A 72,089-nucleotide genomic window follows, 5' to 3' on the forward strand; every position below is an offset into this window, starting at 1 on the left:
TCCTTTTAATAGACACTAGTATTAGCACCCGCGCAGATGCGCGGATACTAACCATGTCAAATATTTGAGTTATTTGGATTATATGTAAATAATCTTAATATTTAAATTTTCTCGATAAATATAGATAATCACTGGATATTAATTAAGCAACACTACATGAAAAAGATTAACCATTTCTCAAATCTCCTAGTTATAATTTTTTTCTGATATAATTCTCGTCGGTGTCATTGGATCCTAAAAATAGTTAGGAAGCAAAATAATAATTCATATTTATGGCAAAAAAATCAAACGTTGAGACTATGAAGGACTCTTTGGATATGACTTGACTCTTTTACTACTACTTGAACTCTTATTTAGTGTGTTGATATCTTTCAAACAATATTTCTATTTTAAAATTTCAGTTTCTAGAACTTTATTTTTCAATAACAATTATTTTTATAATAATATAAGTAATTATATTATCCTTAATTCAAAACTTATTTTAGTCGGCTATCTAAAAAATTTAAAAATTCTTTAGCAGTGAATTGTTTTCCCTAGTATGACTCCATTTTGATATTTGATATTAACCATGTTAAATATTTGAGTTATTTGAATTATATGTAAATAACTTTAAGATTTAAACCTTCTAGATAATTATAGATAACCCTTAGATATTAATTAAGAAACACTACATGAAAAAAGACTAATATTTTCTCAAATCTCGTGGTGATAATTTTATTTTTGTACCATTCTCATTGGTGTCATTGGAACCTAAAAATTGCCACAAAGCAAAATAATAACTCGTATTTACGGCAAAGCACAAATGTTGACACAATATGAACGATTCTTTGGTTATGACGTGACTCTTTTACTACGACTTGAGCTCTTATTTGGTATGTTGTTATCTTTCAAAAAATATTTCTATTTTGAAATTTCAATTTTTAAAACTTTATATATATATTTCAATAATGATTATATTTATAATGATGCAAGTAAAGATATTATCCTTAATTTAAATTTTTCTTTAATCGGCTATCTAAAAATTTAAATGATTATTTAGCCGGTAAAAATTTATTTCAGTATGACTCCATTTTGAGTTTATCGATATCTCTAGCCATATATTTTGAATTTTGAATATCCTATATATACATATTTTTTGTTCTTTGAATCATCAAATATTAAATTAGTTGATTGTTATTATATAACATTACATATATTGTCTTAAAATTGCCAAGTAGTTTTTTCTCGACACCATACTTGGCTTAACCTCAATGCAAACCACTCAAATTGCATTTACATTTAAATTCGAATATCATATCAGTGTGTTAGTAATAGTAAATTTTAAAAAATGACACATAATGTAAAAAAAAATATCTAAGATATCCTTATCTTATAATCTATGTATTTGAGTTAAGAAAAATATTTCAAATCAGTGAGATCAGCTTCCAAATTTTTTATACTCAACAAAGATGAAACAAATTTAGAAATCCGTTTTCATCTTTTATTTCTAGTTTTTAGATTTTTATACATTTTTTCTGTATTATTTTATTTTATCTTGTTTTTTATGTCTTTCTTTCTTTTATTACAAAAAGTTAATTTATTTCGCTATAAAAGGATGAGTTTTAATTGAAATCGTCTACATAAGAATTTTATTTATATTTTTAGTCTTTGGTTAAAATTTTTTCATATTTTTCTTTTGGCTTTATCTAATCAACCTAAATAGGTGCTCACACAACCACTTAAATTAAAAAAATTAAAAGATGTGTAATTTTGTATATAATTCATATATAATATGTGTATAATTGTGTGTTGTCGGCATATCATCTGTGTATATTAGCTATAAAAAGTAAATAATAAATCTGGCCGGATATTTATGTAAATATTTCATAAGATTTCGGTTTCTTAATTTTATCCATGACATGACTTCTATTATAATAATTTTAAAAACTCTCTATTAAAATTCAAAAATATCTTATCTTTTTATTTTTAAAATTACATTATATTTTAAAAAATAATACCATTTCAAAACAATTTGTTTACATTTTAAAAAAAATCACGTCATACTATTTTGTTTAAAAATATATACTGTTTGTTACACTTGAAAATCTCTATAGAAACTATCAATTAGAAACCAATATCTCTCTTGCTGAATTCGAGAGAAAAAATCTTTCACATAATCTAATGATTCAAAACTAATATTATTCAACGAGAAAAATATTACACTCTTGCAATGTAGGCTTGACTGCAGCTAAATGAAGAGGTTTCAGCTTATACACTCCAATTCCTAGAAGGTGCTAAATTTGAGATGACACAAAATGTCATCTTTAAATTTAATAATTAATTCTATGTTTTAAGACCTCAAAAAGTACTATTTATCATTTTTCGACTTGCGTGCGTAATTCGTAAAATTTTCCGGAAAGTTTTTATGTGAAAAATGGATTAAAATATTAATTAGAGCTTTAAAACTTAATTGAGATGATTTTGGTCAATATTTTAAGCAAACGGACTCGGATCAGTATTTTAATAGTTCCGGTAGGTCCGTATCGTGATTTGGGATTTGGGCGTATGCCCGGAATGAAATTCCGAGGTCCCTAACCCGAGATATGAAATTTTGATGAAAAATTAAAAGTTTAAGTTCAAATAGTGATCGGGTGTCGAATTATGTGAAAACGATCCCGGAATAGAATTTTGATGATTCCAACAGCTCTGTATGGTGATTTTGGACTTAGGAGCATGATCGGAATTTTATTTGAAAGTCCGTAGTGAAATTAGGCTTGAAACGGCTAAAATATGAATTTAAAATTTGGAAGTTTGACCGCGGAGTTGACCTTTTGATATCTGGGTCGGAATCCATCTCTGAAAATTTTCACAGCTATGTTATATCATTTATGACTTGTGTGCAAAATTTGAGGTCAATCGGACTTGATTTGATAGGTTTCGACATCGAATGTAGAAGTTGAAAATTTTTAAGTTTCATTAAGCTTGAATTGGAGCATAATTCGTGATTTAAGCGTCGTTTTATGTAATCTGAGGTTTCAAATAAGTTAGTATGATGTTATAGGACTTGTTGGTATATTTGGTTGAGGTCCCGAGGGCCTCGAGTGAGTTTCGGATGGTTAACGGATCAAAAGTTGGACTTAAAACATATGCTGTAATTTTTCTCTGCTGCTGGAAATTCTGGGCTGTGATCGAGGCGGCCCAAGATCGAGGTAGCCCAAGATTGAGGCAGTCCCATGATCGGACTCCATGATCGGACTCCTCCCGTGATCGGACTCCCATGATCAGACTCTCCATGATCGGACTCCCCATGATCGAGGTCTAGGATCATACTCCGTGATCGAGGTCAGCCTAGACAGATTTGTAAGTTATAAAAACAGGGGGGGTTTCGTCCCATTCGCCATTTTTTAACAACTTGGAGCTTGAGCAGAGGCGATTTTTGATATATTTTCAAGAAAAAATATTGGGGTAAGTGATTCTAACTCGGATTTGGTCAATATACACGAATATATCATTATTTTCATCCTTTAACTAGTGTTTTGAGATAGAAATTTGAAATTTTTAAAAAATATTCATAGAAATGACTTTTTCAGATTTCGGTGTCGATCCGGAGTCGGATTTGAGTGAAACTGGTATGGTTGGACTCGTAATTAAGTTTCGTAATTGAATGGTTGGACTCGTAATTTTTTAGCTAATTTCGGATTTTATTGAAAAATATAATATTTTCTTATGAAATTGATTCCTATAATTTTTTGTTGACTGTATCGAATTAATTATGACTAGATACGAGTCGATCGGAGTCGGAAAATCGAGGAAAAGCATATTACTTGATTAAATTGGAGCAAGTCGAGGTAAGTGACTTGTCTAACCTTGTGGGGGGGGGGGGGGGGGGGAGGATTTCTCCTAGAATTGATATTGACGTGATTATTGAAATGTGTTGAAGTCGTGTACACGAGGTGACGAGTGTATACACGGGCTAAATGTGAAAGTTTGTACTTTTAAATTGTGTAAATCATTGTTGCGCATTTATTAAATTATTTGATCTTGTTATATTCTTCATCATTGATCTGAGATATATATATTTTAAATTTATTTGACATTTTTCAGCTAATTGTTATACATGTTTAGTTGAAACATGGTTTCTTTTATTATGTGCATTATTTGAAGGGTGATTTTCTTTAAATTAAACATTATTAATATGAAGTATTTTGACATTTTAAATTTGATATTGAAGCAACGTATTAAAGATTTTGAAATATTATTTTCCTGAATTATCTATTCTTGAATATTTTTGTAAGATTTTTGTACTCATTGTGATGGAGTCGTGAGCTCTTTATTGTGAAAAAATATTATTGATAATTTATTTTGGCATGAGCCGTGAGCTCTTTATTGTGAAAAAATATTGTTGTTGAATTATTTTGGCAAGATAAATTATTTGAGCACTTGAGGTGCAAATTATGATATATTGTGATATGAATACGCATGCGGTAAGATAAGGGTGGCTTGATACGCGTGACTAGTAGAAAAAACTACTAGAAGTCATGCAGTGTGATAAGGATGGCTAAAATGCGGGATGCTATTTCGGAAAAAATATTTTCTTTAAAAATAAATTGTGAAGGCTCCCGCGGTGAGATAAGGAAATGAGATATTGTGAATTTATTTATGATTTGGGACTACGAGGTGGTACCTCGGTAGTTCCCTTGTTGATATTGAGTTATGGCCGTAGTTGCCTTTGATTTTTATTGTGATTTTTCTTAAAGTTGAAAAGAAATTATGTTTTGTTTCAACGAGGTATTTATTTGCCATTACTTTGTGTAATTAAATGTGACATACTACTTGATTCATTTTCATTATCATTTTATCTTATTAAATTGTTTAAACATTTTTTATGTCATTATTTATTCTCCAGTAGGGCGTGACCTGACCTCGTCACTACTCCACCAGGGTTAGGCTTGGCACTTACTGGGATACTGCTGTGGTGTACTCATACTACGCTTCTGCACATCTTTTTCTGCAGATCCAGGTACATCTTACCAGTCTAGACGTCAGTGAGTTACCTGCGCACGGAGATTTCGAGGTATATCTGCCAGCGTTCGCAGACTCCGGAGTCCACTTCTATCATTTTTATGTTGCTTCTTTATTTTTCTTTAGATCTTGATATATAAAGACATTGAGAATAAATTTTTAGAAGTTTGTGACTTATTTCTACCGAATTTTGGGAGTTGTAATTATTTGAATTGTAGTTTATTTATTTCAGATATTTATGATTATTCCGTATTGATAGGCTTACCTAGTCTTAGAGACTATGTGCCATCTCACCTCCTACAGAGGGAATTTGGAGTCGTGACAAAATTGAAGTTAATGATAACAATTGTATAGCCAAATTTTTGTTATTTGTTTGATGTCCATTTATACAAATTGACTCTTCAAACAAATATTCTTCAAAAAGGAAAAAAATAACTTTTTTTGAATATTGACTGATTTTTGTGTTGTTTCTTTCTCCAGCATGTAGGTTTATTTTATTATATATGTAAGTAAATTTTTATTCGATTTTTAAACTCTTTTTTGTTATTTGGATAAACATAGACGTGTACCCTATATATTATATTTAGTTTAAAAGAAATTCACTTTATTCTAACTATAGTGTTTTAAAGAACTATAATTACAGGGTTTTAAATGTGAAAGGATTCTATAGTTATATGGAGTAGTTCTTTTTCTTTTTTGTTAGAGGCGAAGTAGTATTTAAATAATTAGAAAAGATAACAAACGTTCCTAACATGATTGTATGTGATCATTATCCGAATTAAGTATGATAACATGATAACAAAAGATAAATTTCTTTTTTTATTTTAATTCAAATTTAAAAATTTAATCTATAAATTCAAAATTATCCTTTAATTCAAATTCAGTTTATACACACACACGTGTATTTCTATTTGATTAACGCAGTCAAATATATAATAAAGTTACCATTACTAGCTTGCCACTTGGTTTAACAATAATACCAAATATATATATAGTAACTTTATTCTTTTAATATATATATATATATATATATATATATATATATATATATATATATATATATATATATATGAATGAGGAAATCCGAATTAGTCAAGTTTTCCGTACAGATACCGAATACGGTGTCTGAAAGTTTAAATCGTATGCATTTTAGTGGATGAAAAAGGAAGTGGACTAGTGCATTCAACGGAAAAAAGTTTGTTCTCGTTTTGCTTTACATTTTCTTTTTGGTATGTGGCTAGCAAGTTTGTTAATAAATCAACTGCTTTCGTGTCATCAACAGTCCAATAAACAATTCGAGCCTAGTCAGCAATTCAATAAGTACTTATTGCTCCTTATTCCTTACTTAAATAATTGAACAATTACGTTTGAATCGATGAAGTATCCTACACTCCTACTTAACTAGCTATCCTTAGTTTTTCATTCTTTTCCTTCCAATTTGACCGGAAGTATGAAGTTTCATTTTTACAATTGTCCACAGGATAGAACTAAAATTATATGCAAATTCACCGGTCCAACTAAAATTTATGTTAATATTGTTGGATTTTTAAGCTTAAATGTAGCTTAAAATTATTCGGTTTTTAAGTTTAAATGTAGCTTAAAAGAGGGTGAATGGAAAATGGAGGAAAATTGAAAATATTTGAGTTTACCTCCTTGACAAAGAAACATTGTTCTATATTGGAAGATCAAAAGGGTTTGATGGGTATATATACAATTGCACTTCTTCTAGCTCTTAAAGAGCTAAGAAGAAGGCAATCCTCGCGTCGTTGTCGTCGTTGTCGTCGTCGCTCGCTCGACTCGGCTTCGGATTTGGTCAAATGATTGATTGATTAATTTTTTGGACCAAATTTATTTGTTAATAGTAAATATTAACATAAATGTTATTAAATATCTATTTTTTTGTAAACAGAATATTAATATTAAATCCAACGGAATAGTATATGCCTTTCACTTTTTGTAAAAGACATTTACAAAATAATTTGCACCTCTTCGGATTTGAAGAACAGTTTGCACCTCTTCAGATTTGAAGAAACCGTTTGCACCTCTTCGGATTTGAAGAGTTGCACCTCTTAAGTTTTGAAGAGTTGCACCTCTTCAGTTTGAGCTCAACATTTGCTATAAATACCAGTCCATTCTCTCATATTTTTCATACGAATTTCTAACTTATCCTCCTTTCTTCTGCATTATTTTAACTACAAACAAAGCAACAGTAAATGTGATTTCCTACCGAACTTTGTGTTCGCTGAAACACTGGGGTTTGAAGTATCGCTACACCAGTGTGTAATTCATTCTATCGAAGGAGAAAATAATCCACAACCTTGGATACTAGGAGGAGATTAAATTCCTTAAGGAAACACTGTGAATTCAGTGGGCTCGGATTAAATTCTATTTCTTTTACATTTTCTGTTTATATGTTATTTTATCTTCTCAAGAATTATTTTACAAATACAGTTTAGTAACAAGCTTAAGGAATTTAATATTTTCTGTATTTGTGTTATACTCACTGTTTTTGGAGACTAAAACCTGTGTGATTTTCTACTCCAGTGGAGATTAAAATCTATGTGATTTTAACGTTAGTTTGTGTCATTCGTTTACAGAAATGACGAATGACAACGGGAACCAGACTGTTCCTATGGTGACTGTCAATGCATCGACAAGCCAAATAACACCGACATTGGCACCGTCAGAAAAACTCGAAATATTTCCCGGGATTGATTTCAAGCGATGGCAGCAGAAGATGTTCTTCTACTTGACGACTTTAAGTCTACAGAAGTTCATTAAGGAAGATGTTCCTGTTCTGCCCGACGAAACTCCAGAAAATGAACGCTTTCTCGTGACTAAGTCGTGGAAGCATTCTGATTTTCTATGTAAGAATTACATTCTTAGCGGACTAGAGGACGATTTGTATAATGTCTATAGTAATATGGAGACGTCAAAACAACTGTGGATAACGCTTGAAAGGAAATACAAAACGGAAGATGTCGGGTTAAAAAAATTCGTTGCCGCTAAACTTTTGGACTATAAAATGGTAGATAGCAAGTCTGTTATTACCCAAGTCTAAGAATTGCAAGTGATTTTTTACGATCTCCTTGCTGAAGGTATAAGTCAAATTAATACTAATGTTGAAAGTATTAATTATATTGTTTCTACTAACAGAATTTTTATTGAAGGTCTTGTCATCAATGATGCATTCCAAGTTGCAGCAATAATTGAGAAGTTGCCTCCTTTGTGGAAGGACTTCAAAAACTACTTGAAACACAAACGAAAGGAGATGTCCCTTGAAGATCTCATTGTTCAGTTGAGAATCGAAGAGGACAACAAAGCTGCTGAAAAGAAAGGCCGTGGAAACTCAACAATAATGGGAGCAAACATTGTTGAGGATAGAAAAAGAAAAAAGGCGTATGGACCGAAAAGCAACCCAAGCAAGAAGCGGTTCAACGAAAATTGCTACAATTGTGGAAAGGCTGGACACAGATCTGCAGATTGTCATGCTCCAAAGAAAGACAAGAAGAAGGGACAATCTGCATATCTGTGTCCAGCTCCAAAGAAAGACAAGAAGAATGGACAAACAAACATGGTTGAAAAGCACGAAGATATCAATGACTTGTGTGCTATGCTTTCTGAATGCAACATGGTGGGAAATCTCAAGGAGTGGTGGATTGATTCTGGAGCCACTCACCATGTTTGTGTTGTTAAAGAAGCGTTTGCTACATATGCTCTTGTTGGACCCGAAGAGACGCTTTCTATGGGAAATTCTGCCACAGCCAAAATTGAAGGATCTGGGAAGATATTTATGAAAATGACTTCTGGTAAGGTGGTGACTTTGAACAACGTCCTTCATGTTCCCGAGATTAGAAAGAACTTAGTCTCTGCTGGACTTCTTGTTAAGAATGGGTTTAAGTGTATTTTTGTATCCGATAAGATTGTAATAAGTAAGAATAAAATATTTGTAGGAAAAGGTTACCTCACTGAGGGCCTTTTCAAGCTGAATATAATGGTTATTGAGAATAATAATAAAATTTCAGCTTCTTCTTACTTACTTGAGTCAAATGAATTATGGCATATACATTTGGGTCATGTCAATTACAAAACCTTGCGAAAAATGATTAATTTGGAAGTATTGCCTATGTTTGAATGCGGCAAATCAAAATGTCAAATATGTGTGGAATCTAAGTATGTTACATCCTTATAAGTCAGTTGAAAGGAATTCAAATCCTCTAGACTTAATTCACACAGATATTTGTGACATGAAGTCAATACCATCTCGCGGTGGAAAGAAGTATTTCATAACTTTTATTGACGACAGTACTCAATATTGCTATATTTACTTACTTAATAGTAAAGATGAAGCAATAGATGTATTCAGGCAATACAAAAATGAAGTTGAAACGCAACTTAACAAGAAAATTAAAATGATAAGAAGTGATAGAGGTGACGAATATGAATCTCTTTTTGAAGAAATATGTTTAGAATATGAAATAATTTATCAAACAATGGCCCCATACACGCCCCAATCCAATGGGATTGCGGAAAGAAAGAATCGTTCATTAAAGGAGATGATGAACGCATTGTTGATAAGTTCTGGTTTGCCACAGAACTTGTGGGGGGAAGCCGTTCTTACGGCTAACCGGATACTAAATCGAGTACCCCATAGCAAAACACAATCCATTCCATATGAAAAATAGAAAGGAAAGAAGCCCAACTTGAATTATTTTAAAGTGTGGGGGTGTTTGACAAAAGTGCAAGTTCCTAAACCCAAAAGAGTAAAAATATGACTGAAAGTCGTTGATTGTGTTTTCATAGGATATGCGACCAATAGTAAAGCATATCGATTTCTGATTTATAAATCAGAAAATCCCGACGTTCATAGTAATACGGTTATAGAATCAGATAATGCTGAATTCTTTAAAAATATATACCTGTATAAAAAGGAATGTGAGTCGATTGGTGAAGGATCTAAACGACCTCGGGAAGAAACAAAAGAAAGTATATTTAATTAAGAGGATCCAAGACGTAGTAAACGTCAAAGAAGTCTACTTCATTTGGACCAGATTTTGTGACTTTCTTATTGGAAAATGAGCCTCGAATATTTAAAGAAGTTATATCTTCTTCGAAATCATTATTTTGGAAAGAGGCAGTCAATAGTGAAATAGAATCCATATTGAACAACCATGCATGGGAATTGGTTGATCTTCCTCCTGGAAATAAACCTTTGGGTTCTAAATGAATTTTTAAGAGGAAAATGAAAGATGATGGCACTATCGATAAATATAAGGCAAGACTTGTAGTCAAAGAGTATAGACAGCGAGAAAGTCTTGATTATTTTGATACATACTCTCCAGTTACAAGAATTACGTCCATACGAATGTTAGTAGCATTAACTGCAGTTTGTGGTCTTGAAATTCATCAAATGGACGTTAAGACGGCCTTCTTAAATAGAGATTTGGAGGAAGAAATCTACATGGAATAACCTGAAGGGTTTGTGGTTCCAGGTAAAGAAAAGAAGGTATGTAGACTTGTTAAGTCCCTTTACGGACTAAAACAAGCACTCAAATAATGGCATATGAAATTTGACCAAATAATGTTGTCAAATGGTTTTAAGATAAATGAATGTGATAAATGTGTGTACATTAAAAATATTCCAAATCACATAGTCATTGTTTGCTTATGTGTAGATGATATGCTGATAATGAGTAATGACATTGCCAACATAAATGCGACTAAGCGTATGCTAATTAGCAAGTTTGATATGAAGGACTTGGGAGTTGCTGATTTAATTCTGGGGATTAAGATCAATAAGACTCCTCAAGGTCTGGCATTGTCACAATCTCATTATATTAAGACAGTACTTGGAAAATTCAAGCACTTAGGGTTTAAAGTTGCAAAGACTTTAATTGACGTAAATCTTGCATTAGCAAAGAACAAAGGCCAAAGCATATCACAATTGGATTATGCTCGTGTGTTGGGATGCTTAATGTATATCATGAAGTGTACACGACCAGATATAGCTTGTACTATAAGTAAATTGAGTCGATACACGAGCAATCCAGGTCAATCTCATTGGATGGCAATGAAACGAGTTTTGGGATATTTAGAACATACCCAGGACTTTGCTTTGCACTACAGTAAATATCCTGCGGTGATTGAGGGATAATGTGATGCAAATTAGATTACCGGTTCAATTAATTCTAAGTCCACAAGTGAATATATATTTACTATTGGTGGAGAAGCGGTATCTTGGAAGTCGTCCAAGCAAACTTGTATTGCCCGCTCTACAATGGAAGCTGAGTTCATAGCCTTAGATAAAACCGGTGAAGAAGCTGAATGGCTCCGGAATTTCTTGGACCGTTGGCACCAATATGCATACATTGCGATAGTCAAGCGACAATTGGAAGGGCTGGGGCGTGATTTATAACGGTAAATCTCGTCATATATGACGAAGACATAAAACCGTTAGGCAATTACTCTCTAGAGGAATTATCACGATTGACTATGTAAAGTCAAGCGATAATGTGTCAGATCCACTTACAAAAGGCCTAACTAGAGAGGTAGTTGAGAAATCATCGAGGGGAATGGGACTATGGCCGAGAACAAGCCATTGTGGCGGTAACTCTATCTAGAAGACTGGAGATCCCAAGATCTAGGTTCAAAGATATCAAACAAAGTCATTAATGGCGGTTCAACATTGTCAACTAAAAGTTTGGTCTATTCTCATGATGAGACAATGTTTAGTACCAAGGATAAAGCATTAAGGCTTTTTAATGATTTTTAAATTTGATATGGGGTATATCAAATAGTGTATCTACGGGATGACACGTTTTGGAATCACCTATGTAAGTGTGAAGTGTTAGTCGCTTCAAGGGGAATTTTGTAAGGCCAATTCTCTACGCACTTATTAAATCAGGCGGTGTTCATAGCTGAAACGAATACAACAATAAGAGCCAAAGACGGTTAAGGGTTGGTTGTGTGACTTATGGTTGTCTAGGTATACACCAAAGTTCGGCGGTTCAAAGATATCAAATCTACCGATTGACGAGTATATCCGACATAAGTTCACTACGGAAAATTCAAAGGGAAACCTACTTATCCAGATGCAATTAATCCTTGTTTGCGAATCACACAGTTTTTCATGCATATTTTCGTGATATAGCCATTTCCCATTCATGTGGGAAATTGTTGGGTTTTTAAGCTTAAATATAGCTTAAAATTATTGGATTTTAAAGCTTAAATGTAGCTTAAAAGAGGGTGAATAGGAAATGGAGGGAAATTAAAAATATTTGAGTTTCCCTCCTTAACAAAGGGACATTGTTCTATATTGGAAGAGGAAAAGGGTTTGATGGGTATATATACAATTGCACTTCTTCTAGCTCTTAAAGAGTTATGAAGAAGGCAATCCTTGCGCCGTCGTCGTCGCTCGCTCGCTCGGCTCGGCTTCGGCTTCGGCTTCGGCTTCGGATTCGGATTTGGTCAAATGATCGATTGATCGATTAATTTATTGGACCAAATTTATTTGTTAATAATAAATATTAACATAAATGTTATTAAATATCCGTTTTTTTTGTAAACGGAATATTAATATTAAATCCAACGGAATATTATATGCCGTTCGCTTTTTGTAAAAGACATTTACAATATGGCCGAAACAGTGCTTCGGATTTGAAGAACAGTTTGCACCTCTTCAGATTTGAAGAGTTGCACCTCTTAAGTTTTGAAGAGTTGCACCTCTTGAGTTTGAGCTCAACATTGGCTATAAATACCAATCCATTCTCTCGGATTTTCCATACGAATTTCTGACTTCTCCTCCTTTCTTATGCATTGTTTTAACTACAAACAAAGCAACAATAAGTGTGATTTGCTACCTAACTTTGTGTTCGTTGAAACACTGGGGTTTGAAGTATCGCTACACCAGTGTGTAATTCGTTCTATCGTGGGAGAAAATAATCCACAACCTTGGGTACTAGGAGAGGATTAAATTCCTTAAGGAAACACTGTGAATTCAGTGAGCTCGGATTAAATTCTATTTCTTTTACATTTCTGTTTATATGTTATTTTATCTTTTCCAGAATTATTTTACAAATATAGTTTAGTAACAAATATGATTATCTACCACAGAAAAAATAAAAAGAATAAGAAAGTCAATGGATAAACAATTTTATCTGAACTATTACTTTATACTTTAGTTCGTTTTTTATTAGGGGGGAGAGGGGGGAGGGATGTTATGCTTCTGTTTTAAATAGAATGATCCTACTATTTCTTGGAAGTCAAATTATTTTTCTTTGATTATAATTTTCATAACAGTTTTAAGTAGATACTTCATCGATTATGATTTTCATAACAAGTAGAAAATATTCTTTTTATTTTTACTTTGGTTTACTTTTTTTTTAATACACAAGTAGAAAATATTCTTTTTATTTTTACTTTGGTTTACTTTTTTTATGCATTATTATATTAAATAAAACTGAAAAAGCAACAAAAAAAAAAAAACATGATGGGCCCTAGGAGATAGAAGAGTGAAGGAAATATGGTGGGGACCAAAGCCGCACCGCTCGCCTATGAAAGAGCAAATTTCCAACTTTAACAATGGTGATTACTTATTCGATTTAAAGACTACCGACACTTCCCATACGTTTATCCCTGTATTATCACTGGTAAGTTTGATAGTATAAAATATATTTATATAATTAAATCACTTAAAAAATTATAATAGAATAATTTTATTAATCAATACAATATTAAAAATAATAATTTATAACAAGTTAAATTACATTATAAAGGCGTCTATGGGTTGAGAATTTAGTATATAATTTTTTTTGTTGGTACACGCATACACAGAGTGAGCGAGAAGAGAGACATACGACTCTTCCAAACAAAGGAATGAGAGAAACTCCGACTGTCACAGCTATACATACAAAGCTGACATGTGCTTTTCTACAGATACAATATTATAATGTATTGTGAAGCTAGAAAGAGAAACTACTACTATTACAACAATAAAGAGAGAAGAAGAAACCCCATTACTCTCTCTCTGCTACTTCTTTATTCTTTCAATAAATTTAAGCACATCTTCTTTTTGGTCACCCATTATTTTGCTACAGACCTAAAGAAAGAGAAAGATAGTGAGTAGTATTGTAGAGAGAGAGAGAGAGAGAGAGAGAGAGAGAGAGAGAGAGAGAGAGAGAGGAGACTGGAACTACTACCCGCCTGATATTGTAGTATTGTTTTGTTAGTTGCCCATTAAGTAGAGTCATGTAGAAGCTTCAAGTGCCAGCTGATAATTTACCAGATCTCTCAACAACTACTCTGTAACTCTCTTTCTCTCTCTTTCCCTATCTTTCTTGGGTTTTTAATTTGATTTATTTTCTGGGCTATTTCTTGCTACTTCTTTCCTGTGCTTATTTGTTATAAAGATCTATGCTTTTGCTTTATAATTCTTGGGTTATTTGAAGTTGTCAATATTGTGTTTTGATGCATTACCCTTTTGGGAAGCAAAGCATATTGCTACTGTTGGTTTATATAGATAGATTTTTCAATTGAGACACTTTTGTTTTTACTTTTACTAGATCCTGACTCAATGTGTTTAGATCTGTGAATTAAGTTTAATATACACTTTACAGACTGAATGTAATGTCTGTATTGAAATCTGTTATAAGCTGCTTGCAGAGTAGAAGTTTCTAATTGATGAATTTGTAAACCAGTTATTCAGTGTGACTAGTATTAAACAATGAGAGACAGGTTCTGGATCACACATTTATGGTTCATTCCACTGTTTATGGGGGTAAAATTAGACCAATGTATTGTTCTTACACTTCAGTTTCGATGATGATGGTGAATATGGATTAGGTATCCCATGTGTTTTTTTAAAGTCCTGTTGTACATTGTGACACTCATTTTAGATCCCAAAGTATGGTTGAGCTCTCAAGAAATTAGTGCATTTGCCCGTAAGCTAAAGAATCATTTGAATATTCTTCATGAAAATATATATCTTCTCAAAATTGAAAATCAAGTGCGTCTTTCGAGTGCTGTATGATACTATTCATTTGGTAACAGGTCATTATTTCTTGATAATATGGCTCGTCAGTTCATCTTTTGACTTCTTTTTGATCAGGAAAACTAAAGTTCATCTTTTGAATTTTTTTTACTTTTAATCCAGCACATTTCTACTTTTCTGTTTACCAGATAAAGCAATGTTTCCAGTCAATTGGTTATGGTCTTTTGTTCCCATTACAAGCTAAGACTATTAGTTTAATAAGCATTTGAACTCTTTGACTGTATTCAATGATGAGCAAATGGTAGAAAAAATCACTTAATTTAACAAGTTCCATTTGTAAAACTATGTAGTGTTTGAGCTAGAAAAGCTTGACTTTCCTTTAATTGAGCGTGTCAAAAACATGGTAAATTGACTTACTTTCTATGAACTATATTTCCTTGTTTGAAGAGCCAGCTAATCCCCCATCTTTAATAAATGATGACCTCCACTATTTGCTTATATATTTAGGATTACACATTAAGGATAATAAACATTGTTGCATGAAGAAATCAGCTATTGTTGAAAAAATGTTCACATCATTGCACAAAACCTAAGAGGAATGAGTTTTTGTTATAATTCAAGTTCACCATCCTGCTTACTGCTAAACAATAAGTTTAGTCTTTGTTGTGATTTTAATCAAGGAAACTCTAATTGAAACCGTGAGCATTCTTATACTAGATGAAGAGACGGAGACTAAAACCTTCTAATGATTTGGTGGATAGAGTACCCGATACCTGTGCTGGTGGAAGATAGCAGGTACCCGATGGAATAATCGAGGTGTGCACAAGTTGGCCGGAACACCACCTTTATATTTAAAAAAGGAAGAAAAAACGAAACCTTCTAATGATTGATATTCCTTTTCCCCCCTAAAAAATATAGGTCTGAAATGCTTTAGCCTCTTTGGTGGAGAAAGAAGAACCTGAAGTTCTTAACATGAAACTCTTAAATAACTTCTGTCTTGTTTTTATCTTTTTCTTTTTTCTTTTTTTTTTGTTGAGAGAGAGAGAGATAGGTAAAAGGAGCTTCTTAACCATGACCACTCCTTCAGGTTTAAGAGTCAGAATACAGTCCCCAATTTAACTCCTTGCTTGGTTGCCGACACAACCATCTTCACCTACGAATTTTCAATCGCTTGATATTTTCTTCTGTAGTGTTCATTCTAGAGTATGCTTTCTTCTTCAATGTTCAAGTGTATTGATGCAATTTAATCTATGATCTGCAGGACATGGGAACTCTGGCGCCTGAATCTGAGGTCATATGCTCAGAAAAATACTTAGCATTGGGGCTGAAGGTATCTGGCAAGCAAAAATCAGGAAAACCCAGAGTTCTATCGCTTCTTTCAACACTTCTTGAGAGATCTGTTCAAAAAACCGAAAGCTTATTAGAAAGTACTCAAAGAAAAGATGTGATTACAATATTTCATGGATCAAGAGCCCCCTCGCTGGGTATCGAACAATACTTGGATCGCATTTTTAAGTATTCGTGTTGCAGCCCTTCATGCTTTGTGGTTGCGCACATTTACATGGAGCGATTCATTGAACACACTAGTGCTCATTTAACTTCCCTCAATGTTCACCGACTACTAATCACAAGTGTGATGGTGGCAGCAAAATTCATTGATGATGCGTAAGTCTATCTCAGATATGATCTATATTACCAAATTATCTTACCCAACTGTTTACTCCATCCGGTCCACTTTTTGCGACATTATTTCCTTTTAATCTGTTCCAAAACAAACGACACATTGTTATAGTTTGGCAACAATTTAATTTTAAATTTCCTATTTTACCCTTAATAACATGATTTTATAGCCACACAACTATTATCAAATGTAGACCACATGTTTCAAAAGCTTTTCTTTTCTGTGTCCAGTCAAACTTGTTCACATAAAAATGAAACAGAGTGAGTGATAGATATACATGCTTTGAGATTTATTGTCATGCTGATTATTAATCAATTGGATAGTTGAGTGTTAAGAGTCCAACCTGAAACTTGAACCCTGTTCCCACCCTATGCGGCAAGCTTTCCGTTAGGATTACTAACACATAGTAGACTCACCGGAATTGTTATATGCATGCATGTATGCTGTTCATTATCTGCTGACTGCCTGAAGCTCAATGATTTTTGATATATTTTATTTAGCAACAGCCAACAGACCCCCTCAAGAGTGAGAAATAACATTTCATTTCTAGGAATTTGCTTGAATCTTTATGATGCTCTGCATAATTTTCAGATTCTATAACAATGCATACTATGCAAGAGTAGGTGGTGTAACCACAAAAGAGTTGAATAAGTTGGAGATGAAATTTTTGTTTGGACTGGATTTCCGACTTCATGTAAATGTCAAGACATTTGGAAGCTATTGCTCGCTCCTGGAGAAAGAAGGCACTCTAGGCCTCCCAATCGAGCATTCAATCCAGGCATGTAGAATCACCGAGAGCTGGTCAAACAAAGACGATTCCACCTGTGCACAAATTGCAAGATGACAATTTGCAATGTTGAAGATTTATCACAAAGCTGAAAGATTCTTTCGGACGTGCAAGAAACTAAAAGATGGGTTTGTACTATATTGTTGTAGAAAATAGTCGTAGTAGTTTGTTATACTCTATTGTTTTACCCATTTTTCCCTTGTGCAGGTGTTCTTTAATGTATTAGTGTACCACCTAGGAACCCCTGGCTCCCCCCCCCCCCCCCCCCGTATTTGTTACCAGTATCATTCTTTTTCAGGTTCTGTGAAATTTCCCACGGATGTTGATTCCTAAAGAGTTCGTATAGATTGAGAGACATGCTTTACAGTATAAGTTTCTTAGTGTTTTTAGACATCATTTTGTACAACCAAGTCAAGTTAGACATCTGTACCCAGCAGAGTTTTGTTTACATTAATGCACCTATTGTAGCAATCTTTAACTTATAAGTAGTTTTTTTTTGGGGGGGTGATTTGATTGTGTACATCTTTTTTACGGTATCGATGTAAACTCTTTCTTAAATAATCCCTAAATGTTAGTTTAACGATGCATCATGACATTACTAATTGATGTAACAAAACACCTCTTTATCAGCAGGCTGACAACTATACTGTCAGCTATGTTACTATCAAGACTAAGAGCTTGCTTCCAAGCTCATACACAAATTCCAACTCACTAATAATCACCGCTTAATATTCAGCAGTTATGTAGAACATGGCTTAGAACATGGCTTGCTTGACACTAATGTAACTCCTAGAATAATGTGAGATTTATACAACCAACAACAACCCAGTATAATCCCACTAGTGGGGGCTGGGGAGGGTAGTGTATACACAGACTTTACCCCTACCATGAGGTAGAGAGGTTGTTTCTAATAGAAACTCGGCATCCTTCCCTCCAAGAATTTCTCACCTTACTCTTGGGGTGACTCAAACTCACAAGCTATTGGTTGGAAGTGGAGGTTGCTTACCATCAGAGCAACCCCTCTTGTCTTGAGATTTATACAATCTCTATTTTTAAAAGATAAAAGGCAAATTTTTGAAGAATTAATGAACAAAGATAAAAGTTGGTGAAGGCCATGACCTGATTCCAGGTGGTCTCCCCCTAGTTTGATAACAAAATGAATTTTGGGCCTAACTCAATCACAAAAGCTAGCTCATAGGTAATGATTGCGCAAGACCATATAAGAAGGAGTCCAAATGCCCATCCCACATCTCACAAATGATGTGGGACTCAACATACCTAGGGGAATGACATGAGAGAGCATACCATACTAAATATAATAGGAAAATATTTTTCCCATATACCCTCCTATATTAGAACAGGTAGTGAAGTTTGAACATATGATCTCCAGTTACAACAAGAAACTACTAAGTGAATGAATATTGCCCTGGTGGCGCTCAAAAGTATATGTGAGTTTTAAATATTTTTCAAGCAGCAGATCAGTGGGTATCCAAAAGGAAGGACACAACTGTTGGAACCCTTGAAAGTATCTTTATAAGAATGGCTGTTCTGCACTCTCAAAGAAACTCTTACCAATTCTTTCTATATGGCAAGCTTCATATCTGTTGTCCGATCAATGTTCCTCGCTGTAAATCCAGATCTTTCCTAAAGAGGATCCATCATTCACAAATCGTAATGCATTCTAAATAGACTCCCTTTTCTTGAAAAGAAAGAAAGGTAGGATTAACCAAAGATATATCTCCTTCCGTTTGTGAATCGAGTTGAGTGGAAAGTTTCATCTCTTTCCTACCACTAAATTGGAAGTTGCATAAATAGTTTTGCTTGGCATTTTTTAAATAACCAAACAAATTGATTCTTGATAGAAATAATGTTAATGACTATTCACTAAGCCGGCTGCAGGCCAACAAATGTTATGCAAGCAATTGCCAAAATCCATTTTCTACATTGCAAGATGGTGTGGAGTTTTGGAGTAAACACTTTTCCTATTTGATGAAACGTGAATATTTTAGGAGGTTAGATCTCCCCCCCCCCCCCCCCCCCCAACACACACACACACACCCAAAGAGAGATACGCATTCACTTTATATTATAACTTGGAAGGAGAAACTTTCCAAAGATCTGTTACTACTCATTGAATTCCTGTAGGATATTGTTATCCACCAAAGAATACATCGGCTCCGAGTTATTAAATATCATAGTTTTTTTCTTTGTGAAATAACTATTACTAGAAGGTAAAAGAAAGAAACTTTCTATGATAAGACAAGTTCAAAACTAGTTACCTTTCTTTTTCCCTTAAATACTTCAAGACTTATACCTTATAATATATCTACAAGATAATTGCTTTGGTAAGACTAATAAAATAAATATTTAACTTTTCTTCCCGCTACTGCCATGTGCAACATGCACTAATTTTAACTTGATATCGAATTTCATATGTTCAATTGTGAATATTTTAGTCAAACCAAGACACTAGAAGGTGGAAGGAAATTCACTCAAACTTTTGTCTTACTGGTATATTTTTTTTCATTAAGCCTTTTTTCAAGAAATAAATTTAGGGAATCATTTTCTAATGTTTCAACTAAGATAAAAAAATTTACATTAAAATGGAAAAAATATTTCTCCCTAATAAGCAAAAATCAAATTTCTTAGAACTATTTTTACCTTTTAACTTAATTTTATTTGTTCCAACTAACACTTGGACATCATTATAAATTATTTTCTGTATACTTAATTTGATATTATGTTTTGACCAAAAAGGTGCTAGTATAAGCTCGTTTTTTTATGACAATGAATGTCACTAACCAATTTAGGAGGTGGTGATCTCCAACTCTTCATAATTAGCTCGATTTCTAGTGTATTTGGTACGATATGAATCATTTTCTATTGGAAAATTTTCAGTTTTTTGTTGGTAAGTAAAAAATTTCTAGAATTTTTTTAAAGAATAATAATAAAATTAGCAAATTGGATAGTGTTGTAATAAAATTTTGAGTAATATCCGAAGAGCTCCACAGAAATTCTACCTTAAAAATTTCGATTGAATGCTGAAATTCTATCACCTCATCAAAGACCATTAGGAACAACATAGCAAGCATTGAAAGTGAACTTTATAAGCTAGTTAACCATCCGATGATCTGGAATTGGCGCATTCAATGAGGAATTACATTAGCTCTCATTTTGAGACACTATTACAACAGTAACCCATTCCTGTACATACTCTCTCCCGTGGTTACAATTTAATAAAAGAACAAAACTGAATCTGAAGCACCTACACCCGCATATCAGCTTGAATTGGCCTGGTAAGCGCCCTTACAAAGTAACTACGAGTCTCCGGTAATACACGTTGAATCAAATGTGAATACCTACATATGAAATTATAATGCCTTAATACACATAACAAGAGAACTATATATTCATACTAATCATTATGGGAATCTTCACTTCAAATTGAATGACATGCTTTGCGATTTCACACACCAAATAGACGTACACTTCCTCATAATGAAATAAGTTTGTATTTATCATTTACTACAAAAAAAACTTGATAATCACCACTTACGTTTCAAATATTTAAATGACAAAAAAGCATTTTATCACCTTGCGTTTAGCTATACTTACTTGATCAAGCTTTTAATTATAATTACCATAAAACAATAAACAGTCCATATTCTACAAATTACCAAGTTGAAGTACTTTTTTTTTCCTTTTCATAATCCGTGTTTTTTACAGATACTCAGGAGTTCAGGTTGACAGAATAGGTGAAACCTGTGTGTTAATGGCTGGCCAGAGATTAAGGTTAGAAGGATATGCAGTTTGGTTCGTCACCCACCGAACTCAAAAATAATGTAATTAAGGATAGTGAAGTCCAGGACATACCACGGCATGACACTTAATTGGTCAAACTTTTCCAAAATGAATAGAATGCAAGCATTACGTAATGTCAAAGCATTAAAGGCCTCCGACAACTCGAACATGAGAGAGACACTTTCCACAGATATATCCTAGACAAGACAAAAATCATTAGTAAAATTGTTACAGAACCCCCCCCCCCCCCCCCCCAAAAAAAAAAAAAAAAAAATATCTCAGCACTCACCTGTGCAATGGCATACTCGCAAAGACGTTTGAGGCCCTCTAATAGATACTGATCTGCAGCTCTTAGAAGATCCTGTGCAACATCCAAATTAACATCTACAGATCCTGTGTATATGTACCTGCAAGCAAGAGAGATTTGTCTTTAATAATGCAAGATTGACTTCCAAAATCTGAACCAAGGATGTGATGGTAATTAAAGTGCACTCTACCTCATCATCAACTCAAAAACATCCCATCGGATATTTGGGATCTCTATGTCTTTGGCATCTCTCTCCTGCAATACATTATCTACAGACTGTTAGAAACAAAGTATCAAGCAAACCCCAGATACGCTGACAGAGTGTAAGCAAATATTTTTGGCTATTAGTTGTCACTTCTTTTGCAATGGCCATGCATACACAATCTCTCTACCTGCACAAGGTGGGGGTAAGGTTGCGTACACACTACCCTCCCCAGACCCCATTTGTGGGATTACACCGGGTTTGTTGTTGTTGTACAAAAGAAAAAGATAATAGAAACAAACATTTTACACAAACATTGAAGATAAAGCAGGTCTGCTCTTGCATACTTAATAAAGTTGCTAGCCGTCAAATAAAAATAAAAATTTATGAGCCCTTCTAGGGTACGGGTAAGGTTGCGTACATCTTACTCTCCCTAGACCCCATTCCTAGGAACTCACTGGGCTGTTGTTGTAAAAGACATGAGGCTCACGGTTTGAAACTCGATAGATAATGGCCTACCCCTTTACCCTTCTCCAATTATGCACGATACCATCTTTAAAGTTGTCAAGATTGATTTTTACAATGGATGATAGCTTTTACACAGTTAGGAAATGAATAAATTTAAAACATAGAATGTAGACATCTTTTGGCTAGGAATACAACTCACCCGGTAGCCACCATCAAACATAGCTCGAAATGCATCAGAAGAAGCTAGTAAACAAATCCTATGGGCATAAAACCGTTTGCCTGGTGGAAGCACAAAAAAAAGTAAGATACAACATTTAAAAAAAGAAAAAGGGAAGAAAAATACATTAGAATAGTAAAACTGCTCTTACCCTCAACTAAAAATGTCACATCAGACAACGTAGAATTATTTACATACTGCTCTCCCAGATAAACCTGGATTTAAAAGAAATTAAAAGAGAAAAATGAGGGAAAGAGGTACTGCATCAGGATGGAATAAGCTTCACTAATAATTTGAGATCAGAAAGGACAGAAAGAATGAATACAATCAACCAAATATGAAACAGTTTAGGAGAACATAAAATGGTCAAAACAATCAGCACCAAATAGCCAATATTGGGTGCTAAAAGCAGCAAGATTTCATCAAAATGCAAAGCACATCCAATTCTCCCAAATGTCATCAAAAGTAACTCGGCATTATCTACATCCTCAAAATTGAAGAGTCACCCTAAGCCCACTTTATGGCCTACTTAACACCTTAACCTGGTGGCAGAAACTAAAAGAATTGGAGCAGATGCTCCTCCTCATTTGGGGGTTGGGGAACTACTTTTCAGGTCTTCAAGATGTACAATAGTTTCCAGTCTCGACTAACTATTGAGGGAAAAATCTAAGTCTTGTGTCTTCATAGCGCACTGCTTTGGAAAAAAAAAAAATTAGACATTAGACACACAACTACCTCCTAGTAACCTTGGGGGGGGGGGGGGGGGGCGATCAAGAAGAAGATAGGAGCATCACATTGAGAGAGATGTTGTCCAATCTACACTGAATACAGACAGCAAGGAAGATCACCAAAAGAGTCACATAAAGTATTTGCAGTCAACAACTACAACCATAGGGATGAGCATGTAAATTTGGAAACAACAATCGATAATATCAGAAACCACAAGAAAAGATGACCAAATATATTAACTTTGCATAGTTATATTATAAGTTTCAAAGAGTTGTTTCCTCCCTTTAGTATAAATTCTTCTTTTAGTGAAAGCCTAATCCCAACTCTCTCACTAAGATCAGATCTGCAAACAGAGGTTCTTCCTAAAGGGCCAAAGCAAATACCTTTCTTATATGCAAAGTTTTGAATAGGTTGAATAAGACTATGACCATGCAGGAGAGTTTATGCTTCTACAAAGGTTGCATCTTTGATCCCTAGAGATCTGTTCACATCCACGACAACACTATTACCATCTCTTTTTTTTTTGGATAACCGTGGTGTTCGGGTCAGCTTGTGCACATCTTGACTAATTCCACGAGATACCTGTCACCTACCACCACTCTATCCACCAAGGCTTGAATAGATGGGAAGAAATCACCTAGCGTTTTTTGCCTCAGCTGGGATATGAACCTGAGACATCATGATTCTCACACACTTCATTGACCACTAGGCCACACACTTGGGTGCAACACTATTACCATCTCTTATGGGTCAAGGGTAATAATGCAGAAACTATTTCAACACATAAATATCTATAAATAAACTTAAAAGTTTCACAATCCACAATTAATGTCTAAATCTGAATCCACAGTTGCCTCTTGAAGTAACACTATCGTAGATGTAAATTTTAGGCCTTATCCTAAAATTATGCCAATTATTCTAAAATCAAGAAGGCAATGAAGATGTATGTGAAATTTTGATTATCTATGAAAGGTCCTAATAAGGTCAAGGAATGATAGACTGACTAAGCACTACAGATATAGCAGTGGAGAAATGAAACAGAAACCAAAAAGTAAAAGGCAATAATCTAAATCCTGCTCGAAGCAAAAGTTGAAGAACCTTGATAGTGCAATCAGACCGAAAATTAAGAAAAACAAACCTGAGGTATCGGGGATGGAGGAGCAGCATCGACTTGCGAAAGTGAGCTAGCTTTGTTAGCCAATTTGCACAAAGCTACAGAGCCATCTTTTTGGTGCTTCAAGTTTGTTGATTCAAGGAGCTCCAAAAGCAACTCTAATCCTAGAATTGCATAATCGACATAGAAGAAGATATTGTCATTGCCTAACCAGAACCCCATAAAACCCAATCTCAAGTCTAAATCAAACATATACCATCGTTATTAATGAAAATTATTTTTTGGTCATCCGGTGAACAAAGATGGGACAGGGCCAAAGCAACTCGTCTCTGAATAACCTTCTCCCCAATGCGCATCAAATATATCAGATGGCCCAATATCTACAAAAGAAGGAGAAAGAGATTACATATAAGGATGACTAACCCTATAAGATTTAACAAAAGCACCTTGAGACATGTAAAATTAAAATGTGGAGAAGGGATGTAAGTTGCATTCATGTCATCAGAAGACAAAGTTTGCTATTGGTACCAACAAAATACACTCATGGTTTTATGTTCTCCGGTATGCATCATGTCCTTCATCACCAAAGTAAACTCACAGAAACAAATAACTTAAGATGTAGAAACTTACTCGTCCATGGATCTTCTCTTCTAATCTCTTCAATGTCTTTGCTACACAATCTCTAGTTGGCTGCATAGTCAGTGAACTCAATTTAGGAGCTCGGGGCAATATGTACAACAATAATAATGCAACTCATTTAAGGTAACAAAGGTACTTATCCTTGAGAGAAAAGCATAAAATTGAAGAATCACAAAAAAGGCGAAGTCAAGAGATCATACTTGGACAATAAATTCTCCATCCTGAAGCTTTTGAACACCTCCAACTTTTATAAGATCAGCAACATTATCCTAAAGCAGAAAGTCACAGTAAGTCTAAAGAAGCATGTAAATGCATGAAACTGATTATAATAAGAGTATATATGATCTGGTGACATGCAGCACCTCATTATCAGCAAGCCCGTATAGAGCAAATGCAGCATTGTGTTGCAATGATCCATTTTTTGAGTCAAGGAGCTTCAACAATGGGATAATCCCACCACAGTGAGCAATACCAGCCTGATTGTGTGTGTCCTGAACATCATGCAACCACTAACTCCCGGTCAACAACGTAGTACTAAATCCTCAAATCAAATTAAGTGCTATGAGAAAGAAGAAGAGAAGAAGAGAAGAAAATGGTCTGGCACTGTCATTCCTCATATTTGAAGTGAAATAGGAGCTCCCAAGGAAGTGCAAAAGTTAAAATAGTGTTCTTTACCATAATTAGGAACATCATAGTATCTTGATAAACCATTTTGCTTGGGTTATTAAAGTTTAATTAATGTTACTTTTCAAAACTGTTATCATGTGATCGTCGAACATGCATCAGAAAATTGTGAGATATAGAGCCATATATCATTTATCTACATCTGAAACAGAGCTAGTGATGAGGAAATAATACAGATCTGAAGAAGCCTGTTAGTAGAAACTGTAAATCACAAGAGATCGAGCTGTTTCAGAAAATTAAGTGATGAAGATGATATCCTCAAAATCCACTTTATGATATTGCTCAGAGTCAGTACTATAGCTTCCAAAAGGTTAGGGTTGATTAAACTTCCATATTGAGAAATCATTTCTATTATCCTTGCATAAGTTTTCTGCCCCAAAAGCATTAATTTCTTATCCTCTTAGAGATTACTCCACATAATATTTCAAGACCTGCCGAAGTTAGTGAATGTTAAAAAAAAACTATGTGAATTAACAGTTGCTCATCTACAAACGATTATCATAATCAACCATTTTTAATAGAAATCTTTTGCAGCAGCAGAACAATCAATAGTCCAATGGGACCAGTACAAAGGTCATATAAAGAGATCATTAGCATGCTTCACACTTGAAAAACCAAAATCAGTAATCATCAAATGCAAGTTTGTGATAAATCATCCCTAAGAACATTTGAAAGTCGACAAGATAATTCTTGGATGGCAAGCTTACATTAGACAGCCAATAGTCCAAGTGCTACTACCAAAAGAATGAATAGAAACAGATTTTCATGACAAGTACAAGAAAAATTGTGCTCCTCAAGATTTATCAGGATGAGGAATTACCTGCGCCAACCTCCCTAGAGCAAAGGCTGACATTTCCCTTAGTTGAGCATCTGGAGATTGCAACATCTCAATTAGCGGTGGAACTGCTCCTCTTTGAACAATATGAATCTGCAAGAGGTTTAAATAGATTTTACATTGTGTAAATAAGATTAAGTTGTTCAGTAATGCTACTTAAATAAAAAGTTTCTCCTATGAAGAAAGTAATAGAGCTTATTAATCAACCTTACAGTCTGTATCAGTTGCTGCAAATTGTCCTAGCAGTAAAGCAGCTTCCCTTTGGCTCTCTGAACAGCAGGAACTGGCATAAAAGATTTATAGTGAGCAAAACACAGAGGAAAAAAAGAAAAGAGCATATAGTTGCACAGGTAGGTCCTTCTAGAGGACTCTGCAAATAATAACGCAGGTATCAGAAATGTTAACATGATCAGGTCACTCAAAAGTTATGAGAGTTCATTATACCTAAGTAACCCAATCACAGGTTGTAAAGCTCCAGCAAGAAGAACTTCTTTCTTGATATTTGGTGATGAGTGCACCAGATTTCCGATGACTCCAACCTGCCACCCACAATTTAATTAGCTTTGTGGATGACTACCAGATGAATCAAAGCCAAGACCCTGGGTTATATTAAATATCATATGTGCTAGTTTATCATAACATTAAATGACGTCTCACCGCTTCATAGTGGATAGCAGTATCTTCAGACCGAAGCATTAGTATAAGAGTAGGGAGTGCATTGCATTCCACAATCTACAATCAATTCACACAAATTAACATAAATCAAACAGATAACCATAGAAATATTCAAGATAAATTTGTAAGCAATTAACCTGATTTTTGTTCTCATCATTCTTAAATGCCAAAGTTCGTAAGGCTCCTGCAGCTGCTCTCTGCACCTTTGAATCAACAAACTCAAGCAACTCAACAAGTGGAGGGATGCCACCTTCAATCCTATAGTCACAAAATACAGATGAAGTAAGAAATAGAGGTCTTCTTTCTGCACATGCTAAATAACAAAGTTTTCAGATAAGGAGCAAACTAACCTAACACGAGTTTTGATGCTGCTGTTTTCATGAGCAAGATTCGTGACTGCATCAGCTGCCCGACGAATAACACCATTGACTGCTCGAGAGTTCTGAGCATCTCTGTGCCTCTTCAGCAAATTAACAAGATGAGGCAAAGCTCCAGCATCAACAATGAGTTGTTGGTGCTCTGGCTGTCAGACATAAATATAAAATATATAAAAGAAGAGAGAGAGTAAATATCTACTCCTCTGAGTTTCAGAAGTACATAACGTACGGACTATCCAGAACGAAGTAGAAAAGCAAATTTCTTTTCAGTATGAGCATGATATACAAAAAATTAAGAAGGTACATAAGAAGAAGAAAAAAACAAATACTCCAAGTGTATGAGTTAGATGAAGTTGCGATGATGGAAAATCATTTATAGGCTATAAATGTTGATTGACCGAACAAATTTGGTAGGCTTCTTGCTCAAGTACAACATAAATATCGATATAGCAGGCAGTTAACTCAAAACACTCTTCGTACACTGATTAAGATTAATTTAGATCTGCACATGTTCCTACTTGGAAATTATCTACTTTGCAATACACTGAGGTAATTAACCTTTTACTTGATTTTCACACAAAAAAAATCTTTAAGATCTCCGGCATTGAGTTGCCCTTTCTTCTTAATAGATAATTTCAGCTTCTAAGATACAAGTAAAGTTATAATGATAGATTGTTCAAAAATTGCCCTTGCGACATATTTGGTAAATGCCCTTGTCAATGAACTTTGAGTAGTCTTGACTTGCCGCAAACGAATGCACAAATAAATCAAACTAAGTGCTCCAATAATACAGCAAAATGAAAATCTCATTTATTGTAACTTGTTCCATATAATACATAGCTCTAGTAGCAAAAGCAAGCTCTTTTCTACAATATGACTATCACCAGAACTTTGAGATAGTTTATAAAATCATCTGCAAAAACAGACTGATTTTACTTCACCGCATCACTGAAAGATGGCTATAATACAGTATAAATGATAACACTCTGAGAAAAATCTGAAAAACGAGCTGAAAGCTTACTTTTATAGCAAGAAGCCCAAGCGTAAAAGCACTTCCTTTCTCAGCCTCATGTTCGTATGGCATGTGACTACCTTCACCTTCACTCACATATGGCGGCGCCTCTAGATGCTGCACCAAAGCCGGAACAGCACCACAATCTACAATTACGTTCACAATTTCCTCTACAAAAACACAAATACTCAATTATCAAAACTTAATATCTCTCAAACTGATTAAAAAAAGCTATCGAACTCTCCTCACGAACATAGAAAATTTCTGATCAACTGGAAATGAAAAACAAAACCGAGAGTTTTGAGTTACCGTTTTTGGCTAATTCAGAGAGAACGTGTATAGCACGTTTTGCAGAGGCTCGATCTGACTCGGATGAAAAAAAGGAAGATTCTAGAACCTCAACCTGTGTACGGACTTCACGCGCCAGATCTTGATGAGCTTCTTCCGAAGATAAAGAAGAAGAAACCGTACGATCGTCTTCGCGATCTTCGTTTAGCTTTCTCTTCAAGCTCCTTCTACCAGAGCCCGACGAGCGTTCGCTGTGCTTCTGGTTCTCCATGGGAGAGTAGATGAGGAGGAAAAGGAGAAAAGGTGTGACACAGAGTAATCAGTGTGTGTAGTGTGTGTGGGGGCACTTTAGGGATAAAAATGAAATGTTTATGTGAGTGCTTTGTTTTGGGTTTTTATTTTTTGTACCCGGGGACCTTTTTCGTGCAATGCCCGCGTTTTACAAAAACAGTAAATTTTGGGTATTTAAACTTATTTTTGGAGGACTCCCGCCATTAATCCTCTATAGGGCCAACGATACACTACCAAAAAAGCTTTTTATAACGCAAACTCGCGAATCAAGTAATGTACAGCCTTCTTCATGCTGAACTGGCTCAGCTTGTAATATTCCTTTCGCCCTAATTTATACGATAGAATTTGATTGAGTACGAATATGAAAAAAATAATAGAAAATTATGATTCGTATGTACTAAATTATAAACTTTTTGAAGTTATAAATTGTCTCGTTAAAAACAAGACGAAAAGTTTGTAATTAAATTATTTTTTAAATATAAAAATATTTTTTAGAAAAAAACAAATTAGAAGAAAAAGTCATTGGGACAAGGGAGTAGTACTATTTGTCTGATTATCTGTGAGCCTTTATTTAACATCCTTTAATTAGTGTTGTAACTTTTTGTTGAATTCTACTTTATTCCTTTTTTTATTTACTATGACTTGTCACTTGTCAGGAAACACGTAGGTCATATTTTGAATTTTGTATTATAAAATATACTCCCTAATACCAATTGCTGTTAAAATGCTAGCACTTTTCATTTTCACTGAAATGATTTTCCAACTTCGAAACAAGACATCCCGATGCAATTATTCATACGAGTACGAGTTTTTATGTGAATTGTCTTCACTCATGGGATGTAATTGTAATAGAGTGTGGGTAGTGTTTTGATGTAATTTCATTAGTAACTAGAGATACAATTGTGTAGGGTAAAATATGATATGACATGTGGTTGATTAAAAGGAGGACACGTGGAATTCAAGATGAGATGGTTGAGGACCGAACGCAGCCACTGCGGTAGTCACCGGAACGGATAACGTTCATAAAAGTGTATTAAATGCTCTGCGCCCGGCAACATTTACTAAGGAATATTCTACAACATTAAAAACGACGCTCCATTACAAAGAATTTGGCATTTATACTCAACGTTACATCTTCATCAATAACAACAACAACCCAGTATAATCCCACTAGTGGGGTCTGGGGAGGTTAGTGTGTACGCAGACCTTACTCCTACCCTGGGGTAGAGAGGTTGTTTCCGATAGACCCTCGGCTCCCTCCCTCCAAGAACTCCCCACCTTGCTCTTGGGGTGACTCGAACTCACAACCTCTTGGTTGGAAGTAGGGGGTGCTCACCACTAGAGCAACCCACTCTTATCTTTACATCTTCATCAATGACCCTCATAATTGACATTAAATGAGGGCATGATCCTAGGACCTTTTTCCTTAGGCATAGTTATAAATAGTGAGCTCAGTTACCATTGTAAATGACACGAATTTTCTGCCAGGAACATATACTATATTCTATACAAAGCTCTGTACAATTTCACTTTCTTGCTTTTAGATCTCATCGTTGCTGTGTTCGGGAACTGTGTTCACGGAAACATCATCTTTGCTATTTCATCTACATTCTAATGCTAAGTATTATGTATTTCTTCAATTATTATATTATTTCAGGATCAAATTAGTTTACTTGTCTAGAAACCACGTATAAATTCAACAGTACCGTTTTACTGGCAAACAGTTTGGCGCCCACCGTAGGGCTGTCACGACCCAAAAACCGACCGTCGTGATGGCGCCTATCGTGGAACTAGGCAAGCCAACTACTCAACCAATTCACCCAAATAAAAGTTTTGAAAATTAAAAGGAAGCAGTTTATATTTGGGAAAAACTTATTTAAAAAAATGAAATAAAACCACAACGTAATACAAATCTCTCCCCAAAATCTAGGTGTCACCGAGTACATGCGCATCTATACCAGGATACAGCTTACTACAGTGTCTGAGGAATAAGAACTGAAATACAAATAAAGATAATGAAGGAGGGTCAAGGCCTATGAACGTCATGCAGCTACTTCGATAGTCTCCGAGATCTCGACTCCTCACTCAGCAGCCGCCGTAACCTGAAGTACCTGGATCTACACACGAGGTACAGGGTGTAGTATGAGTACAACCAACTCAATAAGTAACAAATCCAAACTGTGGACTGAAAGTAGTGACAAACTCAACCGACACAGTTTAATATAGAAAATAACAGTGCAGAAACGTAGACATGCTTTCAAGTTCGATAGATATCTCAAAATAGTAAAATGGATCAAATCTAAATGATATGAAGAATATAACTCCTCTACTTCTACATGCCAATGCACATGTTGTATGTGATGCACCGTGCTGATAGCCTCATGTGCTCACACTCTCAAATGCTCAATCATTCGGTACTGTATATGGCCCATACGGCCCAGGGAAGATCCATCCCGAAATATATACATCACTGACAATCTGTCACCCAGTACCGAGTAGGGCTAATCCAGCCCGTGGAGAAGATCCATCTCCAGGTATATAATGCTTCGGACAAGATCCATGTTCAAAGAAGATCCATCCCTCAATATAATCAACTGCACTCACTGGGGGTGTGTACAGACTCTGGAGGGGCTCTTTCAGCCCAAGCGCTATCATAAATCAGTATAACTGCTGCGGCGTGCAGTCCGATCCCATAAATGTCACTCATAATCAGGCCCTCGGCCTCACTCAGTCATAAATCCCTCATGTCTCTCTCACGGGCTCATAATGCCATGATACTAGCCTGGAAACAATGATGATGTATCAATAAATAACAATAGAGACTGAGATATTCTATGAAATGAATGAATATGACTAAGTACGAAATATCAATGAAATCAGTAAGACAACAGCAAGAAACGACCACTATGGGCCCCAACAGTACCGACATAATGCCTAAACATTATATCTAGCATGAGTGACTGCTCAATTACTTTATCATATGATAAAAACACGGATACCAACAAGATAGAACCACTATACAGTGCCATGGAATCGACCGGTCACAGTTCTCACGGTGCACGCCCGCACGCACGTCACTTAGCATATGTGTCACCTCAATACCAATCACATAACACATAAGTTCGAGCTTTCGAACCCTCAAAACCAAGTTTAGAAGTGTTACTTACCTCAATCTGAGCAAATCCCTACTCCAATACGCCTTTGCCTCACAAATCGGCCTCTAAATGATCCGAATCTAGCCACAAACAGTATAATACAATCAATACGGGCTAAAGGAATCAATTCTACAAGAAATTACTAAGTTATAACTCAAATTCCGAAATTGGTTCAAAACCGCCCTCGGTCCCACATCTTGGAATCCAACAAAACTCACAAAATCCGGAAGCCCATTCACTTACGAGTCTAGTCATACCAAATTCATCAAAATCCGACACCAATTGGTCATTCAAATCTCCAAAATCAACTCTCCAAATCCCTCGCCTCAAACCCCCAAATTACACCTTAAAAACACACCATCTAGGTGGAAAATCAGTGGGGAAACATAATTATTGAAGAAAAATAAACACAAGGAACTTACCTCAAGAATCCCTTTGAAAATCCTCTAAAAAACCCTGAAATCCGAGCTCAAAATGTTAGAAAAATGAAGAAAATCGCGAACCCTTATGTTTATATGTTCTGCCCAGTCAAACTGCACTTGCGGTCCCAAAATGCGCTTCTGTGGTGAAAACTCTGCATCTGCGGAAATCACTTAACCTAGCTGCCTCTGCTTCTACGAGCCCTGGACCGCATCTGCGCCATCGCAGGTGCAAAAAATTCCATCGCACCCGCGCACCAGCCCGCACCTGCGCCCGTCCTCCTGCTTCTGCGCAAACGCTTCTGCGCCCACATGTCCGCATCTGCGGCCTCTGCCCAAAGCCTTCCTAGCCGCTTCTGCGGTCCCTTTCTCGCTTCTGCGAGCTCGCATCTGCGGTTCCCAATCCGTAGGTGCGATTACACGAGCACTCCTCAAACTTCAGCAACTCTTCAACTTCAAACCTTGATCCGTTAACCACCCGAAATCAACCCGAGCCCCCCGGTACCTCAAACAAACATACCAACACTTCTTAAAACATCATACGAATTTAGTCAAATCCTCAAACCACCTCAAACAATATCAAAAACATGAATCGCGCATAGATTCAAGTCTAATGAGCTTTGAAATTTCCAAATTCGACAACGACGCCGAAACCTATTAAACCATGTCCAATTGACCTCAAATTTTGCACACGTCACAAATAACACCACGAACCTACTCCAACTTTCGGAAATCCAATCCGACCTCGATATCAAAAAGTCCACTCTCGGTCAAATTTTCCAAAATTCCAACTTTCGCTATTTCAAGCCTAATTCTACTACGAACCTCCAAATCAAAATTTGGATGCGTTCCTAAGTCCAAAATCACCTAACAGAGCTAACAGAACCATCAAAATTCAAATCCAAGGTCGTTTATATGTAAGCCAACATCCGGTCGACTTTTCCAACTTAAGCTTTTCATTATAAGACTAAGTGTCTCAATTCATTTCGAAATCTCTCCGTACCTGAACCAACTAACCCGATAAGTCATCTAACAGTTATAAAGCATAAATGGAGCAGTAAATAGGGGAACAAGACTACAACTCTAGAAACGACTGGTCGGGTCGTTACAGGGGCCTAGACAGTCATGCAATTAAATTGATCCTTGCCTCTTTTACTAACGTGTCTTAACTATTTTTGTCTTAGAAGAAATTGCAAAAAATGGCAGATAAAAGTGTTAATGATGCACACAATCCCGAAATTCGAGGGGACCAACCTTATTTCGAGAACTCAATCAGTGACACCGCAATGAGGGGAATGACGCCACACCGGTGCATGACAGACGGTACCCTCGACTGGTTTAGGAAAGAACCCGGTGATGCTGACTATGAGCAAGTAGCGGATGTTGTGAGGATCCTGCAAGAGCAACATGCAATCATTCTAGGCCATCTCATGTGGCAGGATCAGGTTATGATGGAATTGAAGCAGGCGATATCGGGTGCTTCGAATAATGCAAACAGGCGTGATCTAATTCCTCTCGTTGTTCCCGCAGACCAAACAACACAAAAAATCAATAACAATACTCCCAGGGGTGAAGTTGGCTCCGATGGGACTGGGGGGAGCAGATCAGGTCTTAATAACGAGAACAATTCATTCAAAGATGAGCTTTTAAGGTTCATAAGGGAAGTGAACGCCCGCATGGATCAAATCTCGGGCGCACCACCAGTATTGAAAGGCCCGAACTTGAAGAAGTATGTTAAATTACTGTACACGCCAAGTGCGGCACCAGCACTGATCCCGGAGCATTTCAAAATTCCTGAAGTTCCAAAGTATGATGGAACTTCAGACCCACACGAACATATTACCACCTACACAACGGTGGTGAAAGGAAATGATCTAGATCCTCACGAAATTGAATATGTGTTGCTAAAGAAATTCGGCGAAACCCTCACGAGGGGAGCCCTAACGTGGTATTCATTACTGCCCGAGCATTCCATAGATTCCTTTGAGATGCTCGCGGGTTCTTTCATTAAAGCACACGTTAGGGCCAGAAAGGTGCAAGATCGGAAGGCCTACATATTCAAAATAGCACAAGGAGAATTAGAATTGTTACGAGAGTTTGTCACTCGGTTCCAGAAAGAAAGAATGTTGCTCTCGGACGTCCCGGATGAATGGGAAGCTGAAGCATTCACCAAAGGATTGAATCCGAGAAGTTCAGACGCTTCCCCGGAAGCTGAAGGATAGCCTGCTTGAATTTCAAGCAACAACCTGAGCAAATGTTCACAACCGGTACGAGTCGAAGATAAGGATCGAAGATGGACAAGTCGGTTTTACATCATCGGCCAAAGGACGGGAGAAGAATAGAGAAAAATCAAAGGATGAATACGACGCAGATAGGTAGACTACGCGGGGTCGGTTTTTTCCCTACGAGCATACCGAAGGCCATGGCAGAAATTTCCGAGCAGTAAACAAGTTCACCGTTGACGGAGGGATTGATCATGGCTGAAACAATAGATCACTTCAAGATAAACAAACGTTGGGGCCTCGAGATCTTTCTTACCCCAGGTTATCAGAATATAACTTCAACGTCAGTGTAGTGGAACTGGTGTCAACCATGAGGAACATTAAAGAAACATGATTCTCGAGACCTATGAGGTCCGATTATGGCCAGAGGGATCCCAATTTTTGCTGCGAATACCACGGGACGAACGATCACTGGACATGGGTCTGCCTACATCTTCAGGAGGAGGTAGCAACACTATTAAAGAATGGTCATCTCCGAGAATTATTGAGTGATCGAGCTAAGAACAATTACGGTCGCAACACGCTGTCATGACCCAAAATTCCACCACAAGCATCGTGATGGAACTTAGTGTCTAAGACTAAGTAATCCTATCATAATAACAATTCAAGCCATTTTTTTAATTCAAGACAAGTGTCAAAACCAACATCGGAAATACTTAAACAACCTCTCAATACTGATAATACTGAGTCACGAACTCTAACTGGATGCATGAAATGATCTCAAGGATCGAATATACAATATTGTTCGAACAATAATTGACAGTACAATAAAATGGAAAGACTCCAAGGGACTACGACGACCAAACAGCTTTACCTTGAATCCTTGCGATTAACACACTAACTCTGCTCGAGTCCAATATCTCCAGTACCTGGCTCTGCACAAAAATGTGCAGAAGTGTAGCATGAGTACACCACATTCGCTACTCAGTAAGTATCAAGACTAACTCGGTGGAGTAGTGACGAGATACAGTCAAGACACTCACTGGTCTAATAACCTGTGCAATTTAGCATACAAAATAAAAGGAAACAAATACCAATGATGGCAATAAGAATCAATCAAGGATATAAACAACAAGGCCACAAGAACACCATAAATATTGCTTAAACGAATAATGAACATATGTACAACCAAGTAATCAAGTCCTTCAAATATAAATCTTTCACCTATAAGTTTTTCAAATAAAAATCTTTAGAATAGAATCCTTTCAAATAAATATATTTCGAATATACTCCCTTCAAATAAATATCTTTCGAATATAATTCTTTCAAATAAATATCCTTCAATATAATTCTTTCAAATAATATTTTTGAATATAATTCTTTCACACCCTATGACACCTCATTTCATAATCATAAATATACGGGTCTCAGCCCACTTTCATATTTTCATAATACGGGTCTCAACCCACTTTCATATTTCTACGGCATCTTGTGCCTATATTTTTTTATCACAATTGCACGGGCAACTCACGTGCCAAAATATCAATATATATGATCCACATGGATAACTCACGTGCCAATAATAAAATTATTATTTACTCGCGGCAACTCGTGCCCACATCTCATTTCACAATTGTATGGATAACTCACGTGCCAATATCGTAATCATTATATATCCACGGCACCTCGTGCCCACATTTTATATCACAACCGCACGGACAACTCATATGGTAATAACAGAATTCGCCCGGTAATAGCCACATGCTCACAATTTTAACATGTATTAGACCGTTATCAAATTTACTAAATTAAAAAAACAAGTTGCCCAAGATATAAAAGAAATCACAAGGAAATCAGAACATCACATAAAAATCACCAACACAATAATCCCACATCATCATATATCATCCCTGACAATAGCCACCCTTATCTCTCCTAAAGCCACCCGTATCACTCCATATAATAGCCACCCTTATCCCTCCGCCCCGACAATATCAATAACCACCCTTATCCCTCTGCCCGGACAATATCAATAGTCATCTTTATCGCTCCTATAGTCACCCTTATCACTCCTATAATAGTCTCCCTTATCGCTTCGTTTAATAGCCTCCCTTATCGCACTGTTTAATATCCTTCCTTATCACTCCGCCTAGATAATATTCCAACACACATAACAATAAAGAAATGTCACTTTATACCTGCATAATATTAACAATGGAATGCCACACTTATACGCCGTACAACAGTAACCCAAATCACACAATAATTTACACAGGAGAATATCACAACAACAACACATAATCAACTCATAATTACAAATTGCCCGTAGGCCACAACCTTTCCAAAAGTAAAATGAAATCAATTAATTTTACAGCAAATAGCCCAAGGCTCCACACAACGTTTAGAAAACCTCAAAAACAATAACAAGGATGGAAAAATAGCTCAGCACAGGACAACGCCTTCTTTAATCTAAACTTTAAATAAATATACAAATTCCTCTTTTAAAACTTATTTAATTAATTATTTCAATGAAATGTCAACTCAACAAATACACGAATTCACATAAAAATCAAAGTGGCAATAACACCAAATTATCATATAAAAACAAATTCGAAAAACAAAGATTTAATGTATGACAAATAGAGGATTTAATAAATGCCAACAATTATCCAATTTTATACATAAAAATGCTAAGACTTTAAACCAATAAAATTTGTACATATAAGCCAGAGTACGTACTCGTCACCTCACGTACACGGCTTTCAATCACACAATTTTCACATAAGACTCAATGCCTAAGGGGTAATCCCCACTCAAGGTTAGGTAATATACTTACCTTTACGAAGTTAGGCCGATATTCTAAAATAGCCTTCTTGTGTGAAATGATCTTCGGACGGCTCAAATCTAGCCAAATAAATTATATAACTTCATTAAAATTCACCGGAAATAATTCCGGATAATATAACATCGACTTAAAATTTCACATTAAAACATCAACCAGAAAGTCAATGTGGGGCCCGCCTTTCAGAACCCGACAGAATTTTTATGAAATCCGAATCACCCATTCCGATACGAGTCCAACCATACCAAAATTACTAAATTCCGATAACAACTCGGCCCTCAAATCCTCAACTTAACATTAAGGGTTTTCACAATTTTTCCAACTTAAAACACCAATTAAATGTTAAAAATAACATTGGATTCGGGTAATTTAACCAAAATTGAGTTAGGAATTTTTAACCCAATATTTCCCTTGAAAATCCCCCGAAAATCGCTTCTCCCGAGCTCTAAAAACGTCAAGAATGAATAAAAATTACTAACTCCCAAATCTAAGCTTCTTTCCAGGCAAGTCACATCTATGAAATTCAACTTGCCTCATTATTTCTAGCAAAAACAAAAGGCAATACCTGCCTTCAGTAAATTGGTCATAACTTTTTGTACAAATATCCAAATGATGAATGATTTACTCTTCTCGAAACTAGAATCAAAGGGCTACAACTTTCATGTTTTAATCATATCCAAATTCCTTATACATTGCAAGAGATAAGATTCCAAAATCTGCCCTGTGCATAAGGAATTTTCTGTGATGCACACTGCCAGTCAAAGAGACTGCAGTACCAGTATTCAGTAAATCAATCATAACTTTCTGTACAAATGTCCAAATGATGAATGGCTTACCTTTCTGAAATCTAGATGCAAAAATTTAAAACTTTTATTTTTTAGATCATCTCCAAATTCCTTACAGATTGCGAGATATAAGCTTCCAAAGTCAACTATGTGCATCAGGAATTTCTCGCGATACACATTGTTGTAGCCAAAACCAGCAATTAAAAATGGCCTAGAAATGGTCCAAAACCACTCTGAAACTCACCCGAGCCACTCGAGACCCCGTCCGAATATATACCAACAAGCCCCATAACATAATACGGACTTAGTCGAAGCCTCAAATCACATCAAATAATACCAAAACAACGAATCGCACCTCGAATCGAACTTATGAGTTTATGAAATTTTCCAAATTCTATATCTTGTGCCGAAACGTATCAAATCAATCCGGAATGACTTCAAATTTTGCATGCTAGTCATAAATTATATAATGGAGTTGTTCCAATTTGCGGAATCAAATTCCGACCCCGATATCAATAAAGTCAACTCTCGGTCAAACTTTCCAAAATTCTTCTATTTTCCAACATTCGCCAAAAAGCGTCGAATTGTCCTACGGACTTCCAAATCCAAATCCGGACATACGCCTATATCCAAAATCACCATACGAAGCTATTGGAATCATCAAAACTCCATTCCGAAGTTGTTTGCACAAAAGTCAAACTCCGGTCAACTCTTTTCACTTAAGCTTCAAAAATAAGAATTATTTTTTTTTCAATTAAATTCTGAATCTTCCGAAAACCAAACTCGACCGCACAGACAAGTCATAATACATATTACGAATCTACTCGGTGCCTTAAACCATTGAACGGGGTGCCAATTCACAAAATGACAAGTCAGTTCGTTACAAACGCAAAATCTTCGAAAGCAAGAGAAGAAGCCTCACGCCATACGATCAACATGATCTTTTGGGGGGGGGGAGGGGGAATTAATGGGGTCACCTTTTCGGTAGCAAAGAAGACTAAAATATCGATAACTCACATCAAAAGACTCCGGGAGGACGATATCACTTTCACGGAGGAGGACGCAGACAGATTACTGTTACTACACAATGACGCACTGGTAATCTCTTTAAATGTGTTAGATTTTAAAATTAAGCGTGTTCTAGTGGATCCAGGAAGTTTGGCTAATATCATACAATGGAGGGTATTGGAACAAGCTAAACTCACCGGAAGCATTATTCCGGTAACAAAACTCCTCGCTGGATTCAACCTTGCGAGTGTGACGAACCGGGGAGATATCCTGTTGCTCATGAACGCTGAAGGAGTTACGAAAACAACTCTCTTCGAAGTAGTGGATGGTGATATAGGATACAACATCATCTTGGGAAGGCCATGGCTACATGATATGAAAGTCGTACCTTCGACATATCACCAATTACTAAAGTTTCCAAAGCCCGAAGGAATCAAGCAGATAAGAGGTGAACAACCGGCAGCAAGGGAGATGAATGCAATCTCAGTTTCCAGCAGCAAAGGGAAGAAGCGCACGGCATAGCAATTACAGGAACCGATGCCTAATCCCGAGTTAGAAGAGGTTATTCTAAGGAAAGAATCGTTAGAACAATATCAAGTGCCAAGATATCTCCATGTTCCGGAAGAAACGGACACAACGAAATCTACGGCAGAGGAGCTAGAACAAGTGTCATTGTTTGAAGAATTTTTAGAAAGAAAATTTCACTTGGGAACAGGACTGTACCCCGAGCTCAGGTCTGATTTTATTGAATTTCTTAAAATTAACGCTGATTGTTTTGCATGGTCGCATGAGGATATGACAGGTATCCCGGCGGAAATCTCCGTGCACAAGATGAGTTAGGATCCCAACGTACCACCGGTACGACAGAAGAAGCACCTTATTGCAGAGGCCAGGAATAAATTCGTCAAAGAAGAGGTAACCCGCTTGCTCCGTCAGAGAGGTAAGATATCCAGACTGGCTAGCCAATGTAGTAGTAGTTCCTAAGAAGAACAACAAATTTTGTATAAAGATCTTAATAAGGCGTGCCCGAAAGATGCGTTTCCACTTCCAAATATCGATCAAAGATTGATGCCATGACCGGACACGAACTGATGAGTTTCCTTGATGCTTATTTCGGGTACAACCAAATTAAGACGAACCCGGAATATAGGAAAAGACTTCATTTATAACAAATTTCGGTACATATTGTTATAATGTAATGCCTTTCGGGTTAAAAAACGTCGGAGCCACTTATCAACGGCTCGTAAATAAGATGTTTGAAAAGCAAATAGGAAAAACCATGGAAGTTTATATAGACTATATGCTCGTTAAGTCTTTGAATGCATGTGACCACCTTAAGCATTTGCAAGAAATATTCGATATCCTGAGAAAGCATAACATGAAACTTAACCCCAAAAAGTGCGCATTCGGGGTCAGCTCTGGTAAGTTCCTGAGGTTTCTGGTCTCATAAAGGGGAATTGAGGTAAACTCAGACAAAATCAAGGCCACAGACGATATCCTGGATCAATTATCAAACGTGAAGGAAGTCCAAATACTCACAAGAAGGTTAGCAGCTTTGAGCAAGTTTATTTCCGGTCGTCGGACAAGTGTCATCGCTTCTTTACATTGCTCAAAAGGAAGAACAATTTCGAATGGATGTCGGAGTGCCATCAGGCTTTGAGGGACCTGAAGAAGTACTTATCAAGCCCTTCATTGCTCTCGAATCCAAAAAATGGTGAAACACTGCTGGTCTACCTCGTAGTTTCAGAAGTTGCGGTAAGTGTGATTTTTGTCCGGGAGGACGAAGGTACCCAATTTCTTATTTATTACGTTAGAAAAATTTTAACGGGAGCAGAAACTCGCTACCCACATTTGGAAAAATTGGCCTTAGCTCTCGTAGTCGCCGCTCGAAAGCTGAGGCCCTTTTTCTAATGCCACCCAATAGCTGTGGTGACTGCTTTCCCTTTGCAGAACATCCTTCATAAACCTGAACTCTCTGGCAGTTTGGCCAAATGGTCCGTCGAAATGAGTGAATTCAACATAGAATATAAACTGAGGACTAGAATTAAGCCACAAGTCTTGGCTGACTTCATGGACGATTTTAGTCTAGGACTGCTACCTTAGGAAACCAAGGAGGCAGTCATGGTGTCAGAATCGACATCAGGGGTTTGGACCTTATTTACGGATGGAGCCTCGAACGTAAAAGGGTCCGGGCTCGGAATAGTTTTAATCACGCCTTCGGGGGAAATCTTAAGGCAAGTAATCAGAACAATTCATTTAACTAACAATGAAGCAGAGTATGAAGCTTTGATTGCAGGGCTCGAATTGGCCCGGGGACTTGATTCTGAGGTGATTTTAGATTTGTTCATAATGATCAAATTATATCTGGTCTTGTTTCCACCTTACCAGGCATTCTCGATACAATTTTTAAATAATGTATTTTTCGTTATTTAAATCGCCTGTTCGAAATCAAATACGACTCACAACTGGTGGTAAGCCAGGTTTACGGGATCTTTGATACCAAAGAAGAACGTATGCAATGATACATGATAAAGGTCCAAGCTCTTTTGGCACGATTCTGTGAGCGGTCAATCACTCATATCCCGAGAGAGGATAACGCAGAAGCGGATGCATTAGCAAACTTAGGTTCATCGACGGAAATAAATGGATCAAAGTCTGAAATGGTGGTACAACTGATGAGTTTAGTCCTTGATACAAATGCTTACTATGAAGTGAATTCAGCTAGTCTGGTCTGGAACTGGAGAAATGAAATAATCAAATACCTCGAGCACGAAAAATTTCCCGACGATCCCAAAGCGTCACGAGCGTTACGTACCAAAGCTGCACGTTATAGCTTCAGGAAAGGCCAATTGTATAGAAAATCTTTCCAAGGCCTGCTGGCACGGTGTTTAGGAGCATCAGAAACTGACTATGTCATGAGAGAAATCCACGAATGGATATGCGGCAATCACTAAGGCGCAGAGTCTTTGGTGCTGAAATTGATACGAGCAGGATATTACTGGCCTCGCATGGAACAAGACGCCAAAGATTTCTTACGAAAATGTGATAAGTGCCAACGCTACGCATCACTTGTACATCTATCGGCAGAACCCTTACATTCGGTTCTGTCCGCATGGCCGTTCATGAAATGAGGGATGGACATCGTCGGACCGCTATCACCGGCTCCCGGAAAATTAATATTTCTTTTAATTTTGACTGATTATTTTTCTAAATGGGTGGAAGTAGGTTCTTATCAGAAGATTGGAGAACGCGAAGTGGTCGATTTCCTATGGGAAAATATAATTTGCAGGTTCGAAATACCAAAAGATATAGCATGCGATAATGGGCCACAGTTTATCAGTGCAAAAGTTATAAAGTTCCTCGAAGACTTGAAAATAAAGAGAATCACATCTTCGCCTTATCATCCGACCGCAAACGGTCAAGTAGAGTCAACAAACAAAGTGATCATTCAAAACCTCAAGAAAAGGTTGGAAGCAACAAAAGGCAAATGGCCCGAAGAGTTGCCCGTAGTTCTATGGGTCTACCGAACAATGGCCAAATCAAGTACAGGAGAAACTCCCTTTTCCCTCGTATACGGTGCTGAAGCCTTAATCCCAGTTGAAGTGGGCGAACCCACTTTGAGATATTCTCAGACAAATGAAGAATCTAATAATGAAGAAAATCTAGTCAACTTGGAACTGCTTGAGGGATGCAGGGACTTGGCGCATGTAAGAATGGCAGCTCAAAAGTAGAGGATGGAGCGATATTATAATCGAAGAGCTAGTTTCCATTTTTTCAAAGTAGGAGACTAGGTTCTAAGGAAAGTAACATAAAATACCGGGAGCTTAACGTGGGAAATCTAGGTCTAACCTGGGAAGTTCCCTACTGGATTTCAGCTGTCACTTGAAAAGGTTCATACGAATTGGAGAACCAGAATGGTAGCAACTGGAATGTTGCACACCTCATAAGATATTATTGACGATGAACAACACTCAAACTAAAAGTATGTGCTGCACTCTTTTTCCCTTAGTTCGGTTTTGTCCAATTGGGTTTTTCTAGCGAGGTTTTTAATGAGGCAGCGACAAAAAGTATACTACGAAGACAACAACAATAAGACCTTTGGTAGCAAGGTAAACGAACAAGCTTCCACTCGGGGATGATTAGGAATCATTGGTTCGATAGCAAATTCCCACCGGGAAGTTAAGTTTGCTACCGAACAGAGGTTACCCGACCATTCACGAGCACAAACCATCAAAGGACTGTTAGGTATTCTTTCGCTCAATAGCATGGATTCCTAAGGGGAAACAAGATATGTTGCCGAGTGAAGGATAACCTAGCAATTTATTGGTGGGACCTTCGAAGATATAATACTTCCAGTGTTCCAATTCGCATTCTTCGCATTCAAACACTGGGGGTGGTGGTGATATGAGGATACAACATCAATGACTGCCATGTTAACCGGGAACAAAAATTCAGAAACAAAATGCATCATCGGACTGGGGACTGCGCAGACAGCCCCGTAGAAACAAGTTGTACAAGATAGCCACAAGTAATGGCAATTTCTTTTCTGTATAGCAAAATGCTTATGTAATTTCTAAAAATAGAATAAAAAAATGAAATCCTTTTGCTTTTATCTTGTTTATTGTCTGAGCGATGAGGTGATTTTATCATTTGAAAGTTAAACAAGTACTTCAAATGTTAGTGTTGTAATGAACAAGAGACGTCCTCTTCAAGAGCATCGTAAATATAAGAGCACCCTTTCTTAAAAAGCCCTCACATTAAAGGGTTGGTTCCAGAAGAATCAATGCCCGGAATCCAAAATGTCATCGGAGAAAAATACACCCGAAGTCGCATATGAAAAGGATGCAAAAAGCAAACTTGCGCAAATATTCATAGAAACCCTTACGTAAAAGGGAAACTTGCGCAAATATTCATAGAAACCCTCACCTAAAAGGGAAACTTGCACAAAGATTCATAAAAACCCTCACGTAAAAGGGATAATACTCGAAACCGAAATGCTTCAAAGAAAAGGCATTCGAGACTACACATAGTAAAGCGCGAATTGAACAACATGAGCAGAATACTTGAGCAAATGCAAAAGTTAAAAGCTTGCATGGATATTCAAATGAAAGTAAGACTCAAATGATATTCGAACAAAACATATGTCTTTATTCAGAAGAACATGCCAAACGTTACAAGTACAAAATGAGAAAAGAAAGGAAAAGCTAAACTGCAGCGCTTCCCGGACCAGGAGGAAGAGAAGTATCCACATTGCCGGAAAGAGTAGTTGGTTCCGCCGATGGATCAGCGCTTTCCCTAGTTTGTCCTTCAGCCTCATCACCTTCCGATCCTTCTTCAGTTTTCGAAAACTCAGAACCCGAATCAGAAGAATATGGAGCATCAGAATGCACCGAAAGTCTATTTTTTGCAGCCAACTCAAGCTCTCAGGCCTTAGCAATTTCGGCATCAACATCGATGATACCAGCTTTGGCCTCTTCCAAGGTTTTTCTCCTCATGCTATACATAAAATAAGTTTTTTCAACAATGAGGGAAGCCACTTGGTGCTTAAGTTCTTCTTTGAGTTAAGTGACCTCGGCAGAAAGGTTTTCCCGGGCGGATCTAGCAGATTGGAGGCTAATATCGAGCTCACAGAAAGTTAAACTAAAGAGCCTATTATGCTTTATAGTTTTCCTGTACTTCTCTTCTAGCTGGGTATGTTTTGCCTCCACGTCAGCAAGCTCTTCACTTTTGGAGTTCAAGGCTGCTTCCAAGTTAATCACTCTTTCAGCGGAGGCAGCCTCGCGATCGGTTGCAGCAAGAATGACGTTTTGGACTTCTGCCCATTTGGCCTTGGCCTCATCAAATCTAACCCTCAATGGACCAATTTCTTCTCTAAGGGTTACCACTTCTTGCTCGCTTTGCTGCAAACGAGCCTCCAAAATAACGGCCTTAGAAGCTTTGGTTTCCAGTTACGAGAGGCGGAGAAAAGTCTGGTCCCGTTCCGCCAAAAGCTGATCCTGTTCAGAAGTAAGTTCTTCCTTCTCACGAATCAACCTTTGAAGGCCCTCATAAGTAAGAAAGTTGGCCTATAAAATAAGAAGAGGTAAAATTTAGAATACATTCGTTCAAAGTAAAAGAAATAACAGAAGAAGGAAGGAACGTACGACTGCGGCATTATGCATAGCATTGTTCAACAAACACTCTCCCGAGAGTGTCTGAATCTTTTTCAGTCTTTTTCTGAAGCCAAAGGCTTCAGGTAATTAGCAAGCTCCACCGGCCGTGATAGTAGGTTGCACCCTGTAGAGACCGAAAGAGTGATGTTCTTCCTCCTTTGGGGATCTTCATAAGGAGCAACATAATTTTTCCCCCAAATCCCATGAACTGGGGACTGTAGAAGAGGAACACCTTCTTCATTGCCAGGTGCGACAAATGGAGATGGTGTAATAACTGCTGCTGGAAGAGTAGACGAAGATGGAAATGATGTAGCAGTTACTGGTGTTTGTGAAGACGGAGATGAAGCTGATAGAGTTGAAGAGTGAGAAGCAGCTGCATCCAATGCAGTGCTGGTTGTATGATGCTCGCCAACCAAAGACGGCAGGGACCCGGTACTCAGCCTCGCAACACCGATTACAGCAATTGGGGCTCAAAAGCGGGAGTTGGCATATTCTACTAAATCAGATTCTCCCCAAAGTGCTAAAACGTTGTATTCAGTTGGTGCAACTATCTTAATATGTTGAGCATCCTATTGAGATGATGAGGATAGTCGCCTTCTGTGTAAAGAAGCTCCCTCATCAACAACTTATTCATCATCATCAATCATCACGGTGTCTACAACCGGCCCAGAAGGAGGACAACTCATCATCGCCACCGGAGGAATATTATACAAAGAACTTACGAGTGTGGTTCCAAGCAACCAGAAAGGTTGAAGCCGTTGTCAGAATGATGTCGTTGGTGGCAACTGCAACTAACCGTTCCATCCACCCACGATCGTTGTCATAATCCATGCTAGACAATAAATCATGGTGGCCATGCTTGCAAAGGTTTATCATTCCCCCGCGGAAGATTTTGGGGGAATAGAGATTAATCACATGAGCTAAGGTTAGCTCCTCTCCAGTTGCTTGTCACAAGCATCAGAGGCAGGCGATCGTCCTCCACACTAAAGGATTTACCTATGCCAAACTTACATGGTAGCAAAGGCAAAACTCTGCAATCACGGAATCAAGCTCTCCGCTCAAAGAAAATGCACCCAATGTAAAGAGATACATGAAAAATTATGTAAAACCTTCCGTGGGAAAGGTCACTCACTCCGATAGATCAGGAGCAATGATTTCCAACTTATTGCAGCGACAATCCTCCTTCACAGCAGGAATACTGGAACGACGAATGGAAGAAGGGTACCTACTAACAGCCAAGTACGAGGGTTAGCAGTAGGAAATTTCTCTTCAAACTCTTTCGAAGTACTAAACCTCCTTGGGATGATGGAATCCACTGTTGGAGGAATGGAGTCCTCAGTTTTGTTATTATTCTTTGAAGAACCACCATGTTTGGTAGAAGTGTTGATACCCAATTTTTTCCTCATATTTTTCCATATATATATATATATATATATATATATATATATATATATATATATATATACATATACTTTCAAAATAGTTCATATGAGTCATATTTTGATTTACAAGCATATACAAGTATTTTCATAATTTTTCATAATTTTTAAAGGATTTAAATCAATTTATTTCCGCATTTTAATTATATAAATACCCATTAATTACCTTACAAATAATTTTTATGATGCTTTTATCATCTAAACTCATCATTTACACCCATATTAGGATTTAAATATTTTTAGTACATTTGTTATAATTACATTTGCATTTTAAAGGCTAAAATTGCATATTTTTGCAATAATAGCATATATGTACTTATAATTACTTTATTTATGCAAAAATAACCTTTTTATATTTTTATAATGTTGAATATTTGTTTTCAATCATTTTTATGCACAAATAATTTTTTTATTATTATTTTTACAAATTATTTCATTGGTTAAATTTGGGTATTTAAAATCTGGCCCAATTTATTTTAATTAATTTCGGACCTAAGACTGCCCAAAACTACCCAAACTACCCAAACTAGCCCAAGCCCAATACTCCTAACCCAAATACCCTTACACATTCATTAAAACCCGACCCCAGTCCGTTTTTATCTCGGCCGTTGATCAAAGATGATCAACAACCCACAAATAACCACCCCCTTTCCTTATATCTCCCTCCTCTCTACCCTAACCCTCATTTCCCTAAACCCGTCGCCCTTATTTCCCCTCTGCTGATGAACCCTAATTTCGCCGCCTCACCCAAATCCCCCCAAATCCCGTTCCTAATGGGATTCTTTCCCTATTCCCTTGCCATTTTGATGTTTTCCCTTATTTGGTGCTGTGTTACAGAATGACTTAGGTACTTGCCTAAACATGGCAAGTACCCCGCCATAATTCTGTCCAAATCTATGTTTGTCTCTTGAATCTGGACAACCTTGAGTCCAAGCACGTTATTTTGTAACTATTCTCTCATATCTCATTGATTCGCACTAAACCCTAAAGGTTAAGGTTCCGGATTTTTCTTTGATTCGAACCTAAACTGGTTCAAACTATGATTTCTAGCATTTTTCCGTCTATATTCATTCTATTACTTGTGAATCTGCTTATTTTTGTTGATTCCATTCACTTACCTAATTTAGGGTTTCAGACCCTTTTACTTGAACAAAATCTGGTTCGATTCTAAGTTTCCTTTTGAATAATTTCTTACCTATGTTTATTTTTATGTTAAAATGTGATTCTCGCCTTTATTTTCTGCGAATTTTGTGGTTTACCTAACATAGGGTTTCAGACCCTTTTACTTGAACCAAATCTAGTTCGATTCAGTATTTTTTTTTTATAATAATCTCTTGTTTGTTCATTATATGCCTATGTGATTCTTTACCTTATTTCCTATTGATTTTGTGAATCTTCACCTAAAAGTTTGGGTTTCAATCCCACTGATTTGAGCACTTTCCTTTTAATATTTTAATTAGCTATTTCTATGCTCTAGTCTCAGCACTATTTAAGCCCTTTCCTACTCCCCTTTGAAAAGAAAAAGGAGAAGGTTCTAATTTCGAAAGATCCTTTCACTACTATAAACAAAAGTTGTATACCCCTATTCTCTTGAGTAATTTTACTCTGTAGTTTGATTCCTGTCCGGCTGAAAGCCAAGGCCAGAAATCTCCAAGTTCTGCTTCTGTTTGGTGATATTTGCTATACTGTTGGATTCTTTTCTTCCCTGTTTCATCTTAACCAGCGAGTTATTGAATCCTCTGCCATTTTATTATGATTACTTGGTCAATGTGTTACTGCCATTAGGCCATGTTACCCTGAATGCTATTACTTGTAGTTAAGATATGTCGAACTTAGTTTGAATTGATTAATGAAATCTGCCTAATTCTCTGTTATTGAGGACTATCTTTTAGAGTTAAACATGCTTTCATACCTCATTAGCCATGTATAGATATGTGCCTTAACAAATTTATAATGTTTGTTTGTTGAACTTGTTACGGCCTGTTTAGTTCTGCTCTCACTGTGTTATGATACCTCTATTAAACCATGTTAATCAGTTCCTGACCTACTACCAATCAATGTGTTTTCTTTCTATGACTTAGCCTGATCTGAAGTCTCTGTTATCACTGTGAACATGTTTATGAACTGGCCTTATTCGCATGAGACTTTGTTAATTCTTAAAAACTTGATTAAGTATGCTTAGGTTCAAATATGTTTGCTATTTGTTTGTACATGCTCTATATGTGATTCTGTCCTTAAGTGTATCCCCTAATCCCCCCTCTGAACTATTCTTGTTAACCACCCTAGTGTGAGCACTGCCCTGGGTTCCTGAAACCCTTGGGAACTCTGACATACTAGAGATTTGAGTTATGTATGCTTATCCTTGAAATATGGGTGAATCATTCACCATTGGTTATTGTGTATCTATGAACATGGGCTTTTGGAACTACTGTGAGTTGAAGGCCTGGCCTGTCCATGTGTATTTGGGCCTGCTATAGGCTCCCTATAGTTTTAATTACCTTGTAATTCATTCATTAAATTCTGGTCTGTAATAATTATTTGTAATAACAATTCTGGGGTATTAGTAAAAATGGGAAAGGGTTCTTATTTTATACTTGCTATAAAGTGGGGGTAGAAATCCTGCCTACAGGGTTAATGCTATGATGTTGGATGTTATATGTTAGAAATCATGCTTCTAAGTGTCTTATTGTGTTCAGTCATTATGTGTTAGCAACCATGTCCATAGGCTCAATGTTTGGCTCAATTATGTTCCGTTACAAACCATGCCTATAGAAATGGTATGGTTTAATGTGTGTGTGAATTCCTGCTTGCATACTGTTTCGTTCAGATTATAGAAATCATGTCTATAGGATTCAAAACTGTTCAGATTATAGAAATCATGCTTATAAGATTCAAACTGGATTAAAACAAATAATTTTAGATCTGTTTCTGTGACTGGCTACTATTTACTATCGCACAAAACACCTAGATATCCTGCTGGTAGGCTTAATTGTATCATGCTAAAATCAGCAGGTAAACTTTGTAGGTCCTAATAATCGCATTAAGAAGTTGACTTTGTATACGACTGTCTGCTCGTTCGTTAATATCACATAGATATCCTGCCTATAGGATTTTGCAATTAATAAAACCTGTTAATGCTAATCAGTTTGGTGTGCATTTGATGTCTAAATGTGGAGGGTAACTTGAACCCATACTTGTTTCTATTTGAAAGTCCTAACAGTTTTTGTATGTCGTCTAGTTTTCTCCTTTTGAGCAACCTAAGTTAAGGTCTAGAACTACCCTGAAATAGAGGTCCAAATGCCTCCTGGACCATAGGCATGGGACGGGTAGTGCACGCATAGGGTACGACTTAGAATCAAATAGAGCGCTTTAGGTAAATAACTTAAAGATAGTAATCGGGTAGTAGGAGATCATAGTCTATGCCCGCTGAATAATATGAGTAACACTCCATCTTGAGGGAGTTACGAAGTATTATTTATGTTGCACGAGGTGATCCTTTAGGCTAAAAAACTTAGGACTCCCCCATTCCTGTTAAAATAGTTCTTTCTTTGGCCAAATTGTTTCTTTTTTCTTAGGCTAATTCACTTGATTTGAGTTTGGCTGGGACCCACCATTGTGGATCTCGAGGAGTGCCTAGCACCTTCTCCTCAAGGTAATTTGAGCCCTTACCCGATCTTTGGTGACGCAAACTAGTAAACCTGAGTCATTTGCAAATAAGTGCCTTACCACACCTTAATTCGTTAGGTGGTGACTCTCTCTTTTAATAACCCTTCCTTTTACAAGAGTTGTCAACGTCGAAGCCCGATTTCGCGAGAAAAAGGGGCGCGACAGCATGGCAACTCTGCTGGGGATATCCTTAGGCTCTTACCATAATGAACTTGGTCTGTGTGAATTAGTCTCCCTCGATAAGCGTGTCTTTATTATTTTATGCTCAAATTTACCGTTTATTTGCTACATGCACACCCCCTTCCCTATTTTCCCTTTTACATGAATTTACATGCAACTTTTCATTTAACCTTGTTCGCTGGCTTCAATCTTTATGTCTTTCCCAATCCCTACCCCTTTTACTGCTTTATTATAATTTTTCCATTATGCGAACTAACTCCTTCTATGTTTTTCTCTCTTTCATGTCTTTACATTTATTAAATACCGCATTTATCGCTTTCATCATGCAAAATACTTGACACAATGTTGTTTTATTTTTTGCATAATTACATGCTATGCATCATATTCCACTCGTGCGCAATTAATACCATAGCGGCACTTGATGAGTGTCCGCGCTCTTCATATATTGCCCATTTTAAATTTGGAAAGGCTTATTTGCGGAAAAACTAGTCGATCAGCGGTGCAGTCGACGGTTCCGTGCCTTTCCCTCTCAAGTTGTCCGCTTGAGGGTACCAATCTAGACTTCTATAGAAAACCCTACTCTGATGTTAACTGTGCATGCATCATGTCCAAATCTAGCATGAGTTAGAATGTTGTCCGCATAATAACTCTCTAAGGAAAGCCTTATCCAAAGTCCATCAGGATTTTCATAATCCCAACGGGCACGATCATGATATGTGCATTATTTGGAGAAAACATGCCGATATGCTAATCATTAATGTGTAAGTAGTAAAACCCGGAGGGGGAAAGGGCTAACTTTATTTTTTTTTGCAAAAATGATGCACGAAGTCCCCAGGTTCGGCATGGTCCGAAGTATCTCACCTCTATTGCTAGACTGGTGGGAAAATCTCTCGCCAAACGACAAGAACCATGTGAAAAGAATTCTTGGAAATTTACCTTCTTTGCTGGACATTCAGCCAAACAATGTACTAATCGAGGCCGCTACTATGTTCTGGGATGAAAAGAGGGTTGTTTTCCGTTTTGGTAACATAGAGATGTCTCCCCTTCTTGAGGAAATATGAGGTTTTGCCGGGCTACCCTGGGATAGCCCTGGTCTGCTGGTACCGGAAAATCGTACTTCTAGGGGATTTCTGAAAATGATGGGTCTTAGAAAGAATGACGAGTTAGTCTGCCTGAAGAAGTCCTACAATACCTTTCAACTTCCTCTACGAGCGTTATGGGCACAATACATCCTACCGTATCTATCATGATGAGTTTGCCATCACTTCCCTGGGCTGGACTCATCGTCGGGTTTTTGTGTTCATCGTCTATTTTCTGGGTATAATAGTATTTCCAATTCAAGGAGACAGGATTCACACTCGTTTGGCTATGGTTACCAAGACCTTAATGGAAGGGATTGAGGGACAGACTTACACTATTGTCCCAATGATCGTGGCAGAGATATACCGAGCTTTGGACCGCTGTAAGAAGGGATTCAGACATTTTGAGGGTTGTAATTTGTTACTGCAAATATGGTTGTTGGAGAATCTTCAAAGAGGACAGTACCGTCAGGAATTTTCGCAGCGACCATGGAATGACCACATAGACTTTCACCATCCAAAAAGAATGACTTTCATCCTAGACAGGTTTGCACAACCGGAAAACGCTGTGGATTGGGTACACTTCTTTAGCAATTTGACTGATAACAAGGTCTATTGGATGTTCGAGTGGTTCCCTACTAGCGAGTTCATCATTAGGTCCAGGGATGTTCCTCACTTAGTGCTGATCGGGTTGAGGGGTATCTATCCTTATGCTCCTATCAGGGTCATGAGATAGGCTAGGAGAAAACATGTCATACCACGAGTTTCTAAGATGGTTCACTACAAAGCAGACTTTCAGGGTGGTGCCATTCCATTCAAGTGTGAGGCCCAACACATGTGGCATCTGAAGATTATTGTGGAATAGGATACCATCGAACCAGATCGGTACCACGCCGGTCATGTGTATTTCTACCTATCATGGTTGGATGATGACATAGCAGGAGAAATCGAGCCAAGTATCGATCGAGGAAACAAGGTCATAGACGATGCTGCTAAAGCATAAGTAAAATACAAGAGGTTGTGCAAGAGAATCCTTGAGTCTGAAGCCAAACATTTGGAACAACACAAGATAGGCATGGAATCAATCAATGAATGGAGGGAAGTTGCTACAAAATCAACAGAGAGGTTGGAGTACTTAGAGCAGGGTCTGATGGAACTTGAAGGGAAGATGAGGAAAAGGATCGTGGATTGTCAGAATACAGAGAGAAACAAAGGAGGACACCTAGCAAGGGCGTATCTGCTACTGAACATGCGCGACCTGGGGAATCTGATCGATGGGGCCAAGAAGGCCAAGCTTGGAGAGGGTCCCTCCGGGACCAAATAGAATAGAATTGTTGTTTATTTGCTTTTCTAGAGTCGTTTTAGAAATTGATTGTAATAAGGCAAATGCCACTAGCAACTCTTTTAATTATTGTCATTTTAGAGGTTTGATCTATTTATTACATTAATGAAATGAGGCAGTTATCGGCATCAAGTTTCTCCAAATCTATGTGTCGCTAGGCCTACCTCAGGCACAATGAGGTCCCCAAATAATTCTGCAATACATGTTTAAATACTGCAAATATCCTTCTAAAATCCCCTACTGACTTGTTTACCTTTTTGCTTTTCTTTGTTTTGATTATCCCCATCTCCTAAGGTTGGTTATTGCATACTTGCATCATCAGCGTATCATACCAGATCCAGAGGCCCTCCACCATCTCCTCCTCCTCCAAGTGATCGTAAAAGTAAGAGAAAGGCTAAGATGGATGACATGAGTGGTATCAGGAAAGATAGCGTTGCACATGCGAAAAATGTTGAAACTTCAGATGGTCGGAGTACTCCGGCACAGAATGATTTGGTTCTACGGTTGGAGAAGAAAATACTGGAATTGCAAGGGAAACTTGAGCAGGTCCGGAACTTGGCAAACCTCTCCCTCACCTTAAACGTCCCGGATATTAACTAACAGAACGCCTAAAACCCAGCACCTCCTCAAAACACACCAAACCAACATCCACAAAATCCTCCTGCACCTCATCAATACGCCACACCTCCTCAAAATCTTAACCCTCCACCAGTGCCAACTCCTCCTCAACACCAACATCTTCCGACTCAGTATCCACAAACTACTACCTACCATAATCCTCAAAATACACCGCAACCTACCCCTGATTCGCAGAACTCAACCAATGATCATCACTATACCCAAATCCCTGGTATCCACCAAAGTAACCCCATATACGTAGAAACTCTACCTCACCCCACTCAACAAACCCCATACACACCAGAATCTGCCGAGAAGTACCTGCTCATCAAGAACATGGCAGAGGAACTCAAGAAACTTACCGGCAGGGTTCAAAATATCGAAGGGGGCAAAGGCGTTGAGGGTTTGAATTATGAGGATTTGTGTATTCAGTCAGATGTAGAACTGCGAGAGGGTTACAAACCTCCCAAGTTCAAAATGTTCGACGGAACTGGTGATCCGAAGGTGCATTTGAGGACATATTGTGACAAGCTTGTAGGAGTTGGCAGGGATGAAAGAATCCGCATGAAGCTGTTCATGAGAAGCCTTATTGGAGATGCCCTATCTTGGTACATCAGTCAGAACCCAAAGAAATGGGTTAATTGGGTAAGCATGGCATCAGATTTCATGGATCGGTTCAGGTTTAATATGGAGAATGCGTCAAATGTCTTCTATATCCAGATTCTCAAGAAGAAGCCAACAGAGACTTTCTGCGAGTATACTACTCGATGGAGATCGGAAGCTGCGAAAGTAAGGCCATCATTGGAAGAAGAGCAGATGAACAAGTTCTTCGTCCGAGCCCAGGATCCACAATACTACGAAAAGTTAATGGTTATCGAGAATCACAAATTCTCCGACATCATCAAATTGGGGGAAAGGATTGAAGAAGGGATCAAGTGCGGAATGGTATCTAATTTTGAGGCATTACAGGCTACGAATAAAGATTTGCAGTCAGGGGGTATATCCAAGAAGAAAGAAGTAGGGGCCGTGATGGTAGCCCAAGGTCTGAAGTCTCCTCTCACATACCAAACACCTCCACCCACATATCAGCATTCACCTCTGAGATACCAACAACCTTCCACCACTTACCATACCTATAACACCCAACCCGCATACTACCACTCACCACTAGCCCGCCATAACTACCAAAAACCTAGACCAAATTTCGACCGCGGACCACCCAGACAATACACCCCAATTGCTGAACTTGTAGACCAATTGTACGAGAGACTGAAGGTTGCCGGTTATATCACTCCCATTCCCGCTGTCGCCATGGAAAATTCCTCTCAATGGGTCAATCCAAATAAGACATATGCCTATCACTCAGGCATGAAAGGTCATACTATTGATGAGTGTCGTACTTTGAAAGATAAGATTCAGACATTAATTGACACCAAAGTCATACAAATAAAAGGGGCTGCACCCAATGTACGTAACAATCCTCTCCCGGATCACAGGGGCGGAGGGGTAAACATGATAGAGACCGATGAAGAATGGGACTCAGAGGGGTCAATTAGACTCATTCGAGAAGGGGATAATCCTGAAACATCTCCAGTCACTCTCACACCTATCATGGTACAAACTCAGGCACTAATTGAAGTTGAGGTAGTTGTACCAACTCCGTTTGAGGTTGGAGTAACAACACCCTTCATCGTGATGGTAGCACCTACACCGTCTTATAAGTCTAAAGCTATACCATAGGATTATATTGCAGAAGCAAGAAGGAAAGGAAAGGGAAAAATGGAAGAAACTGGTGCAGCACAAGGTATGACCAGAACTGGTAGGGTTTACACGCCCGAGCATTTGGGGGGAACAAGTAAAGAAGCCACTTCCAAGCAGCCCATAATTGAAACTAGGCCGGATAATCTTTGGAGAAAGGAGCAAGCAAGGGAGTATTCTGTGGTTGATCATCTGAACAAAACCCCTGCTCAGATATCCATTCTATCACTACTGCAGAATTTAGAGGCACACAGGAACGCGTTGATGAAAGTGTTGAATGAGGCTTATGTACCCAAAAACCTTACCAGTGGAGAGATGACCAATATGGTAGTACAAGTGTTGGAAAGCCACAAGATCACTTTTTATGAAGACGAGCTACCACCAGAAGGATTAAGTCACAACAGGGCACTGCATATCACAATGCAATTTGAGGATAAGTTCATTGCCAGAGTCCTGATAGATGGGTGTTCGAGTCTTAACATATGTCCACTAACTACTCTAAAAAGATTAGGTAAAGGCTTGCACGAGATACGAGTAGGAAGTATGAATGTGAAAGCATTTGATGGGTCTCAAAGGGCCACAATTGGGGAAACCAACCTCAACCTACAGATGGGCCCAACCTGGTTTGATGTTGAGTTTCAAGTGTTAGACATATCTGCTACCTACAACTTATTGTTGGGATGACCTTGGATACATGCCGCTGGGGCCGTAGTTTCTACTCTACATTAGGCCGTGAAGTTTGAGTGGAACCATCAGGAAGTGATCATCCATAGGGACAGAAGTAATCCCATTTACACCAGTCAAACTGTTCCAGTCATCGAGAATAGAAGTTGGGTGGAGAAACATACCATCGCATTGAGCGCGTCAACATAAATGAAAAGGACAAATGGTGGAGGAGTAAGATAGAAGGAATATTGGCATGGACAGGGTATGAGTCTTGCAAAGGTCTCGGCAAGAATCTCCAAGGGATCACCAAACCAATACAGCTAAAGCGTCACAGCACAACGTTTGGGCTTGGGTATGAATATACCTGGCACGAGTATCAGAATTGGTCACCACCATGGCGTGGTCCTTATTACCCTCTAGAGCAACCAGATCCATATTTGAGCCAGTCATTTCACCAAGCTAACATGATGTGGGAGTCCGAAGAAGATGAAGTTCTAGCCGGTATAAGGAATTTGTTTCTGGATGATGAAGACATGGATTGTAGTGCGATAGTTGAGGAGGAAGAGGATGAAGGCCTCATTATTCAGACCTTAAAGAAGGGAGCTGTTCTCAAGAATTGGACTACTGTACCATCAAGGGCCCATCGAGTTCCTGGGTAGCCTGACAATTATCATCATTTATTGTTAAAAGCTATTTTTATGAGCATTTAAGACGTTTTCAGCATTTTGTTTTAAGCATGTTTTATTTTGAAATAATTGCTCGGGTCATCGAGCCACACCTATTTGATGTTTTCAAGATTTATCTAAATGCATTGATGTTTTTAGTATTTATTATTATTCTTTACATTTTTTTTCTACAGCATTATTATTACCTACCCCGATGAACTTACGACTGTGACATGTAATGAGATAACACAACATAAGGATAATGATTCAGAAGATCTGGAAGAGGATATAATGCCCGAGGAAATTGTCAGAGAAGTGGAAAACTTTGAAAACAATCCTAAGTCCAATTTGGATGAGACTAAAGCAGTTAATCTAGGAGACTCCAAAACAGTCAAGGAAACACGTGTAAGCATTCACCTGTCACCATCAGAGAAAGAAGAATACACTCATTTCCTGAAGGAATATGAGGATATCTTTGCATGGTCCTATGATGATATGACCGGTTTGAGCACTTCTATAGTGGCTCATAAACTACCTACCAACCCAATGTGTCCGCCAGTAAAGCAGAAGCTCAGAAAGTTCAAGCCAGATATGAGTTTGAAAATCAAAGAAGAAGTCACCAAACAGATCAAAGCTAAGGTTCTCAGAGTGGTTGAATATCCAACTTGGTTGCCTAACATCGTGCCAGTTCCGAAGAAGGATGGGAAAGTCAGAGTATGCGTCGATTATCGGGACCTAAACAGAGCAAGTCCCAAAGATGATTTCCCATTACCCAACATACACATACTGATCGACAATTGTGCCAAGCATGAACTCCAATCCTTTGTGGATTGCTTCGTGGGATATCATCAAATCTGGATAGATGAAGAGGATGCCGAAAAAACAACTTTTATCACACCATAGGGGGGTGTACTGCTATAAAATGATGTCGTTCGGTCTGAAGAATGCTGGGTCCACTTATATGAGGGCCATGACAACTTTTTTCCATGACATGATACACAAGGAGATAGAGGTATATGTGGATGACATCATCATCAAATCCAAGAAGAGTACAGATCACATAGCAGACTTGAGGAAATTTTTTGATCGGCTTTGGAAGTACAATTTAAAATTGAATCCCGCAAAATGTGCCTTTGGTGTTCATGCCGGGAAATTGTTAGGGTTCATTGTCAGCCGCCGAGGAATTGAGTTAGACCCGTTAAAGGTCAAGGCTATCCAGGATTTGCCGCCTCCAAAGAACAAGAAAGACGTGATGAGCTTCTTGGGACGTCTTAATTACATCAGCCGCTTCATAGCACTATCAACCGTGATCTGTGAGCCAATTTTCAAAATGTTAAAGAAGGATGCCGCAACCAATTGGACTGAAGACTGCCAGAAAGCTTTTGATAGAATTAAAGAATATTTGTCCACACCGCCAGTCCTGGTCCCGCTAGAACCTGGTAGACCACTGCTACTCTATCTCTCTGTATTAGATGAGGCTTTCGGTTGTGTCTTGGGACAACACGACGAGACGGGAAGGAAACAACATGCCATATACTATTTGAGTAAGAAGTTCACACCCTACGAAGCACGGTACTCTCTGCTGGAACGCACTTGTTGTGCTCTGACATGGATAGCCCAGAAACTGAGGCACTACTTCTGTGCTTATACCACATATCTCATATCGAGGATGGATCCTCTGAAGTATATCTTTCAGAAGCCTATGCCTACAGGAAAGCTGTCCAAATGGCAAATATCGTTGAGCAAATTTGACATCATCTATGTAACTCAGAAGGCAGTTAAAGGACAGGCATTAGCAGATCATCTTGCGAAAAATACTGTAAGAGGAGAATACGAACCACTGAAAATGTATTTTCCTGATGAAGAAGTGTCGTTCGTAGGAGAAGATATCGCCAAAGCCTATGACGGGTGGAGAATGTTTTTCGATAGAGCAGCAAACTTCAAAGGAGTGGGTATTGGAGCCGTTTTGGTGTCAAAAATAGGTCAACATTATTCGGTATCCACGAAACTCAGATTTCCGTGCACCAATAGTATGGCAGAATATGAGGCTTGCATATTGGGGGTCAATTTGGCCATTGACATGAATATCCAGGAATTACTGGTAATTGGCGATTCAGATCTGCTGGTACATCAGGTGTAGGGAGAATGGGCTACAAAGAATACCAAGATATTACCATATCTATATCATGTGCAAGAGATGATGAAGTGGTTCACGAAGATAGAGTTTAGACATGTCCCGAGAATCCAGAATGAGTTCGCAGACGCATTGGCCACTTTGTCCTTCATGATACATCATCCGGACAAGAATTTCATCGACCCCATTCCGGTAAGGATTCATAATCAGCCGGCTTATTGCGCTCATGTTGAAGAAGAAGTAGACGGGAATCCATAGTTCCATGATATCAAGGAGTACTTGGAAAAAGGAGAGTACCCGGAGCATGCAAATCATACTAAAAAACGCACTCTCCGAAGATTGTCCAACCATTTCTTCCAAAGTGGAGTGATTATGTACAGAAGGACTCCAGACTTAGGATTATTACGGTGTGTTGACGCCAAGGAAGCTTCCAAACTGCTCGAAGAGATACACTCTGGAATTTGCGGACCACACATGAATGGTTTCATTTTAGCTATGAAGATACTGATGGCAGGTTATTTTTGGATGACTATGGAAACAGACTGTATCAAGTATGTCCAGAAATATCATCAGTGCCAAATACACGCAGATATGATACGGGTGCCGCCAAATGAACTCAATGCAACGAGTTTACCTTGGCCTTTTGTCGCTTGGGGAATGGACGTCATTGGACCAATCGAGCCCGCCACTTCAAACAGGCACAAGTTCATTTTAGTGGCCATAGACTACTTCACAAAGTGGGTCGAAGTTTTATCCTACAAAGATGTAACCAAGAAAGTCATCGCAGATTTTGTCAGATATCGTATTGTTTGCCGATTTGGGGTTCCAGAGTCCATCGTCACCGACAACGCCGCCAATCTCAATGGTGACCTAATGAAATCTATGTGCGAGACCTTCAAAATCAAGCACAAGAATTCCACAGCATACATGCCTCAAATGAATGGAGCCGTGGAGGCCGCAAACAAGAATATCAAGAAAATACTAAGGAAGATGGTAGACAACCACAAGTAATGGCACGTGAGGTTACCATTTGCCTTATTGGGGTACCGGACCACAGTCTGCACGTCAACCGGGGCAACTCCTTACCTATTGGTCTACGATACTGAGGCCGTCATTCCCACCGAGGTAGAAATTCCCTCCCTAAGAATTATACAGGAAGCTGAACTCAGTGACGCAGAGTGGGTAAGAAGTCGCTATGAACAATTAGCTCTCATTGACGGGAAAAGAATGAATGCAGTATGTCATGGTCAACTTTATCAGAACAGAATGTCCAGAGCTTTCAACAAAAGGGTCAAACCTAGACAGTTCGCACCAGGGCAACTAGTGTTGAAACGAATCTTTCCACATCAGGATGAAGCCAAAGGAAAATTCTCACCCAACTGGAAAGGACCCTATATGGTTCATAGAGTACTAACAGGAGGAGCGCTCATACTCGTAGAAATGGATGGAGAGATTTGGCCAAAGCCTATCAACTCAGATGCAGTCAAAAGATACTATGTTTGAAGTTGTTTACATTTATGAAATTGATGTAACTGAACTACGCTTGACCCGATTCCCGTTTAAGAGGGGATACGTAGGCAGCCTTGTGGGTTCGATCAAAATTTAATAAAATTTCCATTTTCCCCATAATCGGAAACTGGAGCAGAATTTTGAGGAGGACCTTCAAAATTCCAAAGCAAGTTCAGCCAATGACACTGTATGCGGAATAGCCAGAGATTCGTCTAGGTAACTAGGGGACCCTTAAAATTCTATAGCAAGAAGGTCGCAATGTGTCTAATAATGTCGCAATTATTGGTTCATCTGATCAATTTTTAAATTGCACATTATTGTGTTTTGAATAACTATGCATGCATATTTTTCGAAAACTTTATTTTTAGCCAGATGCTACCCATGGTAACTCGAACAGGATTCCAACGTGGAGCAGAGCAGACAAAGGCACAAACCAACCTCCCCCGCAAAACTCACAATTTTTCTTTGAGTGCAGGAACAAGAGATAGTCGCCAGTACGTGCGCACCTTAGAATCACTGTCTTCACAACAACAAAGCTACCGAACTCATCCACAACTAAGAAATACTCTGCTATCACTTATTATTTATTCGCTGCATGAGACTAAGCAGTGTCTCAAATCTTTCATGAGGCTAACCCCTGCCTCCTCAACTGCATAAGGCTAAGCATTGCCTTCTATTTGCATGAGACTAAGCATTGTCTCCATCCTGCATGAGGCTAAGCCCTACCTCCTCAGCTGCATAAGGGTAAGCATTGCCTTCCATTTGCATGAGACTAAACATTGTCTCCATACTGCATGAGGCTAAGCGCTGCCTCCTCAACTGTATAAGGCTAAGCATTGCCTTCCATTTGCATGAGACTAAGCATTGTCTCTATCCCGCATGAGGCTAAGCCCTGCCTCCTCAACTGCATAAGGCTAAGCATTGCCTTCCATTTGCATGAGACTAAGCATTGTCTCAAATATTTCATGAGGCTAAGCCCTGCCTCCTCAAGTGCATAAGGCTAAGCATTGCCTTCCCCTTGCATGAGACCAAGCACTGTCTCCAACTTGCATGAGGCTAAGCCATGCCTCCTCAACTGCACAAGGCTAAGCATTGCCTTCTTATTGCACGAGACTAAGCATTGTCTCTCCTTGCATAACCACAAATGTTGCTCTGCTCCAAACCTTGCATTATTCTCTTCTCTCGGGACTAAGTTCTGCTCCCGACTCTATACAGGACTAAGCTCTATCTTATTTTATCTCAAGCATTATATCTCTGCATCTCATGGGCTGATACATAGCCAATTTGTCCGAAGGCGTCATAGTCCGAAGGCATCATCCTCATAGCCGGGAGACACCATGCCCGGCCTGAGGATATCTTAATCTTGCACATCATTATTCAAAGGCATCATGGTTCAGAGGCACCATCTTCATAGCCCGAGAACATCATTTCATAGCCTGCGAATCCTTTACCGCATAATTCATGGCCCGGGACATCATGGTTTAAGGACGTCATCCTCACTGTCCAAGGACGATCTCCATGGTCCAAAGGGAATTTGCATCATGTTTAAATTTATGCGATAATCTGTATGGATGCATTGTATTATGAGTTTGCAGGTAATTCGGGAAGTAACCGTTCTCATAACGGGAGCAATCTTCGCTCCAGTTTCCATTCAACGTTCATATCCTTCAATTATTTCAAACGCAACCGACCACCGTCCGTTACCTATTCTCACCTAATGCCCACTCAAATATCCGTAACCATTCTCAACCTGTCATATCCAGAATATTCAGTCCGTTCTTACAACAGTTCTATCGGTTTATTCTACCGTCGGATCCAGAACTACACATGGCATGATTCCTGTATAATCAGGGATATATAGGCAGCTCAGAGACCAGGGTGCAGACTATATTTTTCAAAACACCACATTCAGTCAAAATTAGTCATCATTTCTTTACCCGACAACTCTTTTGTCCTTCCCGGGTAAAGAGGGGCAGCTGTTGAGATATATATATATATATATATATATATATATATATATATATATATATATATATATATATATATATATATATATATATAATTTTCCATAATTTTAGAAGGCTTTAAATCAATTTATTTCCGCATTTTTATTATATAAATAACCATTAATTACCTTACAAATAATTTTTATGATGATTTTATCATCTAAACTCATCATTTACACCCATATTAGGTTTTAAATATTTTTATTACATTTGTTATAATTACATTTGCATTTTAAAGGCTAAAATTGCATATTTTTGCAATAATAGCCTATATGTACTTATAATTACTTTTTTAAGGCAAAAATAACCTTTTTATATTTTTATAATGTTGAATACTTGTTTTCAATCATTTTTATGCATAAATGATATTATTATTATTATTTTTACAAATTATTTCATTAGTTAAATTTGGGTATTTAAAATCTGGCCCCATTTTTAAAATTAATTTCGGACCTAATACTATCCAAAACTACCAAAACCAGCCCAAGCCCAATACTCCTAACCCAATTACCCTTACCCATTCATTAAAGCCCGACCCCAGTCCGTTTAAATCTCTGCCATTGATGAAAGATGATCAACGACCCACAAATAACCACCCCCTTTCCTTATATCTCCCTCCTCTCTATCCTAACCCTTATTTCCCTAAACCCACCGCCCTTATTTCCCCTATGCCGATGAACCCTAATTCTGCCGCCTCACACAAATCCCCCCAAATCCCGTTCCTAATGGGATTCTTTTCCTATTCCCTTGCCATTTTAATGTTTTCCCCTTATTTGGTGCTATGTTACGGAGTGACTTAGGTACTTGCCTAAACATGGCAAGTACCCCGCTTTGATTCTGTCCAAATCTATGTTTGTCTCTTGAATCTGGACAACCTTGAGTCCAAGCACATTATTTTGTAACGATTCTCTCATATCTCGTTGATTCGCACTAAACCCTAAAGGTTAGGGTTCCAGATATTTCTTTGATTTGAACCTAAACTGGTTCAAACTCTGATTTCTAGCATTTTTTCGTCTATATTCATTCTATTACTTGTGAATCTGCTTATTTTTGTCGATTCCCTTCACTTACCTAATTTAGGGTTTCATACCCTTTTACTTGAACCAAATCTGGTTCGATTCTAGGTTTCCTTTTGAATAATTTCTTACCTATGTTTAATTTTATGTTAATATGTGATTCTCGCCTTTATTTTCTGCCAATTTTTTGGTTTACCTAACTTAGGGTTTCAGACCCTTTTACTTGAACCAAATCTGGTTCGATTCAGTATTCTTTTTTTATAATAATCTCTTGTCTGTTCATTATATGCCTATGTGATTCTTTACCTTATTTCCTACTGATTTTGTGTATCTTCACCTAAAATTTGGGGTTTCAATCCCACTGATTTGAGCACTTGCCTTTTAATATTTTAATTAGCTATTTCTATGCTCTAGTCTCAGCACTATTTAAACCCCTCCCAACTCCTTTTTGAAAAGAAAAAGAGAAGGTTCTAAGTTCGAAAGATCCTTTCACTACTATAAACAAAAGCTGTATACTCCTATTCACTTGAGTAATTTTACTCTGTGCTCTGATTCCTGGCCGGCTGAAAGCCAAGGCCAGAAATCTCCAAGTTCTGCTTCTGTTTGGTGATATTTGCTATATTGTTGGATTTCTTTTCTTCCATATTTCATCTTAACCGGTGAGTTATTGAATCCTCTGCCATTTTATTATGATTACTTGCTCAATGTGTTACTGCCATTAGGCCATGTTACCCTAAATGCTATTACTTATAGTTAAGACATGTCGAACTTAGTTTGAATTGATTAATGAAATCTACCTAATTCTGTGTTATTGAGGACTAGCTTTTAGAGTTAAACATGCTTTCATACCTCTTTAGCCATGTATAGATATGTGCCTTAACAAATTTATAATGTTTGTTTGTTGAACTTGTTACGGCCTGTTTAGTTCTGTTCTCACTATATTATGATACCTCTATTAAACCATCTTAATCAGTTCCTGACCTACTGCCAATCAATGTGTTTTCTTTCTATGACTTAGCCTGATCTGAAGTCTCTGTTATCACTGTGAACATGTTTATGAACTGACCTTATTAGCATGAGACTTTGTTAATTCTTAAAAACTTGATTAAGTATGCTTAGGTTCAAATATGTTTGCTATTTATTTGTACATGCTCTATATGTGATTCTGCCCTTAAGTGTATCCCCTAATCTCTCCTCTGAACTATTCTTGTTAACCACCCTAGTGTGAGCACTGCCCTGGGTTCCTGAAGCCCTTGGGAAATCTGACACACTAGAGATTTGGGTTATGTATGCTTAACCTTGAAATATGGGTGAATCATTCACCACTGGTTATTGTGTATCTATGAACATGGGCTTTTGGAACTACTGTGAGTTGAAGGCCTGGCCTGTCCAGGTGTATTTGAGTCTGTTGCAGGCTCCCTATAGTTTTACTTACCTTGTAATTCATTCATTAAATTCTGGTCTGTAATAATTATTTGTAATAACAATTCCGGGGTATTAGTAAAAATGGGAAAGGGTTCTTATTTTATACTTGCTATAAAGTGGGGGTAGAAATCCTGCCTATAGGGTTAATGTTGTGATGTTGGATGTTATATGTTAGAAATCATGATTCTAAGTGTCTTATTGTGTTCAGTCATTATGTGTTAGCAACCATGTCCATAGGCTCAACGTTTGGCTCAATTATGTTCCGTTACAAAACCATTCCTATAGAAATGGTATGGTCCAATATGTTTGTGAATTCCTGCTTGCATACTGTTTCGTTCAGATTATAGAAATCATGCCTGTAGGATTCAAAACTGTTCAGATTATAGAAATCATGCCTATAGGATTCAAACTGGATCAAGTTATAGAATGCACGCCTGAATCTATTTAATTGTTATTTATGGCTGTTTACTGTGCTGCTATCCTCACTAGAAAACATGCATGTAGGATTAAAACGAATAATTTTAGGTCTGTTTCTGTGACTGACTACTATTTACTATCGCACAAACACCTAGATACCATGCTGGTAGGCTTAATTGTATCATGCTAAAATTAGTAGGCAAACTTCGTAGGTCCTAATAATCGCATTAAGAAGTTGACTTTGTATACGACTGTCTGCTCGTTCGTCGATATCACATAGATATCCTATCTATAGGATTTTGCAATTAATAAAACATGTTAATGCTAATCAGTTTGGCGTGCATTTGATGTCTAAATGCGGAGGGTAACTTGAGCCCATACTTGTTTCTATTTGAAAGTCCTTACTATTTTTGTATGTCGTCTAGTTTTCTCCTTTTGAGCAACCTAAGTCAAGGTCTAGAACTACCCTGAAATAGAGGTCCAAATACCTCCTGGACCATAGGCATGGGACGGGTAGTGCACGCATATGGTACGACTTAGAATCAAATAGAGCGCTTTGGGTAAACAACTTAAAGATAGTAATCGGGTAGCAGGAGATGATAGTCTGTGCCCGCTGAATAATATGAGTAACACCCCATCTTGAGGGAGTTACGAAGTATTATTTATGTTGCACGGGGTGATCCTTTAGGTTAAAAAACTTAGGACTCCCCGATTCTTGTTAAAATAGTTCTTTCTTTGTCCAAATTGTTTCTTTTCTCTTAGATTAATTCACATGATTTGAGTTCGGCCGGGACTTGTGGACCTCGAGGAGTGCCTAACACCTTCTCCTCGAGGTAATTTGAGCCCTTACCCGATCTTTGGTGACGCAAACTAGTAAACCTGAGTCATTTGCAAATAGGTGTCCTAACGCACCTTAATCCGTTAGGTGGTGACTCTCTCTTTTAATAACCCTTCCTTTTAAAATAGTTGTCAACGTCGAAGCCCGATTTTGCGAGAAAAAGGGGCCTGGCAAGAAGAAGCCATTGGAAAAGAAGAAGGTAAAGAGTTTTTGTTTGAAGAAAGTTAGGAAAAAGATGGAAAACAAGGATGCAAATCAGAAACTCAAGCAATTGTGAAACGTAAAGGAAAAGAAAGTTGCATAGAAGTAAAATTCTGGCGCTAAATTCATGGCCATGATTGCCTTGATAATCGGCAAAAGCTGTGCTGAATCATGGGATGACGCGTGTTCGGGGCATTAAATACAAAAGTTGATTAGACGTGCGTCTAATTATTTGTTAGAGACCTTTAGAGGCAGTTATAGTAATCCCCGCCAAAAAAGGTGTTTCTACCAACTTTTCGGTTACACAAAGTTATGTCACCGGAAAGCAGGGGGACTATCTGTATACGGTAAAATATGATATGACATGTGGCTGACTAAAAGGAGGACACATGGAATCCAAGATGGGATGGTTGAGGACCGAATGCAACTACTGCGCTTGTTACCAGAACGGATAACGTTCATAAAAGTGTATTAAATGCTCTACACCCGATAGTATTTACTAAGGAATATTCTATAACATTAAGAGCGCCGGTCCGCTACAGAGAATTGGCATTTATACTCAATGTTACATCTTCATCAATGATCCTCGTAATTGACATTAAATGAGGGCATGATCCTATGCACTTTTTCCTTAGGCATAGCTATAAATAGTGAGCTCAGTTACCATTGTAAAGGACATGAATTGTTTGGCAAGAACATATATTATATTCTATACAAAGCTTTGTACAATTTCACTTTCTTGCTCTTAGATCTCATCATTGCTGTGTTCGGGAGCCATGTTCACGGAATCATCATCTTTGCTATTTCATCTACATTCTAAGGGTAAGTATTATGTATTTTTTCAATTATTATATTATTTCAGGATCAAATTAGTTCACTTGTCTAGAAACCACATATAAATTCAACTGTACCGTTTTATGGGTAAACAACAATGATAAGAGTGTATAGAGTAAAATATGCTATGACACATGACCGCCCAAAAGAGGGACACGTGGAACCTAAGACGAGGGGATGGCCAAGAATGAAAGCAACTATTCCATTTGTCACCAGAAAGAATAACGCTCATAAATATGTGATAAATACTCTTCACCCGGTAGCATTTAATAGAGAATATTAGTGTCACTAAGAATGACTATCCGTTACAAGGAATTTAACATTTATGTTCACCGTTACTTCTTCATCAATGACCCTCATTATTGATATTAAAGAGAGACACGATCCTAGGACCTCTTTCCCTAGACGTAGCTATAAATAGTGAATTCAGTTATCATTGTAAGGGATACGAATTTTCAGAAAAATTTATGCTACATTCTATTCAAAGCTTAATACAATCGTATCTTCTTGCTTTCGATTTCATTGTTGTTGTGCCCGGAAACCCTGTTCCCGGAACTGTTATTTTTGTTATTTTGTCTCCATCTCAAGGCTAAGTATTGCATAAATCTTCAATTATTTTATTATTTCAGGATCAAATTAATTCACTTGTCTAGAAACCACGTATAAATTCAACTGTACCATTTTACATGTAAACAGTTTGGCGCCCACTGTGGGGCCTAGACACCCGTGTGATTAAATTAGTCCTTGACTTTTTTACTAACGTGTTTTGATTATCTTTTCCGAAAAAAAATCATAAGAAATGTCACATAACATTGTTAGCAACATGCACAATCCTGAGATTAAAGGGGATCAGCCTCATTTTGAGGACTCAATCAGTGACACCCACAATGAGGGGAATGGCGCCACACCGGTGCATGACAAGCAATATCCTCGATATGTTCGGGAGACAACTCCCGATGATGCTGAGGAGGAACATGTCGTTGACACGGTAAGGGTCTTGCAAAAGCAACAAGTGATCATTTTAGACCACCTCACGTGACAGGATAATGATAGGACATGATAAGGTACAATGCTTTGTTCGGGAGGCCATGGATCCACAAAATGAGTCCAGTACCCTCGACTCTGCACTAACTGTTGAAATTCCCAACGCCAGGAGGGATAAAAACAATTTACGGAGAACAACCGGCCGCAAAGGAGATGTTCAGAGTTGATGCGGTGGTCCCGATATCCGTACTTACAATGACAAAAGGTCCGGGTTTGGTCGCCAAGGAAGGAGCCAAATAGCAATTACCTACTCCGGCCCCGACCCAACCGGAGAAGCAGGGGATCAATGAAGATACCAACTACGAGGTTCCCAGGTCTTTTATAGCCCCCGACGACTCTGCCGCCACCAAATCAACGGTCGAAGAACTGTAGTAGATCATATTGATCGAGCATTTTCCCGATCGAAAGGTATACTTGGGCACAGGGTTAAGTCCCGAGATCAGGAAAAAGCTCGTTAATTTCCTTATAGCTAACATGGATTGTTTCGCTTGGTCCTACCTTGATATGACATGGATCCCCAGGAATAACCACTCGCAAGCTGATCTTGTACCCGAAGTTCCATCTAGTCAAATAGAAAAAGTGACCTCAGTCCGAATTCAAGCATGCATTCATAAAAGACGAGGTATCTAAACTCTTTAAAATAGGGTCCATTCGGGAGGTTAAGTACCCGGACTGGTTAGCAAACGTAGTGGTAGTCCCTAAAAAGGGGATAAATTAAGAATGTGTGTAGACTATAAAGATTTGAATAAGGCATGTCCCAAAGACTCTTTCCTTTTGCCCAATATCGATCGCATGATCGATACGACAGCCGACCACGAGATCCTTAGTTTGCTCGATGCCTATTCTGGATATAACCAAATTTGGCTGGACCCGGGCGATTAGGAAAAAACGACCTTCATCACTAAGTACGATACCTAATGCTATAACGTAATGCCATTCAGACTAAAAAATCGGTGCCACCTACCAACGCCTAGTAAATCGGATTTTCGAAGAACAGATAGGAAAATCAATGGAGGTTTATATTGACGATATTGTTGGTTAAGTCCGTGCGAGCAGAGGACCATTTGAAGCATTTGAAGGAAACCTTCAACATATTGAAAAAATACAATATGAAGCTGAACCCCAAAAAATGTGCATTCAGAGTCGGATCCGGAAAATTTCTCGGATTCATAGTGTCTAACTGGGGGATCGAAATCAATCCTGATAAAATCAAGGCCATAGAGGACATTACCGTAGTGGACAACATCAAGGCCGTACAAAAGTTAACCGGATACATAACCGCTTTGGGTTAATTTATCTCGAGATCCTCCGACAAGAGCCATCGGTTCTTCTCACTGTTGAAGAAGAAGAATAACTTCTCATGGACTCCGGAGTGTCAGCAAGCCTTGGAGGAACTCAAACGATACCTCTCGAGCCCACCTTTGCTTCACATTCCGAAGGCAGACGAACAATTGTACATGTACTTACCAGTATCCGAGGTGGGGGTAAGTGAAGTCCTGGTCCGGAAAGAAGAAGGTACGCAATTTCCTATCTATTATGTTAGTAGAACTCTAGGCGAGGCCGAAACTAGGTATCCTCACCTAGAAAAATTAGCGCTCACTTTCCTAAGCGCCTCTAGGAAGCTAAAACCGTACTTTCAATGCCACCCCATACGTGTTGTAACCCATTGAGGAACATAATGCATAAACCCGAGCTCTCGGGACGACTGGCCAAATGGGCGGTGATCGAGGCTAAGTACGATTGGCTAGATTGCAGGTCTCGAACTGGCTAAAAGCGATTGAGGCTAAGTGCGACTCTGAAAATGCGACAAGTATCAGAGGCATGCTCCGATGATCCACTAGCCTGGGGAGCCGCTGCATTCGGTCCCGTCACCTTATCCATTCATGAAATGGGGGATGGACATTGTTGGTCCCGTGCCTTAGGCGCCCGGTAAGGCTCAGTTTATCTTATTTATGACTGATTATTTTTCTAAGTGGGTGGAAGCTCAAGCATTTGAGAAAGTAAGGGAGAAGGAAATTATTGATTTCATCTGGGACCACATAATATGCCGGTTTAGAATACCGGTCACGATCGTATGCGACAATGGGAAGCAGTTCATCGGCAACAAAGTGAGCAAGTTTTTCGAGGACCATAAGATCAAAAGAATCTTATCGACACCCTATCACCCTAGTGGGAACCGGCAAGTAGAGTCCATGAACAAAACCATACTCCAGAACCTCAAAAAGAGGTTGGCCGTTGCCAAAGGAAAATGGAAGGAAATCTTGCCCGAAGTCCTATGGGCATATCGTACGACCTCAAAATCCAGTACCGGGGCCACTCTGTTCTTGTTGGTCTATGGTGCAGAAGCTCTTATACCATTCGAAGTGGGAGAACCGAGTCTCCGGGTCCGATATGCGACCAAAGAGTCAAATGACAAGATCATGAGTATGAACCTGGAACTGCTAGATGAAAAGCGCGAGGCCTCCCTCATCCGAATGGTGGCCCAAAAGCAACAGATCGAAAGGTATTACAATCGAAGAACCAAAATTTGACACTTCAGTGTCAGGGACTTGGTGTTAAGAAAGGTGACGCTGGGCACTCAGAACCCGAACGAAGGGAAGCTGGGACTGAATTGGGAAGGCCCATACCGGATTATTGAGATCTCCGGCAAAGGATTGTACAAACTCGAAACGGTACATAACCACTTAAAACGATACTACTGCTAAGGTACAACCCCATTCATTTCTTTTCTTTACATGTTGGATTAACACTTGAAGGTGACGGTCAACGAATGATACAACTTTTAGGCCTGAAAGCACGCATTGTACTCTTTTTCCCTTGAATCGGTTTTGTCCTAAATGGGTTTTCCGGCAAGGTTTTTAACGAGGAAATAATGGATTGTGCTAACTTAGAATTAAATACCAGCTGTGAACCGGTGTCAAAGATCACGTCAACAGTATCCAAGGCTTCTCTAAAGTCCGGCCTCGAATACTAGGGGCGTCACCCTCAGACAATGATTTTAGAAAGGAAAGAAACTTTGTGCTTGAATAGTTGAGGCTCGGTGGATAGGATTTACTGTAAGGGCCAAACAGTCAAATGAACCATGCCCACATAGACCACCCAAGCCATAACAAAAAGCTTGAACACATTTGAAACTTTGTATATTGCGCACATAAATGAAAGAAAGTTTCTACCTTGCAGATAAATACTTTGTCTCTAAAAGATTACTACATTTTGTTCCCTTAAGACATCGAGCCCAAGGGCCACCTCTATCCGGGTCTAAGAGATCACTCTTACTCGGGGACTGCCATCCAAAGACAAACTCGGACGGCCTGGGCTACCGAATCCCGGGGGCACAAACCTATTAGGCAATGCCCGAACTTTAAAGGCTACGGCCATCCCCTTTCGGGACTGTTATCTTGGGCAACCCCAGATGACTCGGGGTAATAAGTTCATTGGGCAACACTCGAACTTAAAAGGCTACGACCGTCCTAGAACGGCTCGGAGACGTCTAAGATCTGTAACCAAAACACAAGGCCTTCAAAATTTCTAAATTGCTTCGAAGGCTACCCTCGGCAAAATTATAAAAAAAAT

The 72,089-nt window shown here is 38.0% G+C and overlaps 2 protein-coding genes and 1 long non-coding RNA gene across 3 annotated transcripts; 2 read left to right on the plus strand and 1 right to left on the minus strand.

The window, feature by feature from the left end:
* The first annotated feature begins 16,253 nt into the window (after positions 1-16,253).
* On the plus strand, positions 16,254-17,514 carry LOC104118275 (cyclin-P3-1). The gene is made up of 2 exons (XM_009629493.4): positions 16,254-16,654; positions 17,262-17,514. Exons 1-2 carry the CDS (start codon positions 16,254-16,256, stop codon positions 17,512-17,514), a joined length of 654 nt encoding a protein of 217 aa, XP_009627788.1.
* A 3,030-nt stretch (positions 17,515-20,544) lies between these two features.
* Positions 20,545-29,217, minus strand: LOC104118267 (ARM REPEAT PROTEIN INTERACTING WITH ABF2-like). Its single transcript, XM_009629486.4, has 19 exons — positions 28,827-29,217; positions 28,527-28,687; positions 27,479-27,651; positions 27,266-27,386; positions 27,111-27,185; positions 26,898-26,992; positions 26,661-26,736; positions 26,439-26,546; positions 25,297-25,425; positions 25,135-25,203; positions 24,926-24,985; positions 24,552-24,675; positions 24,320-24,459; positions 22,604-22,667; positions 22,435-22,514; positions 21,756-21,820; positions 21,548-21,665; positions 21,331-21,455; positions 20,545-20,816 (listed from the first exon to the last, which is right to left on the minus strand). Exons 1-19 carry the CDS (start codon positions 29,074-29,076, stop codon positions 20,723-20,725), a joined length of 2,127 nt encoding a protein of 708 aa, XP_009627781.1. The 5' UTR covers positions 29,077-29,217; the 3' UTR covers positions 20,545-20,722.
* LOC138900951 (uncharacterized) lies at positions 21,733-22,038 on the plus strand. Its single transcript, XR_011412338.1, has 2 exons — positions 21,733-21,855; positions 21,886-22,038. It is a non-coding gene; the product is annotated as an uncharacterized lncRNA (long non-coding RNA).
* Positions 29,218-72,089: the final 42,872 nt, after the last annotated feature.

The sequence above is a fragment of the Nicotiana tomentosiformis genome, chromosome 1 (genome assembly GCF_000390325.3).
Source record: "Nicotiana tomentosiformis chromosome 1, ASM39032v3, whole genome shotgun sequence".
Classification (NCBI taxonomy): domain Eukaryota; kingdom Viridiplantae; phylum Streptophyta; class Magnoliopsida; order Solanales; family Solanaceae; genus Nicotiana; species Nicotiana tomentosiformis.

What these genes read in the sequence shown, in the direction of transcription:
- LOC104118275 (XM_009629493.4), top strand. Translation starts at nt 16,254, where the DNA reads ATGGGAACTCTGGCGCCTGAATCTGAGGTCATATGCTCAGAAAAATAC. An exon ending in GCAAAATTCATTGATGATGC is followed by an intron (nt 16,655 to 17,261) that starts GTAAGTCTATCT and finishes CATAATTTTCAG; the next exon opens with ATTCTATAACAATGCATACT.
- LOC104118267 (XM_009629486.4), bottom strand. Translation starts at nt 29,076, where the DNA reads ATGGAGAACCAGAAGCACAGCGAACGCTCGTCGGGCTCTGGTAGAAGG. An exon ending in TTGGGCTTCTTGCTATAAAA is followed by an intron (nt 27,652 to 28,526) that starts GTAAGCTTTCAG and finishes TATGTCTGACAG; the next exon opens with CCAGAGCACCAACAACTCAT. An exon ending in GTTTTTGAGTTGATGATGAG is followed by an intron (nt 21,666 to 21,755) that starts GTAGAGTGCACT and finishes TCTTGCTTGCAG; the next exon opens with GTACATATACACAGGATCTG.